The sequence below is a fragment of the Nymphaea colorata genome, chromosome 10 (genome assembly GCF_008831285.2).
Source record: "Nymphaea colorata isolate Beijing-Zhang1983 chromosome 10, ASM883128v2, whole genome shotgun sequence".
Classification (NCBI taxonomy): domain Eukaryota; kingdom Viridiplantae; phylum Streptophyta; class Magnoliopsida; order Nymphaeales; family Nymphaeaceae; genus Nymphaea; species Nymphaea colorata.
Window position 1 is genome coordinate 7,453,103 of NC_045147.1, and position 72,089 is coordinate 7,525,191.

At 36.9% G+C, this 72,089-nt stretch overlaps 2 protein-coding genes across 5 annotated transcripts; one reads left to right on the forward strand and one right to left on the reverse strand.

The window, feature by feature from the left end:
* The first annotated feature begins 16,217 nt into the window (after positions 1–16,217).
* LOC116262316 (nascent polypeptide-associated complex subunit alpha-like protein 1) lies at positions 16,218–42,442 on the forward strand. Of its 3 annotated transcripts, none has more exons than XM_050080024.1 (4): positions 16,218–16,394; positions 16,554–16,632; positions 41,595–41,770; positions 41,862–42,442. In XM_050080024.1, the coding sequence occupies exons 1-4, from the start codon at positions 16,329–16,331 to the stop codon at positions 42,198–42,200; spliced, it is 660 nt and encodes a 219-aa protein (XP_049935981.1). In that variant the 5' UTR covers positions 16,218–16,328; the 3' UTR covers positions 42,201–42,442. The 3 variants fall into 3 exon arrangements, with proteins under 3 accessions (XP_049935981.1, XP_031497423.1, XP_031497424.1); XM_031641563.2 differs by having other exon boundaries at positions 41,631–41,770; XM_031641564.2 differs by having other exon boundaries at positions 41,634–41,770.
* Positions 19,321–22,587, reverse strand: LOC126410445 (uncharacterized). Of its 2 annotated transcripts, XR_007574430.1 has the most exons (3): positions 22,119–22,587; positions 19,895–22,001; positions 19,321–19,798 (listed from the first exon to the last, which is right to left on the reverse strand). XR_007574430.1 is itself a non-coding variant. In XM_050080023.1 (2 exons), the coding sequence occupies exon 2, from the start codon at positions 21,997–21,999 to the stop codon at positions 20,710–20,712; it is 1,290 nt and encodes a 429-aa protein (XP_049935980.1). In that variant the 5' UTR covers positions 22,000–22,001; positions 22,119–22,587; the 3' UTR covers positions 19,321–20,709. The 2 variants fall into 2 exon arrangements, 1 of the variants encoding a protein (XP_049935980.1); XM_050080023.1 differs by having other exon boundaries at positions 19,321–22,001.
* Positions 42,443–72,089: the final 29,647 nt, after the last annotated feature.

Below are 72,089 nucleotides of genomic sequence, written 5' to 3' on the forward strand. Positions count from 1 at the left end.
GCAAATATCAAATCACGCACTATTTTTCAGCTTCTTATTACCCTCAAGGTAATGAGTAAGTAGAAGCCATCAATAAGATCCTGATTTACATCTTGGAACGGACAGTGGAAACTGAAAAAGATTGGCATGAAAATATGCACAACGCCCTGTGGGCATATCGTGCTATTATAAGAACTCCAACAAATGCCACTCCAGCCAGCAGAACTAGTCTATGGAACAGAAGTGGTTCTACCATTACATGTACTAAAACTCACTTTGAAGTTCCCTTCCCTTATAGAGTTTCCCCTAAATCAATATCAGCAGAAGAAACTAATGCCGCTCGATTTGTTAGATGAAAAGAGGTTAAAAATGGCTGAGTACGTCGAAGCCTATCACCAAAGGGTCGCTAGATAATTTGTCAAGTCAGTTATTGAGAGACATTTCAAAGTGAATAACTTAGTCTTATGATCTGTGGTATACCTCACAGGACGACCACGTGGTAAGTGAGCACCAAACTAGGAAGGCTTATATATTATTAAGGAACTTACTGATCCTATTAACGCTCTTCACCTCAAGAAATTCTACACCTAGTCCTCTTATATTTACCTTTCAATCAATAACAAATATTTGTGTTCTCCACATTCTATCTATTATTCATTTGGATTCTTCCCATTTGTAAAATGTAATGATTACACTAAGGCATTTTTTTATTATTATCACTCAATACTCGAGAGCAACCCATGCAGGTAAGGGTTAAACATGCATTGCAAAGCAATCTGCTCATGTAAGTGGTCAAACCTGAACTCAATCTTGTCCAAACCCATGCAGGTAAGGAGTTAAACCTGCAATACAAAATAACTCATTCAAGTAAGCGGCTAAACCTGAAACATCTCTTCAAATATGTTTTGTTTGAAAAATTAGGGGTGTTTATCTTTGCCACTAAGCATGACTAGTGTTGGCTTAGTAACAAAAGGGGCATGTGTTATCACCCAAATTTTTCCAAAAAGACTATGTTTGGATTTAATTTTTGGATCCTAAGCCCAATCCTAGACCCAAAATAAATTCACGAATCTCCAAACCCATGTCTGAGTTCAAAATTCAAATTCAAAATCTATCACTCATATCCAAATTAGATCCAAAACCAGAGCCTAGATCCAAATTGAGAATTTCAAACTCAAACGTATACACATGACTATCTCTCTTTGTCCTTCTCTCTTTATGATTTAACATACTCTTTTACAAATTCTCATATACATACATATATAAATAAATATATATACGTGTGTTTTACTCTTTTTTTTCTCTCTCTCTCTCTTTCTAACATCTTCTTTTCCCTCTCTATTAGAGTCAATACTTTCTTTTCACAAGTTTTCATATGCCTATGCATATGTGTGTGTCTGTGTGTGTGTGTAAGTACATATAAAAATACGTATCTCTTTTCCTTTCGTAAACCTTTTATTTTGTGATTTTCAAAATCTCTTTCTCTTTCTCTCTCTCCCTATTCCTCTCAGATTAAAGTATTTTCTCTTTTCCATTCTTTTGAATATTTTCCTCTCAAGATCTAAAGTTTTAACTTTTAATTTGCCAACTTTACCAAGACCAAAACTCAAGTAATGACTCAATATTGGAATCATGTTTGATGCACTACAACCTCATTCCATTTTCAAAAATTTGTTTTCTTTTCATAAAAATACTTATGATAATTATATAAATAAAAATGAAAAACTCTAATGTATTAGTAGGAATGTTTTTAGAAGAATGTTATGGTATGAATGTTTTTAAAAGAATGTTATGGTAGGAATGAATGATTTGCTTCTAATCATGTAGGGTCAATGTATTCATATGATCTACATTCACTTAACATCACGAATAATCACAAACACCCCTCTAAAAGAACTTAAACAAAATGAGATAGAGCTCTAATTAGGTAGTAACAGAATTAGACCAAAATCTCAAATCTACTTAAATTCTTAACAAAACACTAAATCCACTTCAAAAACAAACTTCAATAGTTTCTAAATGATATTTTGTAAAGATTTTTCAAATCAAAGTGTTTTATACTCTCAAATGATTCTTCAAAACTTCTTAAAAATTTGAAACATCAAATCTTTAATATTTTCTCAAACACCATACTACATTTAGGACAAAAAGATGATTCAACAAAAAAAAATGCATAAAAAATAAACATAGCCTTTGGATTGGTCACCTCTAGTAAAGCCACCGGAAACAATCAATACTCGTATCGACGGGCGAGTCTATTTCTCTCTCGTTTCAAAATAAAACCTTATTTTTTTGAAGCACTCCAAAAACCAAAATATTTTTAGGGATGCAAACAAAACTAAATTTTAAAAGAAATAAAATATAAACCAAAACCCTATTGTTAGTGTGTTTATATATATATATATATATATATATATATATATATATATATATATATATATATATATATATATATATATATATATATTTATATTACATGTCTGTTCTTACAACTTACATTCTACACCACCAATGTATGCAATTTTGACCAGCTTTTTCATGAGTCTAAAAACACGAGAGTCTTATGTGTACATACTACCCTTCAACATTAAACAATTCAACATTAAAAAATCACACAACAGTACTCAGCAGTTTATAACACTTTTTCAGCATAATATTCTTATTTATGATTTACCACTATACATGTTTCTCCCTTACATGTTATAATCATTAGCCATTACAATTTTAAATCATGTAAACTACCCACAATTCAGGACACACACACACGCACACACACACACACACATATATATATATATATATTACATGTCTGCTCTTACAACTTACATTCCACACCAATAATGTAATGCAATTTTGACCAGCTTTTTTCTATTCAGATCGCACAACCTAGCTAAACTACAATCTTTCTCCCCTGCATGTTATACTCATTAGTCATTAGTATTTTAACTCAAGCTAACTTGACATTTTGATAGCAGAAATATAATAATCAAAACTTGAAAACAAATGAGAACAAATCCCATGGAAAGGAAGGATATATAATATTCCAAGCCCTTTATGAAAATCAGGCTATTACTGCTCTTATAGGCACCTGAAGAGACACTCTATAGCTTGAGTGGCATGTCTTTGCACGAAGATCATTTGGGTGTGGTAAAAAGGTTCATTCATTTTCCAATTCCCACTTAAGCATATTCACACAGTTAAGGCTATATAGGTTGGGAAGACATGTTCTTCATTTAGGGTCAAAGATACTATACTTACTTTAAGCAATAGTGTTAAACATGGCAGCCAAAAGTTTTAAATTTTCGTATTAAAGTTCACTTCCATTTGAATCAGAATAAGAAGTTTGAGAAGTTAAACTATTATGTAGTTAATGGTTCATTCCATGAAGATCGTGTATTCCTTAATTCAATTTGAATGCAATCCATGTTTCCAGTCATCAAGAACCTATACTTTTTTTATTTTTGGGCTGGCACCATGGTTCTTATTGGAAACCAAACTATGTGGGTGGACGGCTGACACCAAAAGAGGTCCCCAAGAAAGTAACTTTAATTGGAGCTTACTACAATCAAACTATAATATCATGCCTTTTTGAATTGAAATTTTAGTTGAGAAACATGTAAACGTCAAAGCATCTACTATTAATTGTTATATATTATTACTATTGATATGTTGTTAATTTTATTATTATCAATGCCATCATCAGTTGAGAGAAAACTGAACTCCATTAGGTTGCCTAGTAATAGAACCGTAAACATGAAAGTTGAAATATCTTATCAAAAAATAAAGAGAAAATGTCATCCTCTTAGATATCCTACATTCAACACACCACTTGTTATTTTCCTCATCTAATCAGGCAATCCACCTAAATAATAGAACTCAAGTAATATCAAACCCCATTCCTTGAATAAAAGAGAGAGAGAGAGAGAGAGAAAGAGAGAGAGAGAGAGAGGCATATTGTTGGGTGGCAGAGGGCATTGGGTTGATTTGAAACCTTCATTCAAGTTCAATGCTATTGAATGAGTCATGGACACGTACTGAACTTACTACCATAATTTTTTAAAACTTTATGTGTTTGTTTTCTTTTTATGTGTTTGATGTTAAACATACACTGTCTACATGTTATATGTATGTATGGGTGCCACACCCATAATTTGAATATTTTTGAAAAATGCAACACCAATACCCACATCTGCATCCAAATCCACACCTATGTAACAACTGGTGAATAGTTATGAGCCAAATGATCTTTGTGTTTCTTTTCTTGAACTATAAGATGCATTTGCACAAGAGTAATTGGCAAACCATTGATTATGGAGCGGCCTAGAGTAGCTAGAAAATCCATGTTTGAAGGCTTGAATGACATGTTTTGGAAATAAAAAAGCAACATTCTATCCACACAAACAACAAGTCGAACTTTTTATGATAAAGGGGAGTGTCCATCTTTTCATAGTAAGTTTAGGTAATCCATTTCTAACTCTACTTTTTAATCTTCATTTCCAATTTTGTGTTTTAGTACCAAGAGAGTATTTTTGAAGTTATTTTTCATTCACTCATTCTTATTGTCCTAACACCAAGTTTACTTTGTCTCCTTCATTTTGAATGTCTCAGCTGAAATTCTCCTAATCCATAGCTAGTCATCCCGTGTTGAGCTTGCAACATGCTCATTTTCCATCTCAACATATCTTTCCCACTTGTTTAGAGCTCTCAGTGTCAACTCAAACTTCTGAACTGAAATTTTCATGATCCAGGAGTTCAATTGGTGATTTCATCGCATTTGTGTGCTTAGACATCACATCTATATGTCTAGGCAGACTTCTATATAGTATGTTCAGCATTAGTTCTGAGAGATCACATGCTGATCATAGAATTCATCACTGTTTTGAGCCACTCAACTTTATTTGAATCCAGACATTGTTGCTGGTGGCTTCGGAGCTAAATTCTAACCAATATGAATTCTAATTTCAAGTTTGAGCACACTGATGAACTCAACATCACTCGAAAAGTATCAGTGCATCTATTTCTCACAAACAAATTCAAAATCATTGTTTTCCATTTAACCCAAAACACTTCTATTTTACATCTTCGTTAATTTTGACAGTATTGATTTTTCAAGGGCAAATTAAGTTATTTTTTCATGAAATTTCATATGAATACATATTTTTGAATTGTCTATGATTCTACATAGTTTGATGTCCACACTGACTCATAGAACATGGTTTTTTCCCCATAGGCAAAACCATCATTTAGCAAATGTACATGATTTTCATAATTCTTTAAGTTAGGAACCATATGAACCTAACTTACATGTTTCATGTGCTAGACATGAGCCCAACATCACTCATGGAGGGTTTGAATTCACCATGAATTCAGCTAGATCAAAATTGAACTGAGTCAGCTCAATTTGACCTAAAACTAAACTTAATTGACCAAAGCTTGGTCTGGACCTGCATTCAACCAAGTTCAGAGTTAGAGCAAGCCAAAATCAAACATCCTAAAATTGAGCATGAACCCACTGAACTTAGGTGGAGCCCACGTCCTGTACTTGGATCTTAGATCATGATTTTAAAACCCAAGTCTGCAATATGGATAGGTAATTTGATTGTTTCAAATCTTGGTCTCATGTCTGATTTCCAAAATCATTTTGCTCAATCCAAAACAAGAACTAAATCTTTAATCTAAATCCAAGTTCAAATCCATACTCAAAATTCAGATCAGATCCATATCAAGAACCAAATCTTCAATCGAAAGTTCTGAATTGATCCATCTTGAACAAGATCTATCTCGGTCATTCATCTCAGGGCTGGCTAGGGTTTTTCATCATTTTCGAAAAGGAGTGCTGCCCTACTCCTATTTTCTTGATAATTGGCTAAAAATGAATTTTATCTAGTAAAATATAGGTCTTTCATCAAATCTTCAAGCATAACTCAACCATAAATATGGTAACACCTCTGCAATCCTTATTTTTCATTTTCTAAATTTTGGATTGGCTAAAATCTTGTCAAAAACTTTATAAGGGTGGGGATCGTCCACCCTTCATTCCCCTTTTCGGCATGTTTTCCAAAGGGAGTTCTCTCATTTCTTTCTTATTTTATTTAGATCTTTTCTTACTTTTGCTAACTTGGATTCCACTTTTTTGTGAGCTCGGGTGGAGATTGACAAGGGTTCATTGTTGAGGATTATTCGAATCATTGAGCAAGTGAGCTCATTTCAGCTGAAATTAGGGAAAATTAAAGATTTATGATGATAATTTGGCTCTACAAATTATGTATTTCACTTAAACTTGCTTGTTGATAACAAAAAGATTTAAAAACCTGGTGTGAAGAAATTGCTGAAAAAGTATAAATGAACCATTTTGAGCTAAATTTAACCAAATATGAGTTGGAAAATGGGTTGTGGAATTTGCCGATGATTTGCAAATATGAGAATTTTCATACTTGAATTGATAAAACATAATTATGAGGAGTTCCATAGTTATTTCATGCAAAGTAGACAAGATTTGGGCAAAACGAAGGTGATCGAGGGCAAAATGGTTATTTTTCTGATTGATAGTTGGCTGGGTGATCTGGGCCCATTTGCTTGACATTTGGATTATGAAATCCATGTTTGGGTGATCTTTGGTCTTCGCATCTAAAAAGGTTTGAGAAAATGAGCACAAAAATCTCCTTCAAGAGGGATAAAATGGTCATTTGGTAATTAAAAATTTGAGGTGTCTGCACCAGCTATCAAATTCTTTTGTCACAATCACATGTCTAGACATTTTTTTACTATTTTTGACTAAATTTGACCAAGATTTTTCACACAAAGACAAAATGGTAACTTCATTTGCCCTTGTATTTGCATCCCCAACTTAGGTCCCATGTCATATATATCCAAAATTATCTCAAATACACCATTCACTAGGCTCATAGGTTCTAACTTACGTTTTGTCATCATGTCTACCCTAAAAGGGAATCTCAAGGCTAAAATGGTCTTTTTCGAATTTTGTCATGCCCAAGTGGTCATTTCCAATAATATTCTTCTACTTATGTCACATATCATGTATTCCTAAGTTCCTCATATTCCATTGCAACAAGCAGGGGCGGAGGGAGACCCGGGCCCGCCTGGGCCATGGCCCGGGTGAGCTTCTGAGAAAAAAAAAAACATATTAAAAAAATTAGTTTTTTTTTACTCTGGCCCAACCCGCAGATGGACTTGGCCCGACCCGAGATGGTCTTGGCCCGACCCGTCTTTCATCCCTTTCTCTCTCACAGTCTCGCTCACTCTGTCTGTGCCCTACCCTGTCCTTTCGCCCCTCTCTCTCCCGTTCGGATGGTCCCCTCCTCTCTGGCCCCTCTTTCTCCCCCTTGCTCGGATCATGGTCCCCTCTGGCCCACAACTGTAGAAGATAGCAGGGCCCTTTCTCTCACAGTCTCACGCCCTCTCTCTCGCTGGCTCCTCTTTCCCTGCCCTGGCCCACAATCACACACGCTCGCTCCTCTTTCTCTGCCCTGGCCCACAATCACACATCTCGCTAGATGCTAGCTCCTCCTTCCTGGCTCACTGGCTGCCCTGGCCCATAGCACAAATCCACAATCATAGCTCTTGCTAGTCGTTGCCCGCTGGCTCCCTCTCTCCTTGCCCTGACTTGGCCGGCTGGCCCACAATCTGTTGCTTGATTTTGGAGACTGATGAAGCAGGGTTTGGGAATTTCTTCTTGGTTGTTTTGATCCAAATAGCACATTTGAGGAGAGAAATCAGATAAGGCAGCGCAGGAGGTACTCTAGTTTTCTGTAGCTAATTAGTATTTTCCCTATGTTTCTTATCTACACTACAGTAATTTCTTGAAGAAGTTTAGAGGATATTTTTTCAAGTGAAGCGTTCCAAACATTAGACAAGTAGAATTCTTCGTGTGGAATGTCATTTTGGCATTTTGACTCTATGAGGTTACAAACATTTGCAATCTTCCCTCTTGGGGCTTTGCTAATTGTTCCCATCATGTTTCTGCCATTCCAGGAACAGAAAATCAAATGTTCTTCACAGTTCAATTCTTTTGTCCTGAAGGTTTGACTACCTAGAGATTAGTAAGAGATTCAAAACTGCCTCTGCATTACTTTAATCCTTCCCTATTTATGGTGGTGGGGAAGTCGGTGGGTGGGAAGCTTGATATATAAAAAACCGTAGATTGCCAAATAGCATTTTTACGAGACTGCTACGGAATTCTGAAGGCCATCCCATGTGTGTTGTTTGGACGGTTCATACCATGAGCACTTCTTGTGTATTTTTTGGGTTCCCATTTTGTACCTTTTCAACGAAAGGGGGAGGAAGGGTCGACGAAGAGATCACCCCTTTTGCATTCGTCTCCATCATTCCTTCCCTCTCCATCTCTCTCTGTCTCTCTAAGTTGGACGTTGAAGGTCGGATGGTGTTGGAATCCAGCAGAATAGAAAATGCCATTTCATAGCAGCTCGTTTTCAACTTAAAAAATTAGATATCAGTTGATGCATTATAAGAATGATATTTGTCATCATCCAAGTTTTCAAAATTTGGGTACACTATCAGATGTATGTCAAGCAATGATACATAGTAGAAAAAGTGAAGGATATCCTTATGTATACAGGTTGCTTAGTCTCATTCTAACGCTTCCTGTCTCCACAGCAACCACAGAAAGGGCATTCTCTGCTATGAAGCTTATTAAAACAAGGTTGCGTAACAAAATGAAGGATGAATTCTTTGCTGATTGTTTGCTTTTGTATATTGAGAAAGAAATTGCCCAAATGTTTGATTCCAATGATATTATTGATGCCTTTTACAAGATGAAAAGCCGTAGAGCACAAATCCAAACATGACTCTTTGATGGGTTGAATCTGTAATTGTCCTCATTATATAATGGTAGTGGTCCCTGGGGCCGTGCGAACAGTTGCTTTTGGTTTCTAGGGTTTTCTCTTTCCCATCTGAGAGAGACCTCACGCGCACCAAACGTACCCTGGAAGACCCTGCTGCGATCTTCCCGTGCACCAGATCAGATGGATTCAGGTACGCTTCCGCTTCAGTTTAAGGTTTCGTTTATTTCAATGATTTAGCATGAGCATGATCCTGTTTAGGGTATATACGTTTGATTTTGTATATGCGTTATGGGGAGAAATCCCAACATTTGGTATCAGAGCCTATGCTCATTGTTGAATCGTTGATCTTTTGGAAGATTTGTTGTGCGTTCTTCCCGTTCGGATGTTCCCCATTTGGTTCTTCCGCTGCAAGTTTTTCAAAAAAAAAAAAAAACATTTTGCCGCCTCGCGCCCGAGCACCTACGTTTGATTTTTCGGACCGGGTCCGTATCTATTTGGTTTAAGTTATGTAAATCAGTTCATCTTTTTAAACCGGTTTTGGAAAAGACTCGAACCGGTTCATTCGGTTTCAGACCGGTTCAAAACGATTCAGAACCGATTCGGTCCGATTCAAACCGGTTCGGACCTTCTAGGGACCGGTTCGGACCTTTCAGATCCGATTCGGACCATTTTGGGACCGGTTCATTCATTTCAGAACCGATTCGGACTGATTTAGGGCTTTTCAAAACCGGTTCATTCAGTTTTCAAACTGATTCTGGCATTTTCAGACCGGTTCACTTGATATTTAAACCGATTCAGGGCTTTCAGGACCGGTTCATTCAGTTTTTGAACCTATTTTTGCCATTTTTTAACCGGTTCATTGGGTTTTGGAATCGATACGGTCTAATTTTGAACGGTTCGTCTAATTTTTAGACCGGTTCAACCATATTTAGGGCCTTTGTGGGTGCTTTTGTTGTGGTTTACGAACGATAGGGGCTATTTTAAGGCCGATTCAGTAGTTGTTGACCCTCTTAATCACGATTATGTTACTGGTTTATAAATTTTGGACTCTTTTGGGCCCATTTTATTGAATCATTTTGGTTTTGGATTTAATGTAGGGCATACGTGTATGGTAATTTGGTTTATGCATCAGGTTTTGGATTCATGTAAGGCAATTTTGTATGTGTCACATCATTGAATCTTTTGGTTTTGGATTCAATGAATGGCAAATCTTGTATGTAAATTTTAATTCATGTATCATGTTTTGCAAGTTATTAAAATTATGGGTGTACTTTAGATGAATATTTGGATTATGAATTTGATCTTTTGGCCATGTCTGTTGTTTCAAATGAGTAAGTTTGTATTTTATGTCGCCAAAGTGACCTCTGTTGTACGAATTTGCTTGTTTTAAACATTAGATGATAGTATACTTGATCCATGCGGACAATGATCAGCCCAAAGGAGGATTGTTATTTGGTCAGGTTTAAGTATACAGGACAATGAATATATGATAATTTTTCAGGTTTCCATGTGAATAGCGAGTCAATCCAAAGATAGGCTCGTTGTTTGACAGGGTTAATTATCTATATTCATTGTTGACCAAGAATACCACTTGCAGTTAGTATTTCAATCCAAAGATTGGATATTAATGTTGCACTGGTACCTTGTGATGAGATTTAGGCCATTGTATTTAAATTCATTTATATTTGTTATTTCATCTTTGTACATGTATTGATTGTGAGCATGCTTTGGTTTGTTCTTTGTACAGTGAGTTCTGCTTCCATGATATTTGCAAATTTGAGTACTATTACCGAGATGAATGATTCAATTTTTATAAGTAAGAAAAGAAAGACTGTTAAGGAAGTTGTAGTTGACCAATCAACCGTTAAGAAACAAAAGAAGCATAAGGAATGCCTATCAGGCTGCTTCTTTTCCAAGGTGAAGGTCATATGAAGGAGGATTGTACTAAATATCACGTATGGCATGAAAGGAATGGTACACTTCTCACTTTGGTTTGTTCTGAGGTTAATTTAACTTCAGTACCCAGAAACACTTGGTGGGTAGATTCAGGTACTACTACTCACATAAGTGTCTTTATGCAAGACTGCCTAAATTGTCGAACACCAATTGATGCTGAAAGATTCATCTATGTGGGCGATGACAAGAAGGCGAATGTTGAAGCCATAGCAGATTTTCGGTTATTGTTAAAGACTGGTTGCTATTTGAATTTGACAGAAACTTATGTGGTACCGTCTCTTAGACGGAATTTGGTTTCTTATTTCCTCATTGGACAAATTCGGTTATTATTGTTCATTTGGAGGAAGTAAACTTAAGTTGTTTCTGTACTCAAATTTGATTGTCACTGGTTCTTTGTCTAGTAGCGATAACCTTTATTTGTTTGATATGGTTGCTTCATATAATGAAATCTTGCATGTTACGTCTAGTGGTATTAAAAGTAAAATTAACAAATTAGAATTCTATTATGTTGTGGCATTGGCGCTTAGGACATATCTCTGAAAAGAGAATATAAAGGCTTATGTCAAAAGGAATTCTTGAGTCCATTGATTTTGAAGACTTTAATGTTTGCATTGAATGTATAAAGGGAAAATGAACAAACATTAAGGGGTTATAAGTTTTATAATTTATTCAGTAAGTCTTTCTTTGAAAAGGAAAATGCCCATTTCTTTGAGGATATTGAGTTTGGGGAGGTGATAAGGTTAGAAGCATTGCCTTTGAAGAGGGACCTGAGTCCACTCTATTTAGAAGAAGGCAATGATGTCGATCTCCATACTGAAGAACAAACTCAACAACCTCAAGAAAATCAAGTAGAGGTGCCACTGAGGAGATCCATTAGAGAGAGGAGAAATACAAGTTCAAATGATTTTGTCTATCTCCAAGAACATGATGTTGATATGGGCTTAATGGAGGATGATCCTGTCAACCTCCAGCAAGCAATAAAGAGTTCTAAAACTCTTGAGTGGATGGATGTCATGAATAAGAAAATAAAGTCCATGATGGATAATGACGTATGGGAAGTTGTTCCCTTGCCTGAAGGTGTAAAACCCATTGGTTGTAAATGGATATTTAAAACCAAGAGGGATTCATTAGGTAACATCGAAAGGTATAAGACACGTCTTGTCGTTAAGGGCCTTACTCAAAAGGAATGCATTGATTATACAGAGACTTTCTCTCAAGTTTCGTTGAAAGACTCTTTCAGGACTATAATGGCACTTGTAGCTCATTTTGACTTAGAGCTACATTAAATGGATGTTAAGGCAGCGTTTCAAAATGGAGACATTGATGAAACGATATATATGGTGCAACCAGAAAACTTTGTTTCAGGAAATGCAAAGAAAATGGTCTGCAAACTCAAGAAATTCATCTATGGGCTAAAGCAAGATTCCTGTCAGTGGTATTACAAGTTTCATCAAGTTATAGTTTCATTTGGCTTCGAAACTAATATGGTTGATGAATGTGTATACCAAAAGTTCAGTGGGGGCAAATTTATCTTTCTGGTTTTATGTATCATTGATATATTGCTAGCAAGTAATAATGTAGGTATATTGCATGAAACTAAGAATTTCTTGTCAACAAAGTTTGACATGAAGGATCTTGGTTGTTGTGCATCTTTTGTATTAGGGATCCAAATATTTCGAGATCGTTTTCGGGGTATTCTTTGGATTATCACAAAAGGCCTACATTAATAAAATACTTCACCGATATGGCATAAAAAGTTGTAAACCAGGAAATACTTCAATTACTAAAGGAGACAAGTTCTATCTCAAACAGTGCCCTAAAAGTGAAATCGAATCTAAGGAAATGTAAAGGATTCCCTATTTGTCTGTTGTGGGAAGCCTTATGTATGTTCAGGTTTGTACTCGTTTGGATATTGCATTTATCATTGGAATGTTAGGCAGATACTTAAGTGATCCTGGTATGGATCATTGGGAAGCAGCCAAAAGGGTATTGAGGTACTTACGAAGAACAAAAGGTTTTATGCTCACATACAGGAAGTCAGACCACTGGGAGATCATTGGGTATTCAGATTCTGACTTTGCTGGGTGCCAAGATAATGGCATTCAATCAAGTTTTGTGATTGCAGAATTTTGTCACGGGGCTGCGCATTATGTATGGTGTAGAAAGATCACTAAGGTTATTGTGTGACAATAATTCAGCAGTCATGTACTCTTATAACAGCCACAGTTTGTCAAAGTCGAAGCACATCGACATTAAGTTTTTTTGGGCTGTTAAAGAGGGGATACAGAATGGTCAGGTGTCTTTAGAGCATATTGGGACAAACTCTATGATTTGCGGATCCGCTTACCAAGGGTTTAACACATAAGGTCTTTCACGAACATGTTGTTCATATGGGGGTGTTATCCTTGGATGATGTGCTGGTTTAGTGGGAGTTTGTATTTTGTTTGCTCTTATGTATGGACACATATTCAATTTTCTGCAGAATAAAGTTTAAAGTTCTTTGGTTCCATTCTGTGTTTATGTTTTGATCTCCATAAAGTTTTTAAAGTTGGACCAGTTGAGAATAGACATGTTGTAATCACATTGCATGTAATTCTCATGCTATACATCCATATCAGATCTATGTCATTGGTTATGTTAACATTTGTAATCATTGAAGGTTTAGCTAATTTTGATATAGCGAAAGCCGCTTTGGTTGTGTGTTGATATGATCATGGACAAGATTGGTGAAATGACGTTTAATAAGATAGCAGTTATGAGCTCCTAAGGTTTTATGTAATGTCTGAATGTATAAAGACATATTTGGCCCAAGTGGGAGATTGTAAGATCATTTGGTGGGCCGACATATGTCTATGAGGAATTTCAGACATTATAGCTGTCTTAATGTAAATATCCGCTTAAGTGATTGCATTTTGGGATATTACGTCATTTTAGATGGTATGGGGTAATTTTGAAATGTATAGATATCAGTACGCAATTACAGACTCTTTGATGGGTTGAATCCGTAATTGTCCTCATTATATAATGGTAGTGGTCCCTGGGGTCGTGCAAACAGTTGCTTTTGGTTTCTAGGGTTTTCTCTTCCCCATCTGAGAGAGACCACGTGCACCGCACGTACCCTGGAAGTCCCTGCTGCGATCTTCCCGTGCACCAGATCAGATGGATTCAGGTACGCTTCCGCTTCAGTTTAAGGTTTCGTTTATTTCAATGATTTAGCATGAGCATGACCCTGTTTAGGGTATATACGTTTGATTTTGTATATGTGTTATGGGGAGAAATCTCAACAGGGTACTCCAAAATTGGGGACACAAACACAAACATCATTAGGTTATGTATGTGTATATAAAAAAGAGAGAGAGGGAGAGGGAGAACCATCTGGGTGGTACAATTTTGCTAACGCCAATAAGCAAGCTTTATCTTTTCCTTTTAATAATCTCTTTTCATTCGCATTGATCACAAACCAAGAACACGCTATAGGAGCAGCAGTGGCACAAGTAGGTGCCTATATTATTGTGCAATACATTCGTTCGTGACATATCAAAAATGAGATGAATGCAGACTTTGAAACGAATAGCATGCCAGCAACTATGAACATGACATGGCCACTAGAAAAAGATGTTAACTTTGGGCTTTATGTCTCCACATTGATCAAGGCCAATAGAAAATACAATGAATTCACGTCTCAAATGTTTTGATTGTTGTATGCCTCAAAATGTGTTTGTCTAGATCTAAAGGCAAATGTTTTCCTTCACAAGGTCTTACAAACCTATATCTTAGTGCAAGAACAAAGAAAGAAAGAAAAAACTACAGTATAGCAATTCTAAAACTTCAATAGTTCATCTATATAATCAAGCCTGAAATGTGCATAATGAGTGTAGTCTTACAGTAAGCTACAAGGCACCACATAAGTGGTACATCTGATTTACATAAAACACACAAAAAGCTCCGTCAACACTGATCTACCTTGTCATGAACGTGTATAACTTGCAAAAAAATTGTAGGCCTAACCTAGCTCTACATAGTAACTTAGTTTTATGGATGCCTAACTGAAATTGCTTAGAACTTCTTTTGTCATGTGCCAGTTGCATTATATTTATGCTTTTATGCCCACTTTGAGCACACGTAGCACTTAAACCCTTCCTTTTCACATTCATTGTTAAGTTTGTCACGAACTAAATATAAGTGATTAATTTCTACATTTTTCAGGTGTGCCACTAATATGTCTAATCCATCCACTGTTTCATCAGAACATTTATCACATGACCATGTCTTCACAATGCATTTATTTGCAAATGATATTTTCTTTGTTATGAGGATCTCTTTGCACCTGGCACTACCAAACTTGATGCTCTATTCATACTCTTCTTTGCATCTCTAGTCTACATCTTTTCAGTATGGAAGTAGGCAGTAGTTTGTATACCTTAATAAGTATTGTAACAAAATGCTGACATATAATGCCCATAAATTTCTGTAGTTGACATCGACAACTGCTGAAACATTAACTTTTTAGATCAAAAGAACTTGTATATTCCTTATCAACTGAGTCCCCTCTATTATATGTTTATCCTCTATCACTTGTATAACAATATATGCTTTTAACATCACCATTATATTGGTTGAGTGCAATAAACAGTTGCCATGAACTGTTCTTGGAAGTACTTCCTAAAGATCTCTGGCATGCAAGTATCTCACAAATCAAGTTCCATAGGATGTCATGCCTTCGTACGTATGGTTTCATTGTTCTTTTAAATCCAACTCTTTTTCATCGTAGCATTGCCTACCAATGGCCTCATCATTCATGATTTTACTTTGTTGGGAAGTAAAAATTACTGTCATAAAAATATTGCTAGAATGTGTTTTGCCCATATCTCTATTTCTTTTCAAAGATTCATAGCCCAATCACACTTTTCAACTTGAGAAATAAGCATATCATCTTGTTCTATCTATTTTCAAATATTTCAATTAATTTTAACTTCAAAAACCATGTATCCCACAACTGTTTGATGTGACGATTATGTTAAAGTCGCTTATATATGTTGACACTTTTTGAAATATATGCCAGTTGCAACATCTATGTAGTTGAAAAAGCTTCTTTCAATGCAGCCCTCATTGAAAGACTTTGATGGGTCAAAATTGATATAATGCAGCCCTCATTGAAAGACTTTGATGGGTCAAAATTGATATAGGAGATTTACCACTCTTGAATGTAATATGGGCGCACATTATGATTAGAATATCACAAGAGACTAGTATCGTCGGTATTTCGTTGGGTAGGAGAAAGGGTAGTATGCGCCCTAAGTTCTATCAATTGTCCGCTTTTATGATTGAACTTATAACTGGATATTAAATATATATGCAAGATATCATCGATATTGTCCTTCGGTTAGAGAGTTGGACAAAGGGTAGCGTGGTCATTCTCTTTGTGCTGCCATTTAAACCTACGCGAGCCCCCCCCCCCCCACATCCACTCTCATCACCCACCGGCCACCACCCTTCGCCTTCGCCGGCTCATTTTCCTTCCGCTTCTCATCCTGCTGCGCTGTTACAAAGTAGTCGTTGTCTGAACGGTTGATGATGCCTGGTCAGGTGGCGGAGGAAGAGGTCGTTGCTTCCTTGGTGGAGGAGCAGAAGCTTCAGGTTTTCCTCTTCTTTCTCCTCCTCCTTTTCCTGTTGGTGTTTGCTTCCTTGTTTTCGTTTTAGCTGTTTTACTTTTCTGTCGACAACAAAAGAAAAAAAACGAGATAATGTGATTCTTTTTATCCTTTTACGGATGGTGGTGGTTTCTCTTAAGCACAGTCCGATGAACCTATAGTTGAAGACGTCAAGGACGAAGAAGATGATGACGATGATGAAGACGATGACAAGGATGAAGGGGGTGAATCTCTCTCTTTCTCTCGCTCTCTCTCTCTCTCTCTCTCTCTCTCTCTCTCTCTTGGTGCATGTAAAATTTCTGATCTTTGGATTTCTTTGGAGAATGGTTTTTGGGTATTAATCCTTTGTGTGATGCTTGACTTGGTTCTTTGATAGGCGTGCTTTTAGCAGATTTGAATTGTTTACTGTCGTCTTGCATGAGGTGTCTGTTGATTCTTAGTGGTACCTTTTCTTCCGTGCGTTAATGGGTTTTGATTCTCTTGTGATGTCTTGATCAATATTAGCCAGCTGAGATATTTGAGAAATGACTCTTGCTTCCTTTAGATTGGTGCTTAATCTTTAGGATTATAATTGGTTGTTGAGGCACATGGTTGGGGTTGGATGTACAAGTAGCTCTTTGCACTATTGTTTATGTGACCTGTTCACGCTACAGTTGAGATATAACCAATGCTTGACGGCCTGATGAAGCCAATGCTTTAGGAATTAGGATTTCGTCATTGGTCTTTCCTTCTCTTTAGTGGTGGTCTGTTGTGCTATAATACCTGTTAGAAATCTGATGAAGCGAAAAGAGGCGTTAAGCCGATCATGATGCGTGGCCTTGAGGCATAACTTTCAGAATTAAAATTATAAAATATTTAATATTCATAAAAATAATGAAAATTTGACCAAAAAAACTAAAATGACATTATATAAGTAAATCACATACGAAATACAGTTAGTTCGCATTAATTATCTAAATCATCCAAAGGCAGGTAGTCTTTATTCTTTAAATAATTTCTACTTTTTTCTTGCAACAAGTGACAATCTACTTTGGAATTTATGTAGAATTTAGATGGTCAGCAATAAATCTCTTGCTCATTCATTTGCAGGTAAAATAAAAATCCTTTTATATAATAATTAACTATAAAAGTATGAGTTTTATGAAGAAACAAAAGAAACTATTTTCTTTATTTTTCTTATTATAATAGGTTGACATTTTTCGTGACGAAAACGTAGACTGGTTATTTGATTTAAAAACAAAACATTTTGTTTTGATATTTCTACAACAAAATTTGCAAAGTTAGTCACTTCAACCTCACGTTTTGATGTTTCTGTTGTATGACTGTCTCAAGTGATTTCTGTTACATACTAGTAGTATATATCAGTGTTGTACGTATCGTACGATACAGGGCCGTATCGTACGATACTATATCGTAAATAGGGGTGTATCGTACTTGTATCGTACGATACATACGATATTGTTAGAATGTATGTATCCCACCTATACATGTACATATATGTATGTACATTACATATATTAGTCATCTAATATATGTTTTATATATATATTTATATATATGTTATAGGTTTGGATACTTAGGATATTGACATAATTCTTCACCTTTATGTCTTTTCCTTTTTCCATTTAACTTTGTATCTTTCCCCTTTTACCCCTGCCTTTTCTGTTTTTATCCAAAGGGGACCAAAAAGGGAGACTAGTCCCAACGACTAGATTTCTAGCCATTTTAACTAGTCTCCAACGGCTAGCCCTCTCCTCTCTCTTGTTCTCTCCATTATATATAGTGTACAGCCCTTGTGTATTCTTATGGCTTTTTAGCCACATCTTGTAGTCTTTGTTGGAATCAATATATGTTCTTTGTTTCTCTTGGGTGAGGTCTCTTGAGTATTACTTTGTTATGTTGGAGGAAGCTTCAAGTGTAATATTCTTGAAGCATTAGTCTTGTTTGGGCCTGATTTACAGATACAGGCCTCGGTATTGTACGATACGGTGCGATACGCCCCATATCGTACTATACGGGCTGATTTCAAAAAAGGGGGGCCTGAACCCCCATTTTTCGAGTTTTCTTCATAAAAACCCGCCCCTTCTTCATTTCTAACCTAGAGATTGTGCCGCCTTGGAGGAAAATCATCCATTTCCACCATGAAATCATTGATTAAACCATGGATTTGTGCGTGGGTGGCTTATTCCCGTTGGAAGGAAAAGGGTTTTTTTAAATCATGAAGATGAAGATGAAGAAGAAGATGGAGATGAGGATGAGAATGAATGTGATGAAGATTATGAATGAGAGTTGAGAATGCTTTCATTTTATATGTATTGACATTAAACATTTTCACAATTTCATTATCATCGTGTGATGTAATATATAACATTTCAATCTTGCTTTTTGATGTGGTATCTCATAGACTTATGAATATGGACCTTATGACTTATGAATCTATGGTTATGAAATTATGATATACGTTATGTAATTGTTGACTTGTTGTGCTTTCTAGATTGATATTGACATATTGTTATGAATTTTGATGTTTACGAATGATGAACCATAACTTTATAGCAATAATAAGTCTGTCATTCTGTAAAAACATGTTTTTTATGAAGAACATATTATTCTTGATTTTTACTGATTTTTTAATGATTTTTTCGATTTTTTTTCTTATTTTTTCTGATTTATTAAAAAAAAAACGCAATGTTGTAAAACGCGTATCGTAAGCCGTATCAGTCGGGCTTTAAGATACGCCGTATCGTAACATATCGTAACCGTATCGTAATTTTTTTAAAAATTATTAATAAATCAGAAAAAAATTAAAAAAATTCAGAAAATTCATAAAAAGATCAGAAAAAATTTAAAATAATAAATTGTTCATAGAAAACATGTTTGAGATAATGATAGACTTATTATTGCTATAAACTTACGCGTTCATCATTCATAAACATCAAAATTCATAACAATAATACAATATCATTCAACAAAGCATAAGGCCATAAGCCATAAAGTGATAAAGTCATAAAACATTCAATCAAGTGTTCAACAACCATAGATTCATAACTCTTAAGTTTTTGATACATATAAAATGAAAGCACTCTTGACTTGACTCTCATTCATGATTCATCATCTTTATCTTCATCTTCTTCTTCTTCTTCTTCTTCATCGTCAAGAATTGGAAGATCTTCACCAACATATTCAGCACCAGCACCAGCAGTAGTAGACTCTCCTTCATCAACAAAGCCTTCTGTTGCTTCAGCTTCAAGGTTGAAGCATTCAAGATCTTCATCATCAAATATTGTACCTGGTTCTTCTTCAATCCATGGCTCTAGATCGTCAAAATTTTCCAAGCTGATAGGATCGAACTGAGATGTGTGCTTCCTTGCTAATGATTTTTCTAATTCTCTACATTAAATAAGAGAAAATTTGTTAGTATATAATTTCATATAAATATATTGTACAAAAAATGTAAACATTAATTAAGCTATATGCCTATATTACCTTTGTTTCAACCTCATATTATATCGAACAAAGACAAGGTCATTCAACCTTTTATGTTCAAGCCTATTCCTTTTTTTGCTATGGATATGTTGGAACACACTCCAGTTCCTTTCGCATCCACTAGCACTGCATGTCTGGCTGAGGACTTTGACTGTAAAACGTGCTAGGTTTGGACAATCAAACCCATACCTATTCCACCACAAATCTAAACAAAAATATAACAAATCAATGTGAAAGTTTTAAAAGAATCAAATGTAACAAATGCAAAGTAAATTAAAAATTTCTATGTATTTACCTGGATGCATCGTTTTCCTGGCTCGAACGGCGGCAGGTAGTCCCATGTTCCGAAAACAACTATCATATAGATCCAACTCATTGTGCACAGCATCTTGTTCTGTAGAATCTTCCACTAACACATTAATATAATCTAACAAACCATGCATGACTTCTCTGTCCTTCCTAAATGTAGGAGAAAATCTAATTGCAGGATTTAGATAATAAGCTGCTGCATGAAGAGGTTGATGAAGCTGTCCAGTCCACCTTTTATCTATAATCTTCCATATGGGCATATATAACTTTTTCTTTTCCTTTAAGTTGTCTCGAATTGCCTCTTTTGCTTTGTCCATAGCCTCATATAAGTACCATATAGAAGGTCTGTCCTCGCTGTCAGCCAACCTGAGAACTTTAACTAATGGAACACAAACCTTCAATAGCTTCACACATGATTCCCAAAATACGTTATGAGCATGTGGATATGCAGCCCATTCATCACTAGCAAACATCTGTCTCAAAGGAGTTCTTTGTTTCACCACACTCTACACAGTCAATACATTTGTGGCAAATCTAGTTTGTGCAGGTCGTATTAATTCAACTCCTTTTGTAAATTTTCTCATCAAACTCAATACATATGCATGATTATAGATAAATTTTGTTACCTCTTGACATTGGTCAATGGCTGATTTCATATCATGCATCTCATTAAGATCTTGAAGCATTAGATTAACACAATGAGTGACACATGGACTCCAATAAAATGTTCTATACTTTTGAAATAACAAATCTCCTGCAGTTTTATAATTTGCAGCATTATCTGTAATAAAATGTACAATGTTTGCAGGTCCAACTTCTTGTACGACATTATCAAAAACATTGAATAAAATCTCAGTAGTCTTAGAAACATCAGACAAGTCAAGAGATTTCAAGAACATTGTACCTTTAGGGCAATAAACAAGAAAATTTACAAGTGTTCTTGACCTTGTATCAGTCCAACCATCTGACATAATGGAGCAACCTGTTTCCTTCCAACATAATTTCAACTCATCGCAATGTTCAGACACTTCTTTGACTGTATCCTGAAGAATTTTGCCCCTCAACTGATGATATGATGGCATTTTGAATCCGGGGCCTATAGAAGCAATTGCATCTGCCATGGCTTGGAATTGAAAAGAATTAGCTGCATTAAATGGAATACATGCATCATAAAACCATTTTCCTACCTGCTTTTGTGCATGATATAGCATATCTTTAGATATAACAACACGAATCTGCGGCTGACCACCTGGGCTGGTATATGAAGGGAAAAAACTCTTAATAGAGCCACCACTAGACCTACCAGTAGGAACTCTACCACTAGGTGGTCGCATACCACGCTTGGCCCTAATATCTGTTGTGCCTCTCCTCTTCCTTCCCGTTATGCCAGATCGACCTCCTTCATACATAATCCATTTCCCTCTACGATCTCTACCTCTTGAGGTCTCCAAATCTGTTCTTAGACTGCTATCGTCTTCATCATCACATTCATAAGCTTCTTCCTCTTCTTTTTCATCTTCCAAAGGCACATTATAGCCTACATCTGCATCTTCAATTTCTTTTTGTATTCTCTTTTGACGTAAAGCATGAAGCATATCTAAACATTGTTGACGCACAAATGGAGGCAAAGGTTTGTTTGGTCCTCCAACACAAGGAGACGCATCTTTGGAGGTCCCTGCCAAATGGTGTTTCATTCTAATAATCCCTCCTGAAAATGTATTCCCACAGAAGCCACATTTGAGTTTCAAACGGTTATTCTCCTTCACCCTTTCGCACCATTGCCATGTAGGATCCATATCTTAAAAAAAAAAACGAAATCCTATGGTAAACTTAATGAAAAACACTGAAAGTCTTCCAATCTACGATTATACGGTAAAAAATTAAGAATACATGGTAAGAACATGAGATTTCATACCTTACGAAGAAGAAATGTCTGAAATGAAGAAAACCCCTTTCCTTCCCACGAAAATCAAGCACCCACGCACAAATCGACCAATTAATCTTCGATTTGACGATGAAAATCAAGTTTTTCACGGTGAAAATGAACGATCGCCCTCCCTCACGGCACTATCCAAGCGTTAGAAATGAAGAACGGAAGAGGTCTCGGGCCCCCTTTTGCGTTTTTAGCCCGTATTGTACGATACGGGGTGTATCGCCCCATATCGTACGATACAGGCCCTGTATCGTACGATACGTGCGATACAGGGCCAATACTCCTCCTTTTTACGATACGGGGGTGTATCGTACCGTTTTTTTCAAATGAGACGATACGTATCGTATGATACGTACAACATTGAAAAAACGATACGGTTATGATATTTTACGATACAGCCTATGTCACACGGGTACTCCTCCTAACATGGTACCGGTACAGCTACCGGTGTGGCACTAATTCGGTCAACGCGGTATCGGGTACGGTCAACGTACCTGGGTTCAAATTGGTCCATTTTTGGACTCGGTCAACCTTGATCGAGTCCAAAGATGTCCAATTTTGAAATTAACGATTTTAAGTTTTTAACTTTTAAAACTAATCTAACGTTAAATTGATCGATTGAAGCCCTAAACCCTCGACATTTTCTTCCTCCTACCCATTTCATGAACGCTGCATTTGGGGTGACCGACGACTTGGGTGGACGAACGGCGGCGACGGCATTCGGTGACCGGCGACTTGGGTGAACGAACGGCGGCGACCAGCGACGACCAGTGGACGAACGACAGCGACTGTGGACGGTATTAGCTTCGATTTTGCCGATTTCTTCTATTTCCTGTCCTCCTCCCTACCTCCTCTTCGTTCCTTCCCTCTCGATGGTTATGACTCTGTCTCCTCCTCATCGTTGATTATATGTTGTGCGCCTCTTCATTTCTTAGATCTCGTAGTTACGTTTTTCATAATTTTTTCATCGTTGATCATGTGTTGTGCGCCTCATCAGTTTTTCATTATTTGTTATCATATGCATCAGTTTTTCACATCGTTTGTTCTTTAGTGCGTGTTATTTACAGCATGTTCAATAGAAATTTTGTTTTTTTTTTGTGCGTTATTTACAGCGTGTTCGATTTTGGGGAAGTCTTTGCCAAAGTTATTATGTAAAAATCGTGACTGTTTGGGGAAGTTTAGTGACTGATTATTCTGTATAAATCTTGACAGTTTGGGGAAGTTTAGTGATTGATGGTCATCGTGTTCTTTTTTGTGTGCGTCTTTGCAACTCTTGTTAGGTGCTTTTCATATAAGTTGTAATGGCTGATAAGGGAAAAGAAACGATGCCTACGAGTGGAAGTGGAAATATGCAAGCAGCAGTAGTAGTGTTAATACCACAACATTAGACTTGGATAATCCATCTCAGCCTCTTTGCGGTATGTGAAAAAACTTGGAAAAGCACCAGGTGGCGGTGGGAATATAATATTTTCTTGCAATTTCTGTAATAAGACGTTCACTGGCTCTTATACACGTTGCAAGGCACATTTATTGCATATCCCATGTTTTGGAATTCGACCATGTGAAAAAGTTAGCAAAGAATCGATGAAGCAGATCAAAGAAGAACATGATGCAGCTGAAGAACATGATGCAGCTGAGATGAACAAATCTTCAGCCAAGCCAAGTGAACTATCTGTTCCTCTTTATGCTATTGAAGAAGGTGAAGATGCTTCAAAGAAAAGAAAAATGAACATGGCAAGCAGGGATACCAAAAAATTAGAACAAGTATTCAAAACTATGGGAAGGGCAGAGATGGATAGAAGAATCAGAAGGTTTTTTTTGTAAGTTCACTTCCTTTTAATATAGCTAGAATTCCTTATTGGAAAGATGTTGTTACAGGTTTGGCTAATTGCAGTTTGAGTGGCTATGTACCCCCGAGTTCAGAAAAGTTGAGAACAGTAATTCTTGAAGAAGAGAAGGCAAACATCGAAAAATTATTAAAGAAGAAGAAATTTTCATAGAGACAATATGGAGTATCCATTGTTTCTGACGGGTGGACTGATATACAAAGACGACCACTGATCAATTTTATTGCTTATTCGCTTGATGGACCAATCTTCTTGAAATGTGTTGATGCATCTGGGGAGTATAAAGATGCTAAGTATTCAAAAGGGTTATTTATAGAAGTCATCAAAGAAGTGGAAGATAATGTTGTGCAAAGTATTACTGATAATGCTCCAGTTTGCCAACGAGCACGGATGAATTTGGCAAATGATCCCAAGTATAGTCACATATTCTGGACTCCTTGTGTGGCACACAATATAAATCTAGCACTTAAACCACAACAATGCTCTTGCTATATTTAATAGGCATTCTGATTTGAAATTGTTGAAGGTAGCAGAGACTCGTTTTGCATCCATTATTGTAATGATAAAAAGAATAAAACAGGTGAAACATGTATTAACACTTATGGTGACTGACAATGATTGGGAGTTTTATCGGAGTGATGACATTGTGAAGGCTCAACAAATTAAAAAATGTATTTTAGAAGATGAATGGTGGGATAAGATCTCATATTTTCTGCAGTTTACAAAGCCTATTTGGCAGATGTTGAGAGAAGTTGACAAAGAAGGGCCCATGCTTCATAGAGTTTTGATATGTGGGATAACATGATAGAAAAAATTCAAAACATCATTTTTAGACAGGAGAAGAAGAATGTTGCACTTGATGATTTGAGTTTTTCGATCATGTGCATAAAATTTTAGTAAGAAGATGGAATAGAAGCAATAACCTTTTGCATTGTATGACACACTCCTTAAATCCCAAATATTATGGACAAACATGGTTGGCAGGAGGCACTGGTGGTGTTCCTCCTAATCGAGATCCAGAAATATCAAAAAATAGGGACATATGTTTGGGAAGTATATATTCTGATTCTCATCGGATGAAGATAATAAATAGTGAGTTTGCGAGCTTCTCTGGTGGAAGAAGTGATTCAGTACAAGCTGCAATGGCAAGAGATGAAGAAGATCCTGTTAATTGGTGGTTATGTTTTGGAGCAGCGACACCAAATCTGTAGCAACTTGCGTTGAAGTTATTATCTCAACCTGCAACCTCTTCATGTTGTGAAAGAAATTGGAGCACTTATTCTCAAATTCACAATATCAAGAGAAATAAGCTAACCAGTAAGCGAGTAGATGATTTAGTTTATGTCCACTCCAACCTACGCTTGCTTTCACGTACTTCAGATGCTTACAGGTATTTCTTTCTTTTTGTATCTTTGGTATGTATACATAATTACATTTGTATATTATGTTGGTTGTTTAAAGTTAATATTAACTTAAAAGTTAAATCATATTTTGATTTTGTTGCGACTTGTAGTTCAGGATCATCCAAGTATTGGGATGTTAATCCAGAGGACATTGACGTGGACCTTGAAGGGGAACATGATTTGCATGCTCTTAATATGGACCTTACAGAACCTGTTGCTCCTTCTAATCTTGATGATGTGACTGAGGAGAATGTGATTAAAGAAAGCTGATGTATTTTGTATGTTAATTATGCGACTGAAGAGAATGAGAATCAAGAAAGTTCATGTATTTGAGAATCAAGACTGATAAATTTTGGATCATGATTTATAAATATGTTATTCTGTTTGTAATTTTTTGATATATATATGTGTGAATTATTCTGTTTGAAATTTTTTGACACACACACACACACACACACACACACACACATACATACATATATATATATATATATATATATATATATATATATATATATATATATATATATATATATATATATATATATGTGCATGTGTGTGTACGGCCGTACCCCTGAACCCAAGTTTTTTGAAAATGGTCCGTACCGTACCCGTACCTATGTGACATAGGATACAGCGTATCTTAAAGCCAGACTGATACGGCTTACGATATGTTTTTTACAACATTGGTATATATATCTGTTTCTGATTTCTAATTTTCTAGTAATATATGTAGTGTAATATACTGTAATATGATATAGCTGTTTCTAGTAATATGATTTAATCATTAGTAGACTGTTATATGTATTCTGTTTATGATTCATGTTATGTATTCTCTTTTACTGTATAATACAGTCCTCATTGCTGTTTAGACTGTTATATGTATTTTGTTTATGATTCTGTTACACACTGTAGTATGTAATATGTATTATATTGTTATATACTGCTTTAGTAATCTGTATTCTGTTATATACTGTAATATGTAATATGTATTATACTGTAATATGTATTAGATTACATTTAATTAGTATTTAGTAATGTTAAACTTCTTCTATTGATTTTACGTATTCAATGAAGTCAACAATTAATTTTTGATTGTCTACTCTCCACATTTCAAATATTAATAATAGTTAATCAAAATAATTTCACATATTAACGTACTAAATTTTTTTTAAAAAAATTGTGGTCTCCTTTTTTGCTTAGTCCTGCCCAGGCGTGCCTAGGCACCAGGCAGCGCCTTGGCAACATAGCACAGAATTGACACTTTGCATGTGGCAGTATGGCAAATCATATCATCCTCACTTTTTGCATGTTTTTAAAGAAGCCATCACATAATACCTCTCGATACTAGTAGTCAGAACTCATAAGCGTGCTTTTGCTTATGGTCTATCTTTCCATTTATCCAAGCTATGAATTATTGTTTGCCTGAAAAAGTATCCAATGCTTGTCATTGTGAACTGTGAATTGTCTATTTCATTGAATAAAAAAGGAAAAAATCTAATGTTTGCAATGGGAGTATTTTATCCTTTCTTTTACAATTTTTAAATACACATATAAGCTTTTGATCCACTGATGCTCTTCAATTATATTTAAGGTAGCAAGATAAGTAGCAGTAAATATACATATGGGGACATTAAAAAGTACTTTGGATGAGGCTAGCGAACAACCAGATGTATTTTTAAGATATAAGTAATATTTTTGAAATTAGATAACTTAATTAAAAGAATTAGATCAACTATATATGATATGTATGTGGTTTTCTTTATCATGAATATTTATTAGCGTAAAAAGTTCAATTCTGTACAATATTTCATTTAAACTTTAAAATAAATGCATTTTTCTTCATTTTTTCTCTACAACAAGTTTAGGCTGGCCAATGTAAAGTTATAGTATTCTAATCTCACATACAAAAATGAGCCATGTGTTAAGTAACAGGTAGCTGTTTTTTTTTGCCTTGCTGAGAATCTGGTACCACTATACGCATCACATTTTGTTTTATTTTCTTTTTTAATAAAAAGCAACATTGTGGCTGAAGCGGTAAGCCTCAAGCGTCAGGCGCGAAGCACACTGAAGCTGAAGCGTACACTTCATGTCAATAGTGCCTCACTACCATGCTTCGAAGCATTTTTTATACTAAGGTCTATCCTCATGCTTTGAGGTCTACACCTCTAATAACATTGTTTGTTTTACACAGAGGCATGTTATGCGTGGTTGCTTTTTTTTTTTTCAGATAGAAAAGAAGTGAATGTCTGTTCTGCTGTTTCTTTCCTCTTCTATTTATTTGTGGAAACGTGTCCAATGCACACTTGATCTTATAGGTTCACCACTTGTAATTAATGTGGACAATGTTGGCTCAAGGAAGCATTTGGATGAAACCATTTATGTGGGGAAGTCAATACAGATAATTCTAGATTTAAGAGAATAGATCAATGCTGAAGTGTATCTCTATGATTAGGATATATAAACCTACTAAAAAATAAATAGATTTCATATTGCCAAGGTAATTGCAATTTATCACGTTATCATGTTTTTTATCTTAGTTTGTGTGGAACTATGTGACATGGTAACCTGACTTATTTTTTTTTTACAGTCACAAATATTGGAAATATTTTCGAGATGTTGCAATAAAATCACCAGAAAGAATAAAATAACAAAAAAATTAGTGGTACTCGCTATTGTCGAATTCATTTTTTTTGTAAAACTCTTGTGGTAATATCATGTTTTTTTGAAAAATCATTTTTCAAATATATTTTACACCTTTCTTATACTTCAGCATTATATATATATATATATATATATATATATATATATATATATATATATATGTTTGTTTTTTTTTTCAACTTCTTCTTCCTATAATAATTGATGTGATCAAAGAGGGAGAAAACTTTCTATTATTCATCACGTAACCCTAATCTCAGATTAAGAGATTAGGGTGTCGATAATATATTTACAATTTCAGTCCACTACGAATAAGAAAACAATAAGTAGATGCATTTCCACTTTCTAATATTTCTTAAAGACGCAAACCGACTCCTAGAAAACTTTAACACTCCCCTTAAGCTGGAGCATAGATATCAATCATGCTCAGCTTGTTACATCCTCTCAAGAAATCTCCAATGGGAAGAGCCTTAGTAAACATATCAACTGCTTGATCTTTAGAAGAGAAATGAATCGTGCTAATGGCTCCTTCTTGAACCAAGTCTCGAACATAATGGCAATCCACTTCAATGTGTTTTGTCCATTCATGAAAGATAGTGTTATTTGCAATGTAAGTTCCTGCTCTGTTATCACAATACATCTTCATAGAAAGTTTCGCTTAAATTCTCAATTTTAGAAGCACTGATTTGACCCCATGACATTTCAGCTGCAGTTTGAGCCATCGCCCTATATTTAGACTCAGCACTGGATCTAGCAATTACATTCTGTTTCTTGCTCCTCCAAGAAATAAGATTCCCGCCAATAAAGACACAAAAACCTACTGTAGATCTCTTGTCATTTATTGACCTTGCATAATCAGCATCACTATATGCTTCTGTGTCCACACATTCTCCTTTTTTAAACCATAACCTCTTTTCCGGGGCTGATTTCAAGTATTTTACCACCATTAAAGCAGCCTCCCAATGAACTTTCCGAGGTTTTTCCATGAATTGACTTAGCTTATTTATAGCAAAGATGATGTCTGGTCGAGTGATGGTCAAATATAAAAGTTTCTCTATCAGAGATCTATAAGAATGAGAGCCAAAAGTTTCTGATTCATCATCATGAATATGAATTCGAGGATTCATAGAAAGTGTAGCAGGTTTCGCTCCCAATAACCTTGTTCTTTGCATAAGATCAAGAACATATTTCCTTTGAGACATCACAACCCCTTTACTACTACGAGCCACTTCAATACCAAGGAAATAATGAAGTTGATGAAGGTCTTTTGTGACAAAGTGTTTCTGTAGAAATTCCTTTGTCTGAGCTATTTCTTGAGTATTTTCCCCAGTGAGGACAATACTTAGAGACAACTTCACTTAGCTTATGGATCCATGCACAGGGACTTTGTTTAAGTCCATAGATAGCCTCCTTTAGTTTGCATACCTTGGAACACTCCCCCTGTCATTCGAAACCAGGTGGTTGTTGCATATAGACCATTTCAGAGAGATCACCATATAGAAATTCATTTTTCACATCAAGTTTAAAAAGAGGCTAATCCTGCTGAACTGCGAGAGATATAATTAGGTGAATAGTACCTAACTGTGCCACAGGCAAAAACGTCTCGTAGAAGTCCACCCCATAAGTCTGTGTATAGACTTTGGCAATAAGACCTATGTCACATAGGTACGGGTACGGGTGCGGGTGCGGGTACAGACCATTTTCAAAAAACTTGGGTGCGGGGGTACGGTCGTACACACACATGCACACACACATATATATATATGTGTGTGTGTGTGTGTCAAAAGATTTCAAACAGAATAACACATTCACACATATATATATCAAAAAATTACAAACAAAATAACATATTTATAAATCATGATCCAAAATTTATCTGTCTTGATTCTCAAATACATCAACTTTCTTGATTCTCATTCTCTTCAGTCGCATAATTAACATACAAAATACATCAGCTTTCTTGAATCTCATTCTCTTCAGTCACATCATCAAGATTAGAAGGAGCAACAGGTTCTGTAAGGTCCATATTAAGAGCATGCAAATCATGTTCCCCTTACATCCCAATACTTGGATGATCCTGAACTGCAAGTCGCAACAAAATCAAAATATGATTTAACTTTTAAGTTAATATTAATTTTAAACAACCAACATAATATACAAATGTAATTATGTAGACATACCAAAGATACAAAAAGAAAGAAATACCTGTAAACATCTGAAGTACGTGAAAGCAAGCGTAGGTTGAAGTGGACATAAACTAAATCTTCTGCTCGCTTACTGGTTAGCTTATTTGTCTTCATATTGTGAATTTGAGAATAAGTGCTCCAATTTCTTTCACAACATGAAGAGGTTGCAGGTTGAGATAATAACTTCAACGCAAGTTACTGGAGATTTGGTGTCGCTGCTCCAAAACATAACCACCAATTAACAGGATCTTCTTCATCTCTTGCCATTGCAGCTTGTACTGAATCACTTCTTCCACCAGAGAAGCTCGCAAACTCACTATTTATTATCTTCAACCGATGAGAATCAAAATATAGTCTTCCCAAACATATGTCCCTATTTTTTGATATTTCTGGATCTCGATTAGGAGGAACACCACCAGTGCCTCCTGCCAACCATGTTTGTCCATAATATTTGGGGTTTAAGGAGTGTGCCATACAATGCAAAAGGTTATTGCTTCTATTCCATCTTCTTACTAAAATTTTATGCACATGATCGAAAAACTCAGAATCATCAAGTGCAACATTCTTCTTCTCCTGTCTAAAAATGATGTTTTGAATTTTTTCAATCATGTTATCCCACATATCATAAACTCTATGAAGCATGGGCCCTTCTTTGTCAACTTCTCTCAACATCTGCTAAATAGGCTCTGTAAACTACAGAAAATATGAAATCTTATCCCACCATTCATCTTCTAAAATACATTTTTTAATTTGTTGAGCCTTCACAATGTCATCACTCCGATAAAACTCCCAATCATTGTCAGTCACCATAAGTGTTAATGCATGTTTCACCTGTTTTATTCTTTTTATCATTACAATAATGAATGCAAAACGAGTCTCTGCTACCTTCAACAATTTCAAATCAGAATGCCTATTAAATATAGCAAGAGCATTGTTGTGGTTTACAACAAAATTTCTGATGTTTCTGACATCATGCTCAAGCTCCTCAATCCAAGAACATAATATACCAGCATTTGTATCATCTTTTGATGGGTTGCAAATACTTTTAAGTGCTAGATTTATACTGTGTGCCACACAAGGAGTCCAGAATATGCGACTATACTTGGGATCACTTGCTAAATTCATCCCTGCTCGTTGGCAAACTGGAGCATTATCAGTAATAATTTGCACAACATTATCTTCACCCACTTCTTTGATGACTTCTATAAATAACCCTTTTAAATATTCAGCATCTTTATACTCCCCAGATGCATCAACACATTTCAAGAAGATTGGTCCATCAAGCGAATAAGCAATAAAATTGATCAGTGGTCGTCTTTGTATATCAGTCCACCCGTCAGAAACAATGGATACTCCATATTGTCTCTATGAAAATTTCTTCTTCTCTAATAATTTTTCGATGTTTGCCTTCTCTTCTTCAAGAATTACTGTTCTCAACTTTTCTGAACTCGGGGGTACATAGCCACTCACACTGCAATTAGCCAAACCTGTAACAACATATTTCCAATAAAGACTTCTAGCTATATTAAAAGGAAGTGAACTTGCAAAAAAAAATCCTTCCGATTCTTCTATCCATCTTTGCCCTTCCCATAGTTTTGAATACTTGTTCTAATTTTTTGGTATCCATGCTTGCCAATGTCGAGGGTTTAGGGCTTCAATCGATCAATTTAATGTTAGATTAGTTTTAAAAGTTAAAAACTTCAAATCGTTAATTTCAAAATTGGACATCTTTGGACTCGGTCAAGGTTGACCGAGTTCGAAAATGGACCAATTTGAACTCGAGTACGCTGACCGTACCCAGTACTGCGTTGACTGAATTAGTGCCGCACCGGTAGCTGTACCGGTACCCGTATCTGTACCGTACCGGTATCGTGCGGGTACCCATGTGACATAGAATAAGACGAACTTTGAGTCGCTCTACGGAACCATCAAAATGATATTTGATGGTGAATAACCAAGCTGACAACATCACAATTTATCGATGTGTCCACCAAGTCTCCCTAAAAAGAAGAGCATCTATTTCCTCCTGCATGGCGTGCTTCCATCGTGTATCTAATAAGGCTTGGTGGTGAGGAGTCAGAATAGTGTGACTAGCCATAGCTCGATCAAACTGCACCAAACTTGTACTCAAATGGTCTATAGAAACAAAGTTAGAGATTGGATGCCTTGTGCAGTGGCCCTTGCGAATGACAATAGGTAGATCATCTACAGAATAGTCCTCATTTCTTCCTGAGTCAGTCTTATCATTGGAACTTACGTCATGAGAAGATTTTGGTGGGTGGTTTGGAGAGGGAGCTTGATGTCAAGTATAGACTATTGGAGGATCAAGAAAAAGATCACGACTGTGGTGGAGAGGAAGGGATAGACTCCAGTGATACTGAGGGAATATGAAGAGGAACAAACACGGGGAGCTCAGACACAATGGTACTTGGAGTGAAAAAATAAGGACGAGACTCAAGGAATGTAACATCTGCACATGTAATCTCTTTCTTGTTATGGGAATCAAAACATTGATAGTCTTTTTGATTGGCAGAATATCTAATGAACACACATTTGACAGCTTGGGCAACAAGTTTGTTTTTGTTTGGGTCTAAAATGTGTGCAAAGTAAGTGCATCCAAATACTTTGGGAGGTATATGAAATAATGGTCGATCTGGGTATAATATTTGAATGAAGATGTGCTCTTGGATGGCAGACGAGGGTAGTCTGTTAGTGAGATAACATGTGGTAAGAATAGCATCACCCCAAAAGTAGGCAGACATATGAGTGTGCAACATGAGGGTACGGGCCACATTTAGAAGTTGTCGATGTTTGCATTCAACAATACCATTTTGTTGGGATGTGTGGGGACATGTATATTGTGGTCGAATCCCATGATTGGTATAAAATTGAAGTAGAACTGAAGATTTAAATTCAAGAGCATTATCAGTGCGAATATTTTTGAAAATAACACCAAATTCAGTTTTTGTTTTATTGACATAGTTTTAAAAAATATAGATGACTTCAAACCTTTTCCTTAACAAAAATACCCCACTGACTCTAGTAAAATCATGAACTAGAACAAGGTAATATTAGAAACGTAAACGAAAGGAAACCCGACTTGGACCCCAAACATCAACATGGAGAAGATCAAAAGGACTTTGACTCGAAGGAAAACTACTATGTGTATGCTTGCCTAACTGGCATGCATCACATAAGAAAGACTCTGATGCAGGAATATCTGGAAAAATGCAACAAAGTTTGGACACAGAAGGATGACCCAGTCTGTGATGCCACTATAAAGGAGAACTCTTCGATGTGAATGAGGATGCAACAACATCTATAGGGACCGAAAGGAAATAGAGTCCCTCACGTTCATGGCTGCCACCAACCATCTTCTTTGTTTGTAAGTCCTGAAAAGAACATGAATCAGGATAAAAAATGACTCTACACTATAAATCTTTAGCCAATTGCTTAACATGTAACCTGTTAACAGGAAATCGAAGAACATATAGCACATGTGTAATGGTACCCAAATGTATGAGGTAGATATGACCGCTGCCCAGAATAAGAGACAACTTGCCATTAGCCAATCTGATGTGCTGTGGTGTAGTGAACCTGATAAGTGATAAAAATATCTGTGGCTGATTACAACAATGCCTAGATGCTCCTGAATCAATCATCCATGTCATACCTGGGTCACTGGTTGGGGCACCAACAGAGAAGGCCAAATCTATTGCAGCAGTGCTGGTCGAGGCAGGGGTAGACCTCTGAGCTAGAGACCCAGATCATATTCTTTCTTGCTTAAGTTGAGAGAATACGATGGAGGTATAGGAGAACAGGTGGGAGTCTCAACCTTAGATGCTGTAACTGTGAGGAAATTGCATTAGATGAAGAAGACCCTTTTTCTGCACTTATTCTCCCTCCACCACGTCTTGGTGGACCGGCAGAATGGGGATAGGGATGCTTGTCCCAACATCGGTCCTCTAAATGACCTAGTTTGCTACAATAGGAGCACTAAAATCTGCTGCGTCCTGCATCCCCCTATTTCCATCAAAAGAACTATGGCCACGTCCTCTTGACATCACAAGTGCAGAGACTGGTGTGTCATGCGTAGGCTGAGTAAGAGTGACTGCAAGACGACTTAGCCTATTATAAGTATCTGCTAAGTTTGGAAGATCACTGCCTGTAAGCATTTGAGACTTCGTCATAGAATACTCTGAAGATAACCCAGAAAGAAACTTTGCTACCATACCAGTTGCTTGCAAGGTGGGCGAAGAGTTTTTAACCGTTCATATGCAACAGTCAATGTAGCAAAATATTATGATAGGTCTTGATCTCCTTGTTGTATGTTACAAAGTTCCTCTTCCAATTGTAAATTTTTAATAACATTAGTAGCATGAGAATACGTCTTCTTCAGGAAAGACCACATATCTTTAGCTTTGGTATAGTATGCAATTGTTGGAGTCATACGAGACTCTACACTGTTCAAAATTCATGCCATTACAATGTTATTATCTTCATCCCACGCAGCATATTTCCTTTTTTTTCTTAAGGGGTCCATTTTCTTCAATAATATATTTCTTTCTATAACCAGCCATAGACATGATAAATACCCTAGACCAGATTTTATAATTCGAACCATCAAGTTTGATTGTGGTTCCATAAGAAAAGGAGTTACCAGCCATCTTATATTCATTAGAACCTTCTGTCCTACTACCATAAGCCATAGAAAAAAAAAAAAAGACATACGGCAGTAAGGATGTAGTAGTCAAACACCACATAGAAATATATCTCTACTATCTTCAAAGATCATACAAGTATCACATGATACGTAACAACACAAATCTGTAATCACAGAAACTGCCCACGTCTAAACAGCATAACAGAGAGTAAAAGATAGATTACAGGAATTTTAGGCTACTGTATGGATTTTCAATTTCAAAAAACTGCTGCTGATTTCTGCTGCATGCTATTTTCAGTCTCCTCACATACTATCGGCATAACACCATCCACCTCTTAAAAGAAACTCCACGATCATCACGCCTTAAACATCATAAAAAAACAGATCTGCTCAACATGATGCTGTTCCTCATACCAAACAGCAGCCACGAGATCCACTGAAGGATCTGATCATGCCTTCCACATAGGCGTAATTAGTCCTTTTCCACGCAGCACACCCAAACTTTATTTCCTTACCGCCTCCCTATTCGTGGGTAAGAAGAAATAAAGTTGGGGGATGAGAAGAGGAAAGAGGAAGGAAGTCATCAGAGGGAGAAGTCGCCGTAGAAGGAAATCGCCGAAGAACTTACTTGGCTGTCACCGCAGGAGAAGGCTTTGATACCATGATGCGATCAGAGAGAGAGAGAGAGAGAAAACTTTCTATCATTCATCACGTAACCCTAATCTCGGATTAAAAGAGATTAGGGTGTCAATATATTTACAATTTCAGTCCACTAAGAATAAGAAAACAATAAGTAGACCCATTTCTACTTTCTAATATTTCAGAAAGAATCAAACCAACTCCTAGAAAACTTTAACAATAATTATTGTTAATCGACTGGCAAAATTTATCATATAATATCCCTGTTATAAATCTGCCATACACACACACACACATAAATTTCTTACATAGAGAAACATTCATGGTCCTCATTGATTCTTATTTTTAGACTTAATGTGCTCTCAGTGAACTCTCTGATTTTTGTGATTCACAATGACATTTTATGTCTTCCATTACTTGTATCACTTTAGATATTGTATTTTTATAGCTCTTTATTGATTTCAACCGACTAGGACTGGCTATTCCTGATTATTCTCCGCTAGTCCTTTTTGGGTCTGACTTTTGATATTGGCAACTTAAGCAAGAAATGATGCTGGCAAATGGGAAAAGTCAGAACCAGGGACTTTAGAGAGGATTGTAAAGAAGAGGATGCAGATGAACATGGAGACCAAGATAGATGATAGAATGTGCATATGGAAAAAGGGAGGGGAGGAATGATGACACAGTTCTCAAGGTGGCAGCCTAATGTTGGGCAGTGGTCAGCCATGACTAATTGCATAGGATATCCATTAAACAAATAACAAAAGTAATTACTTTGGCTGATCTCTTAAACAAACGTTCCCTTTTAAACGAAGGCATAATATCTTGAGAATGTTGCAATATTTTTCTTGGCTATATTTTGGAAATATTGTGTTATGTTCAGATAAAAAGTTTTCCTTCTTTTGGCAATTTTATCACTATATTTTCAAAGTATCGTCAATATTTATGACTATGCAATGCATATGATAACATATTGTACAAAACACTAGTTGTCCTTGCACAATGTTGAAAAAATGAAACATAGATTTTCCTTACAATTTGGTTGTCAAAGGACTGGTTTGGATTAATATAATTGTCTACCAAGTCTTAGCTCCTTTAACATCAATTGTTATTCTTGCTTGGTTGATGGTAAAAGATTCACCTCGACAAGAATCTTTATGGGCAAACTTTTGGGCCACATTTTATCCTCCTTATGAAGACCAAAATGAATTCACAGACAACATAGAAACCAAAATGCTTGGGTCCATGTGTCCAAGTGCAACACAACACTAAGTTGCATATTGAGCAAGCTATGTCACTTTGTGAACATTGTCAAACTGAATGTGTTGCTTGTATTATGCTGTTCTTGATTGAGACATTTTCTTTTGTTCATTTTCTTCAAAAGCCAATTAGTATCAGTGCATTTATATTTCATGATGGTGAGGAGCTCGTCGGGCCTTAGAGATGCAGTCCAGCTAGGGCCACACCTGCTTAATCCCTCCTGGCCAAGGCTGGCTTGGCTAGCCCAGCACTCTTCTCCTCTCAACAGCAATAACCGGAAAACATTCTCACACATGCCTCAATTAAATTTGCAAGGCTATATAGACCATGTACATGCCAAAGCACCTCGGTGTGACCTCAATACATGTCAAGACATCTTGAAGGCATTGAAGCATGGCCATCTCCTTAGTCGTGATCCAAAGGAGATGCATGATAATATCTTGCTACTTAAGAAAAAAGGTGAGAACTATTGAAGGTAGGATGGATGTGCATGATATCCATCACGTGAAGCATATGGGCATGATGACACACAAGGCACTGAGGCAGGCCATCTTGAAAATTAAGTACTATGTTACATGGTTGCTTCTAAATGGCTGTCGCACCCATGTCGACGCTGGTGCTGGTGCGTCTCTGACACAGTACATCCAGTTTGATCAGCCAAACTGGGTCAAAACTGATTATTTTAAATGCGCACATAACTAAACTATCTCTAGTACAAAACCTTCATATATAAATATAGATAAATAAGACCTTCAAACAGTTAAATAACTATGTAATAAATGATTTATGTACATATACACACACACATATATATACATCCTCGTTGCACCCGCACCCATGTGACATAGATTAAATGTTGACCTGCTCAATGGAGACAAAAGGCAATCATTATGTTCGACACATTAAGATGATGTGCTTGACATCCATCACATGATGCATATGAAGAGGACTAGCCGCAATCTAGGAATGAAAGGAGGGACTCGCATAATATGCCAGGAGAACAAGACAAATCTGGAATGAAAGGGCCCCTCCTATTTTGTGTAAAGAAAGGTCATGAATGGTCGTGCATCCATGGGAAATTGGGAACACGACATAGATAAGCATGAAAAAATTCTTCTAAAAGTTCAATTTTGGTAGGCTAGGGAGAAATTACAAACAAGTCCCCATACCCTTTAGGTGGGTTAAAAGCCTATTGGTGAGAAGACAAAAATGTGAAGGTTGGGATTTGCATGATCAAAGATATGTCCTCCATTGTAAATGTAGGCAATAAATTGAAATTCAATGTCATCTTTTTTGTTTTTTTAGCATTGACTTCCTTAAGGATTGTTATATAGTTATGTCACATGGATACGGCGGTTTGAGTGCTCCACCTATGTTGGTGTGATGTGGGTACTGCTTAGGTGCCATGCTCGCCCAAAAGAGAAAAAAAACAACAAAGAAGAAAAGGAAAACAAACAAAAGAGGAGGGAGGAAGAAGAAGGGGAGGAGAGATGTGGCCTTATTGGCGGCAAGATAGGGTAAGGGAAATGGCCAAGAATGTCTTAAGGTTGTATACTAAGTCACATGGATACTTATATCGGTGCAGGTACGATGAGGCCGTTACAGGTATGATTGTTTTGGAAAATGTGGTATGGCAGTGTGTGTGTCTCTATATATATATAAATAATTGTCACATATATCGTGTACGAGTATTATCCGGTGAGGAATTTTTCGAACGGAAAAGTTGTATATCTCAGCAAAATCTTGGCAATTTTTTTAAAAATTTAAAACATTTAATGAAATTTGAAAATTATAAAAAATAAAAGATTAATAAAAAATACAAAAAAATACGTGTAATACCCCTTTTTTTTTACGTTGTTTATTTTCTGACTTTTTTTTAAAAAAAAAAGACGCGTCTAATTGCCGTTTTATACAACTGACTTGTTTTTCACGTATTTAACGCATTTTTTCGATTAAGACGCGTTTTCTGTGACAATAGGATAAATAAATAAATAAATAAATAAATATAAATTGGTATTATATAATATACAAATTGCCACACAAATTTGTACATTTAATTAAATTTAAAGTGAAAAGTTTAATGCATTTTGAATAAGGCTGTCTGATGTATATATACAAAATCTCACAAAAAATTCATGCATTTTTTTTAAAGGATGAATTTCATGCGTTTGGGAATGGCTCTGACCCATAACTGATCCAAAATGTGTCATGACGTGTCTGAGTACCAGTATCGGAGTATCAACAAGGGTATGGACTATGGAGACAAAGTTGCCGTGTCCATCTGATTTAGATTCCATAAAGTTAATTGGTGTTAAACCTCTTCTTTGTTGTTAATTCCAGACAAAGACTTGTTCCTTTTGCATCTTAGTTTCTAAGTTTTATTCGGTCACATAGTGTGTGTGTGTGTATATATATATATATATATATATATATATATAACAACACATTCATGAGTCAAAATTTATAAATTATGTAATGAACAAAGTATGAAAGTAACAAACATACTAAAATTCCAAAAGAAAAAAGAAAACCCTAATTTTTGGATAGAAATGGACTTGGTCAACTTTGGCTGAGTCCAAAGAGGGGATGGATATGGTCCGGGCATGTTGACTGCACCCAGTATGGTTTTGATCTTGCCCGGGACATACCACAGGTTTCCCGGTATCGTATTCAGATGGTATGGGTACTTTTCCATAAAAACAGTATGTTCGTGACATAGGTTCTCCTTGTTACAATAAGAGGATTATTACAAAAACAGTTTCCCCTCTTTCAATTTTTCTATGACATACATACATACATACATATATATATATATATATATATATATATTCAATTTTTCCATGACATATATATATATATATATATATATATATATATATATATATATATATACATACATATATATATATATATATTCAATTTTTCCATGACATACATACATATATATATATATATATATATATTCAATTTTTCCATGACATACATATATATATATATATATATATATATATATATATATATATATATATATATATATATAGCTGCAGCCGCACCCACACCCAAGTTTTTCTGAAAAATGCTCCACTTGCGTTGTTACTTGCACCTGCACCACTCAACGTGGCACAGCTTGGAAGACTGTGTTGCCTGGACTGCCCTATCATTGTTTTGAGTGGGCTGGCCATCAGGCAGGTCCACATCGCCTAGTTTTGATAAAATGTAATTATTCCATAAAATTTCAATGTGTACCAAAACTTATTCTGGAATCTATCTGTGCGCTCTCATGTACATGGTTGCATGCATATGGTGTACCTGGCCTTTGCTTTTCTGCATTGTAAGTGCATTTTCCATGTCAATTAGATGATTTGCAGCTGATTTTGTAATTGTACCAAATTTTCCTCCTTTTGTTGCTACATGTCATGTCATATTATCTTATGCCTGACTTCATCTTTCTTGTTCCAGCTTATTTTGCTGATTGGTTCAGGTATTAAACAATGCTGTTTTGTGTTTTTCTTTTTTTCCTTTTTCTGGTGGGTTTTTGGCATTGCTATTCTCATTAGAAGCTACCAACGGAGGACTTGTTGTCAATGAAGGAAATACAGATTAGGTCATAGTGTATGCATATGAGTATCTTTGGGTTGTCTGTAGTTCAAGTTCCTATGCGGTTATTGGTTTCCATGTCAATTTAGGTTCAGGAAAATCCATGAACAAAGTCATAGACAGAACATTGGCCATGAGTCATGAATACTCTACCCGTTGTGTTTGGTGCTTGCCTATTCAAATATTTGCTTGTGTTGCCCACTGATTTGTCTTTATTACAGGGAAACATGATTGTACGCAAAGTCTCTTTAGTATTAAAGGGAGCAAGATCAGCATACAATATAAAGTTTGAATGTAAAGGGTGCTTAGTCTTTTTTAGTACATAAAAGGGAATGGTGTTATTCCCATCCTTGCCAGCTAAGACCTGTTACTTCAATGAATCATGTTGTAGTTTTATTCACTCAATGTATTTTTTTCCCTAGCAAGGTGTTGAATTGAGTGAGATAGAAGTCCAATCTATGATGATTGTCCGATCCATTCCATCTATGTAAGAATTTTATCATAAGTTTTTTTTTGGAGTACGTATTTTGTTCACCAAGGTTTGTTCTTAGAGTTTGGCATGGACGAAGACTGATCTCCCACTAGTCTGACCAGTGTCCCTGTTGATGATCTGCTAGGCTACGGCTGCTCCATAAAATTCCAAGTTTTAAAATATGAACACATTCCTTGGTCACAAAGAAGTTGATGTGTAGCTTATAACTGATGTTTAATTACTGAGATACTCAATGCCTGCACATGTGGACATATAAGTGCTTCTTTGCATGCAAGTGGGGCTAGACCCCTAATAGAAAGGGATTAAGCACATATAAGTGCTTCTTTGCATGCAGGTGGAATATGGTATCAGAATATAAAGGACTTGTCTAAAAGGTCCTTTTCATTTTTTATATATGTGCTTCTTTGCATGCATGTGGTGGTTGCTGCTTGCATGCATGTGGTTTGGTAGCTAGATCCCTAGTGTTTTATAAGCACGAATAGGCCACAGAGAAAGGGATTAAAAGGTCCTTTTCATCTTTTGCATCCCCATGGATTCACAAACACGAAAATAATGACCTGTTATAAATGAAGATGAACTTTAGGGATAAATAGCCTCTGCAGAGAACTCGTGTGGTTTAGAGGGCTCCACCTACTTCTCTTTGTATTTTTAATGCTGTGGGAATCTGAACTTGTTTTGACTTTCTTACTTAATAGTTCTGTTCATCCAGTGCGGCTCCAGAACATTTGTGATAAGCTTCATGTAGCAGGTGAGCAGGGTGGTGCTGGTACAAATGAGACCTCTAAGCAGAGCCGAAGTGAGAAAAAGAGTCGGAAGGCAATGCTGAAGCTGGGCATGAAACCTGTTACTGGTGTTAGCAGAGTGACCATCAAGAGAACAAAGAATGTAAAGCTTCTATTTCAACTTTCTTTATCGTTTGATCAAGAAATGTGCGTAAGGATAATGGACATGTTTCTCTTTTGTACTTTTCTCGCAGATCCTTTTTGTTATCTCAAAGCCCGATACTTTCAGGAGTCCAACATCAGATACGTATATCATCTTTGGTGAAGCAAAGATTGAGGACTTGAGTTCTCAGCTGCAAACACAGGCAGCACAACAGTTCAGGGTTCCAGATATCAGTAGTGTGATAACAAAGCCAGAGATGTCTCCAGGAGCTGAAGCTGATGAAGAGGAAGATGTTGATGAAACTGGAGTTGAACCTCGAGATATTGATCTGGTCATGACACAGGCTGGAGTGTCAAGAGGGAAGGCTGTTAATGCTCTCAAGACTGCCAATGGAGATATAGTCACTGCTATAATGGAGCTTACTGCATAGCAAGACCAATCTTTTTTTTGTTTGTCTTTCAATCCTTTTTGATGCAGATAGTTTCTGTGTTTTTGTCCTTTCTTGGGGAACAGTTGCTATTTTAACTGTTGGAGCCTGAGTTGTACTTCAACTTCTGCGACATTCTTTATCTTTGAATTTTTCTTTCCTTGTTGAAATTACATTTCCTGTGAAATGATTTCAACTTTTCCTTTTCTTGCATTAAAGAGATTTTTTTATTGGTATTTTGATTATGTGATGAAAAATGCCGTTCTTTCTCTTACAATAGTCTCTTATTTGAGGTAGAAAAGATGGTTTCTTAGATATAACCAGACAACATTTCTGTTCTTCTACCGTGTTCTTTATGTTGGGGGACAATGAGGCCGAAATTTGAAGCTTTTGACATTAATAGCAGATAATGCCTTTTCGTACGCTAGATAAATTGAATTAAGGGTAGTCGCGGGCTAAAGCAGGGAAGCTTTGTTGGTTGATTATTCATTGTGTTGCAAATTTGGTGATATTGTGAGGCATCAGTAACCGAAGCTAACCGAGCAGACGAAAGCCTTCAAATCTTTTCTCCAGTCAAGGAAAACTCCAGTACAAAACCAATACAATGATACCTTTGCCGGGTTATAATTGCATGCCTTCTCTTTGCGTCTTTTAGAATCCAAACACGCTTTCCTTGTCAGTCAGCTGCCCTCCACCTGCATTACAGGACATTCCATAAATCAATCAATCAATCAAATATACAAAAAACATGGACTTCTCATTCTCTGTTTGTATCAAAAGAATCCCTGGCAGGAAACACTACCTCTTTTGTACTCTACTCTTGGTTCGGATGAATGTCAGAAATGTATGAAAAGCCTTGTCAGTTTCTCTGGATTTTCCGCTTGGGAAAGAAAATCGAAAAGAAGAGTGAAAGGGTTTCTGCTAAAGTTTTCATTGGCACCTGCAATTACAAAAAAGTCCTTTGTACAGACATAGCTGCAGAAACAGCCTGCGTTACGGCACTAGCACGAAACAACCTACGTAACAACCTGTTTCCTAGAATTCTAATAAGATCTTCAAACTTAAACATGGTCATCTGTTCAACAGATCCATTTCGACCCTTAAGCCGATCTGTAAGCCATCTTATCCAGAGTATGATTAGATACTAAGATGATTTTGTTGACATGGGAAATGGAAGGATTGTTGACCTTTGAGTGAACACAAGCTCTTAGTGACCAGGGCTGAATGACAAGCCGAGCCAACTCAGGCTTGACTCGAACTCACCCATACAAGTTTGACTAAACGAGTTGAGCTCGAGCTGTTAAACGAGTTAAGTATGAGTCACATGGAATCAACTTGCTTAACTTTGACTCAGCTCTGCTATATAAATGATTCATCGAATCAAAAGATCCGGAAAATTAGGGTCATTTTTTTTAGAGGTTTCCACTTTCATAGCTCTTTTTCTCTCTCTTTTCATCTCGACATACCAACCATCGTTTGATAACCGATGCTAAATACTGCTTTTACTATGCATTTGCAACGATCAGTTACATGACTACGGTTTTTAGTGATGGAATGCAGTTTTTGTAGTAGTTTTTAACGACATAAAAAAGACAATCTGGATTTAAAGGTAGCTGGCTGATTTCTAATGCAAGCTCACCAGGAGAGAGGGCTCCCTTCGCTGTTATTAAAAGGGATGAAAAAAATGATATGTACAGTAGACAAAAACAAAAAAGAATGCATAGAATTAAGCCACGAAAAACACTTCCGCTGCCAAACAATATGTACACTATGTACAAAAAGAGGAACACCGCTACCTAAGCAAGGTAATAGTGTCAATATCTGATATACCATTCAAAAGTATGTCTGATCCATGACCAACACTTATAGATCTGGTATGCCTGCTCATCCCTCTAATATAGTCTCTCTTTTGGTAGGACCTGCTACAACTTCAACATCATGAGTCCACTATAGCGTCCTGCCAAGGATGTTCTGCAGAAAAATCTTCTATCCACAATAGAGTCTCCTTGAAATCAAGAACGCCTTTCTCAATACAAAGGCCTTCTGAAGATCAGATAATCCAAGTAACTTTAAAGGGTGTTTCCTTCGTGTGAGCAGGTTGATTTCAATTTTCTTTTAAAATAAATAAATAAATAAACACACACACACACACACACACACAAATATGCTGATATGAACGACCTTGCCTTTGGAACTAACATTCGCTATGAAATGCTCTATAGGAATTTAACTTATGTGAAGATGTCATATCACTATATGTGTCCATGATCTCCTCATGTAGTTTTCGACCTAACTTCTTGTATGGTTTAAATCTTATGACTGTAATCTCATTGTCTCAACTTTCCTAATGGCATGATGTTTCATTCTTTGTCAAGAATTGAACACCTTGAATTAGATTCTTAGTCAACTTATTTCCTTATGTACTTAACCAGTGTGTGCATATATGCCATATAAAAGATTAATGGGTTCGAAGCTTCTTTCTACACCTGAACCCACTGATTCAAGCACTTGTCATTTCTTTCATTATTCATCTTTTGGTTCGTTTAGACAGAGACAACAATGAGATCCAATAATGACCATGAGAGAATGTTCCATGACATAACTAACTGCACTTTCTTTACTTTTATTGTTCTTTATGCTAAGATGCTTGTACATGTATTCATCTATCTGTTAAAGGCAGTGAGAGCCAATGGTCCAATGGCTAGAATGTGTAGGATGATCCTTGTTATAATGTACAAACTGATAGATATATGGATGTAATGTATGTTTATGTTAACATGAGAATCATACTTTCAAATATGTAAATAAGGTTTTACCAAGGTGTGAGCACCCCAAATTTGCACAAGTCCAAAGATAATTTTACCCTTTGCAAGGACATTTCAAAGTTGATATTTAGAAATCAGATTTCAAGAAACATGGGTCGCTACAAAGTCAAACAATCACATTTAATTATGGCATTGAGCCCTAGACTAGGATCACCTAGGTTGCCATTGCTATAAAAAGACCATTTTACACCTACAACCTTTGTCACCTTGACCCTAAAATGAGGGATTTTAACCAAAACTTTGAGAATTGTCTAACATTTCAGCAAGTAGGAAAATTCTTACCTTTATAAGGCCTCTAGATTCGTTGGAGTCAGCTTGCTATGGTTTCCTCAACTTAGAATTAGCTCACTCTAACCTGATCAGCTCACTGAGACTGTTTACCTATCATTTCTTGATCACCAAAACCATGTCAGACCTAACTGAGCTCAAATAGGCTCTCATCAGTGTCCATAGAGTATTTTTGAGTTAATTGTAGTTCCAAAGCCTAGATTTAAGTTTTGGAGTGATTGTCCCAAAATCAGAGTGATGCTCTCTCACCTACTTTAGCAAGTGCGAACTAAAATTCTCTCAATCCATAACATGTTAGCTCACACCTCGCACCATTGTGATCAGTAATCCCATGGCAGAGTATTTTCAACTTTAGTTCAGAAAGATGTGTCACATATTGAAAGTTTCTGTTTTTCGCTTGCACATCACTAAAAAAATGTCATTTTACATTCTCTAAAAGTTGAGTTTTGGAGGACTAAAGAAATCATTTTACAACCTAATTTCACAAGTAACCTATTTTTCATCTATGCACCTTCGTCTATGTTCAGCTCCCACACGATCCACTGGCCTCAACTTGCATGCTAACGATATTTTGGTTATTTTTCAATAAACCTAACTTAGGAGTACATGAACCTAAATTAGCATTTCCTACAAGTACACATGAACCCAGTAGGTTCACACCCAGCCTGAGTGCACTTCAAATTCAGCTAAACTTAGTTTCCTAAAATCGAACTTATGTTGAGCCCAGCTAGATCCTATGCCCAGCCTAGGCCGTAACCCATTTCAAATTGAACCCAGCCAAGGTCTAGTACAGGTTTACTAAATCTGAACCCTTGTAGCCCAGATTGAGCTAGGTCCAAGACCATGCTAGTCCCAAATCTCATATCAAGATCTTTTATCCAGATTTCAGATATATTGTCTGCTTTTTATAGATCTAGATCCATTATCTCAAATCTCAATATCAGATTTCAATTCATATCTCCATATGATATCAAGATTTGCATTCTAGAGTCTTCTTCAGATCTCTTCTTCAGATCTAGATCTGGGTCTAGATCCCCATATCGAATCTAGATCTAGGATCCACATATGAGCACAATGCATATTATATTCATTTAATGCATCACCCATTTCTCACTCTGTCTTCAATGGCAATTCATATAGAAGCCCATGAATAATGTGAAATTCTTCGCCAAACAAGCCAAAGCAGACAAAATCTGAATTGGTATCCATACCGAGTTAGAATGAATATTGTTCTATTAGAGGTCAGTTTTAACATATACCTTTAATGTGTGTTTTCTCTGCTCTATGTTCATGCTTCATTTGTGCTCCATGCTATATGTCAATTCAAATTGCTTATCATGAATCGATCAGCATTTCTCCAAGCATGTATTATTTTTCATGGAATTGAATTTGGATCACAATCGAGAGTGTAACAAATAGTTTTCTATTGAAAATACCATTTTAGTATAATGTTTTGTGTTTTTGAGAGGAGAGAGATGACTAGAAGTTTAGTCATAGTTTAGTCATGTATCGATCCTTTTGGAGAGGATCGACTTCCCCTCTAGCTATAATAGGGGTCTCATCCCCCACCTCCACTGTTCAAGTTACAAAATCGATCTGCATTAGAGCCTATAAAATTTGGTGAAATTCCAATATGGTGATCCAAAAGCTTGGCTCATTTCAAATTAAATTTTTAGAGTCTTGGTCAAAGTTCTTGAGTTCAAGCTACAATAGCACTCAACCAAGATCTAAATAGGCTCTGTGTAGTGGTCGTGGGAGCGGGCGCAACAAGGTATTCAACAGGTTTAGTAATTTCTTTTTCCCTCTATTTTCTTTTCTTATTTACAATTTAGTGCTTTCTTTTCTTTTCTTTTCTTATATTAATAGCATACTTAGGTTTCTCTTTTTTGCTCTCTGCTGGCTTAAGTTAGTTTATTTTCTACTCCTAGGTTTGCTTTATTTGCTTTTATAATTCTATGGTGTAATTTATTTTATTTTATAGAATAGGGTTTAATTTTATGTCTCTAGTATAGTCCTGGGGTCAGGTATGCCTTATCATCACTCTCTCTTTCAATTTTTATGCAGTTCTATTTATTCTGTTTTGGTTGAAATCATGCATTAAACATGTATTTTTCTTTCATCATTTAATTCGTCATACATAGCAAAAGTTCTTAAATATGCACTTTAGTCACTTAACACCCATGTGCACCCTTGTTTGAAACTGAGCCAAGCTAGCCCAGTAACGTGCCTTGAGGCAATAGCCCTAGCATGTGAACAACTAGACTCAGCTCAGGCCTCATACAGGTCCACTTTCAAAACATGTTTTTCTTTGAATGATTTCAAAAACTAGATCCTTTAAAAGGCTTTCCAAAACCATATATCATATAGACATGAAATCTAACCTTAGATCTGCAATCTAAGACCTCACCCAGACTGGTCTTAAAACTGACTGCTCAAACCTGTGAATTCTTATGTGGCCAATCTCCAACTAAACCCATTTTAACAAGGCCTGACCTCTCAAGTTTAGCCCCTAATCGGCTAAATCCTTATGTGGATCTTGAATCTTGGATATCAGATAAAAAATCCTAAGTCGATTACAGTTCAAGTGAATTTGAATTCTCAAGTTAAAGAGATCAGATTAAGCCAATCTTGTACATATTTGGATTTAAGGTATTTAGACCTAAATCGTAAAGGTGATATCGTGGATAATAGATCAAATTTATGGGATTTAAGATTTCAAAGTTGCAGATCATGGATATAGATGTCAATAACAAGTCATAATATTTTTGTATCTTTACCATATATTTCATATTTCAAACTTAGAACTAAGAACTCATAGAAATATAAAGATTTGAATCTATTAGATTACGATCAATAAATACTAGGAGTTGAATACGATTTTATCCAAATCTATTTTTACGTCCATTTACTATATCCTAAATAGAGATTGAATTTCAAAGATACATCATCTAGTTTTGCATGCATCATTTTAGACTTAGCTTTTTGTTTGCATGGGTCTATGTTGAATTGAACAAAAACAAATATCAAACAGATTTTCCCACTTTGACGAGCCTCTTCAATTTAAGGATTCCGCTAGATGGATGAAGCGGCTATCTCCCTCCTTGTTCAGGTCCCGCCTCCTAATGCTTGTCAGCCTGAACAACAGCTCCTTGTACTTTCAGGCATTGAAATTAGTCACAAATTGATCATCGACATGGTCTCTACGATGACCTACTGGCTCTGGTATTCCCAACATATACGTAAACTCATCTATGAGAAGTGCCATTTCTTCAAAGGGGAACTAGAAAATAGACGTTAATGGGTTCAACCTCTCTGCTAAGTTGTGAATGAGGTTGATGTTGATCCGACATGCAGCTGACAATGCTACAGTCTACAAACCACAATCATCCAAATGAAGAGAGAAACCATCCACGAAATGCTCAAGCCACTGTAGATACTAGCCTGGCACAGGTCTATCTATGGGATTTTATCTAGTATATGGATCACCTTTAAGGATCAAGTGGACAAATGGTGAAGAGGAAACCGTCCACGTAATGCTCAAGCAACTGCAGATACTAGTCAGGCACAAGTTTATCTATGGGAATGTGATGTTCTCTTTTGCTACTTCTATTTAGAGTGGCAATTGAACTCAGTAAATACTTTTTCTAAGGAAAGAAATATACATATTTGTGTGTTGTTTTATGTTTTAAGGTTGGATGTCTCCCTTGAAAAATATAGTTTAACCATAAAGTTCAAGCACTATGCTGTTCCTCCTACTATTTCCTTGCTTGTTCTATTGAATTTTTCTTATAGAAGGTTGGAATCAAATTGGCTTCTCCTTGTCCTTTAGCAGTATGAAATTGTAATCGAAATACAAAGCTATAAGTTACACTAGACAATATTATATTTTCCCAGACAGTTGTTGAAACAGGCCACTTCTTTACAAAAAAGTGATATACGTTTAGTTCCACCATCATCATGGACTTTGGAGTTTGCTGATAACCTTTTTACTGTTGCCAAGTTATTTCTTTTTCCTTATATGTGCTGGGGTTGCGAGAATCCATTGTTTTCTTCTCAAGTTGTAGGTGTGATTTCCTTTTTTTTTCGGAGCATGTTTATGGTTGTTGAAGTGTTTGATGCCCATATGTAGTTGGATAGAATCAATGACATGGTGAAAGCCTCCATCTATTGGACATTTTGTGCAATGTGTACAACCAAGGAACTCACATACAGTCAAGAGAAATCATAATGGTTGCTGTCTCCATGATTATGGAGTGTTTGAATAAATCTCTTGGATTTTAAATATGATTAAAAGTATTGGTACTCTTTCTACAAACTACTTGAAGGTTAACTGTATTCAATGTTTTGCTATGTTTGAAAAATCGATATTTTACTATCATCTTCGTCCATCCTTAGCTAGTCTTCATTGGTATCTCTAATATATTCATCCGGATGAACTTCAACCTGGTCAGTGTGGTACCAATGAAATTATATGATATTTTTTCTTTATTTCCATGTACAAGTTCGAAGTCCTCGCCTTTTGAGTTAATATTGATGGTCTTCCTATCATAGATAATTGCCTTATGCTCCCATGGTCTTGTTTGTGGACATGCATTGCATTGATTGTGCCAAAAAGGTGGAGAGGACCCTCCTCAAATTCAGAGGTCTCTCTCACACACACTCTCTCTCTTTCTCATTGATTTTTATCAGTGCCTCCCTATGTTATTAATCTTTAGGTTGTTATCTACACTTTGGCGTGGAAGTTGTTAAGATAGACGTGGTAGTGAACTTGGTCACATTGAAGGGCATGGTAGGTCCTCAAGCACTAGAAAGCTGTGGCCTCTTTTTTGCTTCGAGATCATGCAATGTTAGAAGCTGGTTTCTGAAGTTTTTCCCCTTTTTTATGCATTGTGTTTTCTCAAATAAGAACAAAATGTTTTGTAACATGGAACTATAAAACTTGTTCTTTGAATGCAAATGTTTTTACAAAATAGTCTATTTGCATGGAATTTCAGTTTCCACCAATTAAAATTTTGATATTATTAAAAAAAGTATTAGTAATCCAAGATTGTATTACAAAAGAGAAAAATAATTTGCAACACCAATTTTCTTACTGAAGAAAAAACAATTTGCAACACAAAATTTCGTTATTGGAACTATGAATCGCTCCAAATGAACACGTATGCAAACTCAGATTTGCAAGATAGATTTTCATTCTGGTAGTCAATTAACAACAAAAGTATTTTGTTGCTAATCATGAATTATTAGTAACAAAGGAAATTTTGTTACTAATCTATTTAGTGTTGCCACTTTTAGTGACAAAGCTTGTGATGGTTTTTTGGTTTGTGAAAATCTTTAGCAGCGAGACATGCATTACTAAAAATCTCCCCTATTGTAGTGATGGAGTGGTTTTACAAGCATATCAATCAAGATGGTCCAGCTTTCAACTTACGTGGAACAACATCCTCCTGCTCCACTTGTATAGGTATATGCTAGACAATCTTGTTGAGGAGGGGGTCATCTAGGATTACTTCTACATGAAGGAACAGCTGGCTTTGTACCACATATCAAGGCCAAAAGACAAACATTCTTCTGTTGAGACCTTTCTTTGTGGTCCCTTATCAAACATAGCAATGCGTGGCACAATTCTCAAAGTGGTGGATAGACTTCTACACCATTAGGAGAGATTTTAGTATAGTAACAAGTTTAGGTTTGGATGACAATGTATGGCAAGGAGTAGTCTAGTTGCTAATAACTGGTCATCTGTATATGGCAAATATGCTAAGTCTAGAGTGTACATAGAGTGGTGGGAGATTGTTTGCCCTCTTCCTTATTGTCGTTGAGTACATGTCATGTTACAAAACTATTTTCAGCTTAAATGATATTTTGATTTCTCTTCTAATTTTTTAGAGTGCACATGATTTTCTCTCAACATTTTTTGAAAAAATGTCATTTCCACTTTTAAACTAACTTGTCCTTTTCATGTGATATCAGTAAGAAGAATTCTTAACGGCTCTATACACTAGATCTCAAGGTGAAGAGGAAAGAGAACAAGAAATATAGGAGATGGAAGATCAATAGGTGGATTTGACACTCATGCTGGCCATCCAAATGATGATCCAGTAGATGATGAAAGAGGGCAGCATACCAGACGATGGACCCAGTAAAAAATTTTTGAGGGTTTGATCAAAGTCCCGTGACCTCAACAGGATGTGTGACAGATCCTGTGCAGTCTCAGATAGAGGAGATGGCAAAGACCATCATATGCATTCAATTCCAGAGAAAGTAGGTCTACTCTAGGAGGCAATTATACAAAGGTCTAAACGATGAAGATCTTGAGGAATTGCCTTGTAAAGCAAGTTTAAGGCACGAAAATCCCCACACTCACATGTCTATCTTTCTTACTCAATGTTGAAATTTGGAGATAATAATAAAGCTTTGTCATTTGTTTCCTACGGAAACCCTTGAGCCAACACAGAATGAGGGATTTTGATGAAGTGATCAATCCATTCATTGAGAAGTACTAGCCAAATCTTTTAGACCAACTATAGGCACCGTCATGAGTCTCCAACAAAAGCCATGAGAAACTATGAGAACACATATAGATGTGGCAGACCTCAACCCTCACCATGATCCTCAAAGGATTTCAAGGGCATCTTCATCACCATCTCATAAAACATGAGTACAAAATTTCTATGACCCGACTGAGCCATGGTGGGACTTATCTTTTTATACAAGGGACACACTAGATATGCCATAATGTGGTCATCAACAATCGAATGTTGCATCTAGTTCTTGCCAGAATGGTTCTATCAACCCATAGTCTAGGATGGGTGAAATTTCCGCTTGTATAGTGATTACACAATCCCTCTACATGCATATCATCAGTTGTTGGACGACATGACTGAGAAGCAAGTTGTGTGAGACTTATATAACTGGGAGATGTGCTCTGCCAGATACACTTACCATGAGCAGTACACCGCCATCTTGCTAATGGGACTATTTTTTGTTGTGCCCTATTGCCCAGAAAGATGCATAGCTTAGTTCTCCAAGATGCAATTGACTTTTTTTGATGTCCCAAAAGGAGATCCTGCCATCATAGATTAGCATCTAGGGTTAGAGGATTGGAATAACATCAGCACTTTAGTGGCAGCAAATTGGTCGATCATTCAAAAAAACAATCTTGTTCATGATCATCCCAATAAGTCTAGGTTGTACATATCATGGTGGAGGAGTGCCACTCCCAATCCTTATTGTCATTGAATATATTCTTGTACTCCAAATATTTGAACAAATAAAATTCTAGTTTTTTATTCTTCTCTTAATTATGATTCATGTGCATCTTGTCTCATCTTCCATGTCAAACATCAATAGAGAACACTTCTTTTTGTACCTCTATGTGTCCTCCATCCTTTTCCATATGTCTACTCTTGTTCATCATTCTCTAGTGAAATAGGAATCATTATAGCCGCATATCCTGTTCACAAAACTGTGGTCGAATTCAAATTTAGAAGGTTGAATATAGAGGAGGTAATGGAGATAACAGAAGTAATAGCCCAAAATTCCAAGCCCATTGGATAAGTTGCCAAGATTGTCTCATCAATTCCTACTGAGCAAGCCACAAACTCACTTTGGCTGGAGAAGATTTGTGGACCCTATCGTCAACTGTGGATCTTGAGCAAAGTCCTACTTAGGTACGGTTGATCCAGCAAGAACCCTATTCAGAATGTTTATATGGTGCTGCATAGTTTCATGAACAAAAAGATGGACTTACCCCTCCCAAAAAGCAAAGGCTAATTGAATTGATGGAGTAGTACATGGTCTCATTGAGAATCCCTACATCAAAAAGCTAAAAATTGTCAACTGTTGAGAGTCAATCTTGCAAAAGAACCAACTCTAGATTTCAAGCTTGCAGGTGTTTAACTTTCAAGGGAAAACAGTGAACTTCGAAGTGCAAGACACTCAACACTGTCTTGAGAAGGTAACTATCAAAATCAACAAACCTTATGCAGAGAACAATGCTTTTAGAAGGTTATTGAATCAGTCCAGTATTACTCATAATTTGATTTTGTGATTTTCTCCATTCTATACATGTTTTGTCCCAATTGTCATAGAAAATTCAGTCCCATTGAAAGAATTCCCATTGTTAGAGAATGTACTCGTCATCCTTGGTGATGAAACCTCTTATAAAACCATAGCTAAAGAAATCATGATGAAGGCAACACATCTTAGGGACAATGATGCATGCTGTGAGTTTATGCTCCAAGTTGATGAAAAGAACAAACGACTATGAGAAAGACTCTATCTAGTAGAATTCATGTTATGCAATAATTGTTCTTACCAAAATATTGTTGGGACACTACGGGTCCCTTCCTTTCCTTTCAAAGTGATGAATAAAGAATGATATTGCTTTGCTTTGAAAGTTGTGTTTTCCCACATGCACATTTGCTCAAATTGCCATATTACTACTGCATTTCTTCACAATCAGTGTTTTTGTAGGGCCAACATGGCAAAAAAGTTCATTCACAAGCTGATACTTAATGCTACAATATTACAACCAGAACAAAAGACAGTAAGGGCTCATGAGAATCAGGAACATAATCACAATGAATCATGATATGCAACAAAACCAAAATCACAACTAGCTGAATTGGCACAACTATAAAAAGAAGACCAGCCGCTGACTATACACAACGATCCAACCAAAGAGATCAACATCGGGATAGAGGAAGATCCTAAGGTGGTTTAGGTTGGTGCCAACCTCAATGCTGAAGATGAAGAAAAGAACAATAAATTCCTCAAAAAATACAAAGCTATCTTCACTTGGACCCATGTGACCATGCTAGGGCTAGATCCAACGCTGGTGGAACATAGGCTAACCTTGAAACCCACAACAAGTGAGTGAAACAAAAACTAAGAAAGCAAAACCCTAGAATTGATGACAAGGTCAATGAAGGATTAGAAGATATTTTAAAAGGAAGATTCATCGGAACCATTGACTGTCTAGATGGTTGGCAAACGTTGTCATGGTGCCAAAGAAGAACAAAAAGTTACAATATGCATCAATTTTAAAGATCTCAATAAAGCCACTCCAAAAGATGATTATCCGTTACCGAATATAGATATGTTAATAGATAGAATCGTGGGACACAAGATGTTCTCTTATATGAACAATTATTTAAGCTATAACTAGATCAAACTAGCAGCCATAATCAACCAAAGATTTAATTCACAAGTCCTTAGAGAACCTTTTGCTACATAGGTGATGCCATTTGGATTAAAAATTGTAAAAGATACATACCAAATAGCAATGGCAACAATCTTTCAGGGTCAGATGCACAAATTTATGGACACAAATGTTGATGACATCCTGGTCAAGTCCAAGACTTGAACAAACCATCTTGACATCATCAAGCAAGTATTTGACAAATTGATTTAGTACTAGTTGAAATTAAACCCACAAAAATGTGTATTTAGTGTTGAATCTTGAAAGCTTCTTGGTCATTGAGATAGATTTAGCAAAATTTAAAGCCATAATTGATATGCATGTTCCAAAAATTCTTAAAGAACTTAGAAGTTTAGAAGGCAGAATTCAGGCAATCAAAAGATTCATTTCAAACTTGTTTCTCAAATGCAAGCCATTCAAACCATCTTCTAAAGAAAGAGGTCAAATTTGAGTGGAGCCCACAATGCCAACAATCTCCAAAGCGTAAAATAGTACATGTTAGATCCACCCATCCTTCAACCGCCAATATTAGCACTTCTATTATATGTCTATGTGAGTGACAAGTTGTGATGGATTTTTCGCACAATATGAAGAAGGGTACAAAATCTAACATGCAATATACTGTGTGGGAATGACATTTGTGCAATATGAAAAGCGATATTCGTTGATGGTAAAGACTTGTCTAGCATTAGTATAGATGTGTCAAAAACACAGGCGTTACCTTTTGTCATGTGTAGGCATTGTGATATCTTGATTGAATCCTCTCAAATATATTTGTTGCAAGAGAGAGGAGAAGAAGTCGAGAGAGAGAGTGAAAACTGCATGAACTATTCCATTAAGCTGCACCCTTCCCACGTTAAATGAGAATTAGGGTAAAAGAAAGAAATTACAAAATCAGTCCAAGACTGAAACAACTATTAATAAAAGCTGTTAATACAACTTTTAAATATTCAAAAGACCACCTATTATAAATGTTATTCAACACTCCCCTCAAGCTGAAGCGTAGATGTTAATCATGCTTAGCTTGTCACAACATCTAGAGAACTCTGCAATAGACAAGGCTTTAGTAAAGATATCAGCTGTTTGATCCTCTGAGGCTACATGTACAGTGGTGATGATTCCTCCTTGAACCATATTGCGAATATAATGACAATCTACTTCAATGTGCTTTGTCCTCTTATGAAATACAGGATTATTGGCAATGTAGGTGGCAGCTCTGTTATCACAAAACATTTTCATAGGTAAAGAACTTGGAATACCAAGACTTTCAAGTAGGGAACTAGACCAAGTCATTTCGGTAGCAGTTTGAGCTATCGCATGATATTTTGACTCTGCACTAGACCTAGAAACAACACTTTATTTCTTACTTCTCCAGGAAATGAGATTTCCTCCCACAAACACACAAAACCCTATGGTAGACTTAATGTCATCAATTGAGCCTCCATAATCTGCATCACCGTAAGCTTCAACATCAAGAGATGTACCTTTTTTGAAGAAAATGCCTTTGCCAGGGGAGGACTTCAAATATTTGACAATCAACATAGCTGCATCCCAATGTGATTGTTTTGGTTTTTCCATGAATTGGCTTAATTTTTCTATAGCAAAGCTAACATCTGGTCGAGTCACTGTCACATAAAGAAGCTTACCAATCAACGATCTGTAGGCTTGTAAAGCTACCTCTTTTGAGTCATCCTCATATAGATGTACCCGTGGATTTATAGGAAGAGTTGTTGGTTTAGCTCCTAGCATCCCTGTGTCTTGTAAAAGATCAAGAACATACTTCCTTTGCGACAACACAACTCCTTCTTTGCTACGAGCAACTTTGATGCTAAGAAAATACCATAGCTGACCAAGATCTTTGGTAACAAAGTGTTTTTGCAAAAACTTCTTTGTTAGAGCTACCTCCTGCTCACATTCACCTGTCAAAAAAAATATCATCAACATACACCACTAGCACAACTGTACCTCTAGGTCCTTTCTTGATGAACAACGAATGGTCCAACTGAGACCTCGTAAAGACACATTCTAACACCACTTCGGAGAACTTGTGAAACCAAGCACGAGGACTTTGTTTCAATCCATAGATAGCTTTCTTCAACCTGCACACCTTACCACACTTCCCCTGACGTTTAAAGCCAGGGGGTTGCTGCATGTAAACAGTCTCATCAAGATCCCATATAAGAAAGCATTTTTGATATCCAACTTATATAAGGGCCAATCATAATGAACTGCGACTGACACAAGAAGACGTATGGTCCCCATCTGAGCTACAGACGAGAAAGTCTCAAAGAAGTCAACACCATACGTTTGTGTATACCCTTTTGCCACAAGACGAGCTTTGTAGCGTTCCATCAACAACGACAAAAGGTAGACTCCCCCTTGTTCATGGCCTCCACTAATCATCTTCCCAGTTTGTAAGTCCTGAAATACACAAGAATTAGGGTCAAACATGGCAAACCAGACATTAGCTGATGCACTGCAACAGGTTTGTAGGAAACTCTAGAGTGTATAAAACATTTTATAAACATAATAAAGGGGAGATTTTAACATCACCACTTCCCATAATGGGAGAGAACCTGCCATCGGCTAATTTAACAAACTGTAACTAATCAAACTTGGTTAAGGAAGAGAACAAATGCGACCGGCTACAAAAATGCCTCGACGCACCAAAATCAATAATCCAAACTGTACCTGGGTCGTGTGAAACTATGGAGAGAGCAGAACCAACAACTCCAGATGATGTAGAGACTGATGAGGAAGATGAAGCAGCTCTTTAAGATAATATATGCTTATACTCTGCCTTATTCAGGCTAAGAGAGAAAGACTCAGATGTATTTGGATTCTCTCCAATGGCTGCTGCCTGAGCCATTCCCATAGGAACTGATGATGAAGTACCTCTGCCTGTGGGAGTCTTAGTCCCGCTTCCCTAAGAGCCTCCAGATGGTCGACCATAGATATCCCAGCACCTATCCGGAAGATGACCCATTTTCCCACAATGGGTACATTGAAACCTGCCACGTCCTCCAAACCCCCTACTTGTGCCTCTTCCTCTAGGAACAAAGGAAGAACTTGACCCATGCCCATTAGATGCAGCCAATGCTGACGTGGGTGTGTTACTGACAGACTGAGGTAGAGTAACCGCCAGACGACTTAGCCTATTATATGCCTCTGCCAAACCTGGGATATTACTCCCAGTGAGAATTTGTGCCTTTGCCACTGAATATTTTGGAGAAAGACCTGTCAAAAACTTGGAAACCATACTTTGCTCATAATGAGTCTTATAGCACGACTTACATGGGGGCCGAAGGGATTTTAGTCGCTCAAAAGTGGCTTTGACTGCTGCAAAATATTGGGGCAAACTCATATCGCCCTGTTGTAGTTTGTATAGTTCTTCCTCTACCTAGATTACTTTGCTCATATTCTTGTCATGTGAATAAGTCTCACATAAAAAATCCCACATCTCCTTAGTAGTAGTGTAATAAGCAATGGTAGGAGAAATAGAAGAGTCCACACTATTCATGATCCAAGACATAACCATGTTGTTATCCTCTTCCCACGAAGCATACTTTCCAGTTTTGATAACTGGTTCATCTTCCTCTAGTAAATATTTTTTCTGATGTCCAGTGATTGACATCATGAATGACCTTGACCAGATTTCATAATTAAGACCATCCAACTTAACTGTAGAACCAAATGAGAATGGATTGCCTCCAATTTTAAACTCATGAGAGGAATTAGGTTTGAATTTTTCAGCCATTGTAAGTCAGCCCACAAGAGTTCAACCGAAGGAGAATATATAGGGCAGAATAATGCTGATAAAAACAAGAACCAGGGACTCGCACCACACAGCAAAAAAATATCTTGTAGATGAGCAGCAATGTTTCCAAATAATATATGTGACCAACAACCACACCACGACAGCAAAAAACACAGCAGAGATTGCTGTCCACCACAAGATAACAACCACACAACGACTACCAAAAACACAACAGATTGCTGTCCACCACCGACCAAGACTTCTGCATCAGCATCCACGACTCCTCAACCAGCAGTCCTTCATTTGGCTGATCCACCATCTTATGTCCGTCCAAAAGATATTAAACTATGCAGATTCCAAAAGATATTATGCAGACTCCCACACAGCTGCACCATTTTTTTTGTTGATATCCACAGTTGGAGTCTATTCACACATATTTCTATGCGTGGACAGACTCCTTTCCACACTCCTTGCTGATGTTGCCGACCAGACCAGATGAAGGAAGAGAGGGAGAGGAGAAGAGAAGGAAGAGAGATCGTTGGAGAAGGTTGTTGGAAGTTGGACAGTCGTCGGTGGTCACGTCGCTTGCTCTGATACCATGTTGCAAGAGAGAGGAGAAGCAGACGACAGAGAGAGAGAGAAAACTACACAAACTATTCCATTAGGCTGCACCCTTCTCACGTTAAATGAGAATTAGGGTAAAAGAAAGAAATTACAAAATCAGTCCAAGATTGAAACAACTATTAATAAAAGTTGTTAATACAACTTTTAAATATTCAAAAGACCACCTATTATAAATGTTATTCAATAATATTCTGGAATAACTATCTGTCCGTGGCTAAATCACCAAATGGCAGGTACTCTTAATGCAATATGATCTAAAATATATTTCTCAAAAATCTATAAAAGGACATGCAATAGGTAACCAGCTCACCAATTTCCTCTTGCTAGAAGAACTCAAGGTAGAAGGCAATTTCCCTGATGAGTATATCTTACATTTAGAGTCTGCATTAGTGAGGACTTTATTTTCAATGGCTCCAAGAACATGGTGGGAATAGAAATAGGGATTCTCCTACTCTCACTCGAAAAAGAAACGATAACATACTCCTTTAGGCTAAATTTGATCTGTACACACAACATGGAAAAATATGAAGCTCTTATTCAAGGCCTTAGGATATTGTTGGGGTTCAATGTTAGAAGAGTCCATTCTTACAGAGACTCCCTTTTTATCGTAAACCAAGTCAATAAAGAATGAAAAGTGAAGGATTCCAAACTAATACCCTATCAAGAGATGACTAAAACACTGGTCAAACAGTTTGATGAATTCAACTCATTCATGCTAGAAGGGAATTCAAGCAGTTTGCAGATGGTCTAGCCAGCCTAGGCTCCATCACACTTTCAAAAAGTCTGAGCCATGCAAAGTTTGAAGTTGGAAGGCTGACCCAACTAGCCTATGAAATGAAAGAGCAAGTAAACCAGGTGGAATATGGTATCAGAATATAAAGGACTTGTTTGAATATGGTATAAAAAAAAGAGCAGTGTGCTATTCAAAGAATGTCTTGTCGATATTTCACACTTGCCAATATTTTATACAGGAGAGGCTTCAGGCAGAAAATTATAGATGTTTAGACAAAGGTGAAGCATAACAGGGGTAATGAAAGAATCTTAGGAATGAACCTGTGGTAGCCATGCATGCTATCAAATTATCATCAAGCAATTGATCAGAGCTGGCTAATACTTGCCAACTATGCAGCAAGATTGTCATAAACTTGTTAAGAAATTCTCCAAATGCCAAATTCATACACACTCCATTCATGCACTGGTTGTATAATTACACTCAATTGTCTACCATGGCCTTTTTCAATGTGTGCATTTGATGTTGCGGAGCTCAACAATCTGTATGCATCCTAAAGTTACAAGCACTTCTTTGCAGCCACATACTTTAATAAGCAGGTGGAATCTATCATAATTAGAACAATGGAAGGCAGACACATAGTAGTCTTCATTCACAAAAACATTATGTGTAGATTCAGGGTACATCTTTATATTGTGTTAGATAATGGGTCACACTTCAAGAATATATGCATGTGAATTTCTGTTCAAAATTTAGAATCAAGCATCACTTTTCGATGCCTTACTATTCACAAGGCAATGGCTAGGTAGAAAACACAGACAAAAACTTGATTAGAATCTTAGAACAAATGGTTGAGTCAGACCGATAAATGACATGATAAGATTCACAATGCATTATGGGCACATAGAACATCCATCACTACTCCTACCAATATGACCCCTACAGAGCTATATGGAATGGATCAGTATTGCTGCTTTACATACAAATTTCAATATTCAAATTTCCCGCAGTCATATAATTGCCTATGGATCAGTATCATAGAATATTACAATTAGACCTCCTAGAAAGGAAAAGATTAAAAGCTACAAAACATGCCAAAGCTTATCATTAGAGGGTAGTCAAACATTATGTTAAGTCAGTCATCGAGAGAAAATTCAAAGTAAAGGATATGGTGCTTAGATCGACTATTCTATAGAGGCATCACCCACATTGAAAGTTGAAACCAAATTGGGATGGGCCATATGTGAACAGAGAAATTCTGCCTGAGAATTCTTACTGCCTAACTGATGCAGATGGCGTAGAATTATTCAGTCCCATCAATGCACTTCATTTGAAAATATTCTATGTTTGATGTGCTCATTTTCCTTTCATCAATAAAGATTACATTTTCTAATGGCCAGACTTTTTTTTTTATCTCATATCATCAATGATTCTTCTTTATTTTAATCCTAGGACTAGTTGAATCATTTAACTTATGCACCAGTTCAAATTACCTAATGGCAATAAATTTTCAAAAGAATGCTTTCAAAATCATTTTGAAGAGGTTTTTCAAAAGAAAGAACCCCCCAAGTGTCACAATTTTCCAAACATTTGCCATAGGAAGGGAAAAGAATCTCCAGGTTTACAAAAGGTCTTTGAATGGATGTACGCCTTTAAATTTGCAACCGTTATTTCAATAACTCGTGAGCAAATGTGTTCAACATTCTTCTTCCAAAACACTATGAAGATTTCACCTGTGAATGTTGAACAACTGGAAGTATAAAATTTTGAAAACCCATGCATATTACATGGAAGTCTTCATGCTTTGGCACAACCTTTTCTACACATGAAAATTTTCATAAGGCATAATTTACAAAAACATTAAACTTGTGTCTAAGTGTAGGAAATCTCATGTATATACACCTATTGTAGTGTTTAGGTGCACCAAAACCTCGTCCCATGCCTAGATGCACCCCCTTTGCAATGTCTAGGTGCACTAGAGCCTCGTCTCATGCCTAGATGCATCCTTTTTAGTGTCTAGGTGCACAATAGCCTTGTCTCATGCCTAAATGTGCACCAGAGCCTCGTCTCATGCCTAAATGTGCACCAGAGCCTCGTCTCATGCCTAGATGTGCCTCTTATGTAGTGTCTAGATACACTAGAGCCTCATCTCACACCTAGATGCACCCTTATGTATTTTCTAGGCACACAAGAGCCTCGTCTCACACCTAGATATGCCCCTATTTATACTGTCTAAGTGCACTAGAGCCCTCGTCTCATGCCTAGATACGTCAATTTTGTAGTGTATAGGCACACAAGAGCCTCATCTCATGCCTAGATGACCCTTACTAGTGTCTAGGTGCAGCAGAGCCTCGTGTCATGTCTAGATGCTCTCCTTGTTGTAGTGTCTAGGTGCACCAGAGCCTTGTCTCATCCCTAGATGCATCTCATGTAGTGTCTAGGCACACTAGAGCCTTGTTTCATGTCAATATGCACTCTTATATAGTGTCTAGGAGCACGAAAGCCTCCTCTCATGCCTAGATGTCTCCTTTTTATAGTGTATAGGCATACCAGAGCCTCGTCCCACACCTAGATGCCCTCATATGTAGTGTCTAGGTGCAGCAAAGCACTAGAGATTCATTTCATGCCTAAACGTTATGTAGTATCTAGAAACACCAGAGTCTCGTCTCATGCATAAATGCAGTCTTTTATAGTGTTTAGGTGCACCGGAGCCTCATCTCAAAACTAGATCCACTCCTTTTGTAGTGTTTAGGCACATCAGAAACTCGTCTCATGCCTAGATGCACACTTATGTAGTGTCTAGGCACACTAGAGCATTGCCTCACACTTAGATAGGCCCCTTTTTGTAGTGTGTAGGTGCACCAAAGACATCGTCCCACACCTAGATGTGCCCCTTTTGTAGTGCCTAGGCATGCCATAGCCTTGTCTCATGCCTGATGCACCCTTAAATAGTGTCTAGGCACAGCAGAGCCTTGACTCACGCATAGATGCACCCCTTTTTGTAGTGTCTAGGCACACCAAAAACTTGTCCCATGCCTAAATCCGCCCCATATAGTGTCTAAGCGCATAAGAGCCTTGTCTCATGCCTAGATGCACCCTTATGTATTGTCTTGGCACACCAAAGCCACTTCTCATGCCTAGACGCACTCCTTTTTGTAGTGTCTAGGTACACCAGAGCTTTGTCTCGTGCCTAGATGCATCCTTATGTAATGTCTAGCTGCACCAAAGCCTCATCTCATGCCTAGATGTACCTTTTTTTGCAGGGTCTAGGTGCATTAGGGCCTCGTCTCATGCCTGGATGCATCCTTATGTAGTGTCTAAGCACACCAGAGCCATGCCTCATGCCTAGATGCACCCCTTTTGTAGTTTCTAGACACACTAGAGCCTCATCTCATGTTGAGGTGTGGCCCTTTTGTTGTGTCTGGGTGCACCAGTGTCTCGTCTCATGCCTATATGCACCCCTTTGCAGTGTCTAGGTGCGCCAGAGCTTCATATTACACCTAGTTGTGCCCCTTTCATGTGTTTAGCACACACTAGCATTCGAAAGTAAAATATGTGAATTTTGAAATTATCCCAAGAAGACTTCTTTATTGAATTTTGCTATTGCACGAAAAAAAAACATGGTCCAATAATTTCTTAAGGAGATTTAAGGAACAAGAGTCTCAACAAAGTCGTGATATCAAGGAAGTGAGCTCAATGACTTTGAGAGAAACAAAATTTAGGAAATATGATCAATTCAAATGACCAAAAGGTACCATAGAAATCTAATAAAATTCATAAAAGAACAAGGATTTGAATTGGTTTGAGTTGATTAAGCAAGGCACTGCAAAATGAGTGTTGAGAGATGAGATCAGGGCAAGTCTAGCCATTCCTCTAGATCAATTGTTAACACCCCAAATTTTTCCACATCAAAATTGAAGCAATGTGAAAATTTCACAAAAGAATTGTGAAAATTTGCAATTTCAAAGCAAATTTCGAATATAAAGAACAATTAGATTCAAATCGTGAATTTAACCCGATACACGAATCCCAATGCAGGATCACAAGTCCAAATTCAATTGCAAATGTTATTTGAAATCCAAATCCAATTGCAAAATGCAAATTTTGACTTAGATCCAAGAATTGGATCTAATTCAGTCTAAAATGCTATGTGGGACCCACGTGTGGGCCCCACCTAGCCCGTTTGGTCAAGAGCCCCCCCAGGGGCCATGCCCCCTCCATGTCAAAAAAATAATAAATAAATATTTTCTCTCAAATTAATTGAAGAAAAGTCATTTTCAAGAAGAAATAAAGGAGAAACCTAGGAAAAGAGAGACATTTATGTCTCTCTCTCTTCTTTAACCAGGTCCTCCTTAAAGAAAAAAATCATTTTCAAGGAAGCAATTACTAGACTGGTCAAACTCACCTAACCTACTTAACCCAAGTAGGTTTGACCCAGGTGCACTCAAATGTGGTGCCAATTCCAGTTAGGTTCGGTCACCATGGGCTCAACACAGTCAAAACGTAAGTTTGTCTCATGATCCAATTAATGGACGAAAATAGACTTTGACCGAACCAAACCCACTTTGACTAAACTCAGTCAAAGTACAATTTAGCTCAATTAAGAGCTTTCTTGACCCAAATTTATCAAATTACCTCAAATAAAGTCAAACTACTTGCAAATGAGCTTTGACTTTGGTCAATTGGTCGAAATTGATCAATTTGGACAATTTTGCCCTTCTACGGTCAACTTAAGATTAAAAAGCCTAAAATGGTTTATGAAAGGCAAATAAACATTTGAATTTGTCAAATGCATGAATCAAATACCAAATTTAAATTGAATTTCTCAAGTGAAAGTTTGATTCAGTTGAAATCCATTTTCAATCAAGTTTTGGACGAAAATACCCTTTTCGAACCAAATTTGATAAAATTTTTAAATTTTATTAAAATTTAAATTTAATTATCATAATTCAATGTCATTTGGAGCTTAGTAACTAGGTTTTAACCTTATAAGCTCGATTTCAAACAAAAAATAAATAAATAGTACAAAATAAGGGCAAAACCCTGTGCAAGGGCATTTTCGTCTAAAATTTTGGTCAAAATGGTCACCTAGGTCTGAACCCATGTTGACCAAACCTAGCCCAGCCCACCTAGCTCGTGGAAATGGGCTGTGAAATGGTCAATTAGAGCCTTTAAAGTCTATTTAACTCATTTTACAAGTCCCCAAGGTCTTAAGCAAGTTCCCAAGATGAGTTAAGAAGGTGGTTGAACCCATCTCCTCCTCTATATAAACCATCCCTTGGCCACCAAGGGGGGGGACGAAATTTTGGAGCATTCTATCAAATTGCTGCAACCAAGGACCTAAGAGGGAGAAGCCAAGGAAGAGAGAAGAGGTTCGTCCAAGCCCCCTTCCCCTTTTTCTCTCATTCTCTTCTTCACTTTTTTCTATTCTCCCCATTGATTTTGCTAAGTTAGGGTGCTTAAATGAACCCTTACTTAGGATTTTCGTGGTGAGAAGCCCTCTTTACCACTCCAAATTCCAGCAAGCAAGCTATTTCTTATTCTAGCTTTGCTAAGCTTGAATCCACGGTTGGATTCTTGCTTAGGATTGCTTGAGTAAGAAAACAAGTGAAGACGAAGGACAAACATCAAGACCGACCGCAAGGTAGGTGATCTTAACTCACTTCTCTTCTGCTTTAGCTTATTGTTGATTTATTTTAATTCCAGCAATTCGTGGGAGGGTTTATTTTCATTTGCTTACGGCTGGGAATGATGTTCAGCTAAGGGAAACCTACGCTTCAATGTACATGTTAATGCATAATGCATGCATATGTCAGTTTTTCTTAAATATGAAGCCAAGTATCAAATTTTGAAATGGGCCCCAAGGCCACGTCCCTTTCAAAGGAATCAACTTAATACCATTTTGAACTCCCTACTATGAGAGAATCCCACGGTGAGAGAGTGATTTTGCTACATCACGTATGATGAAAATGCCTATAAGGGATGGATACGTTTTTATGAATGTGATTCACCATTGCATGGCGAAATGATGACGAATAAGCTTGAGTATTGTTTTATTTTCTTGCTTATTCACAGTCATTTTGATTCATGACTTTCAATTCAATTAATTAAGGGTAGTAGGGAAGATTTGAAACAAGTTTTCAATCTTCCTACATAAAAGAACCCAGCCATGAATCATCATGATTCATGAGTCATGCGGTCCCTTGATAAAATTTCATTTTGAAAAGTAAGGTACGTATATGTATACATTGTTATATATGTACATATATGTATCCGATTTCTTGTCAAAAATTACATTCCTCCCTTAAAATCAGGTTGGAACATGTTTTCAAATCGGTTTTTAAGGAAATGGGCCATTTTTATTGATTTTCCTAGTGCAAGACTATGAATCATTTTCATTTCATTTTTACTTAATTTCAGCAAATCCATACGTAAGATGTATGTATGTTGTTGAAATCAGATCATGTTTCATAGGAATTGGTTTAAGAATGTCAAAGTTTACATAGTTGAAATACCAACTATCCTAGAATCATCCAAAAGAGTTGACGATCTCATTACTATCAAATCTGGAATTTGAATCTATTTGAAAGACTTGTCATTTCCATCTAAGAAACAACATATTTATTGGAATCAATGTCGACAATTTTCAGCTATTTAAATCAACACAATGTCTGATTTTTAGCTATTTTGAGACAAAAGTGGATGTCCTCCACGTCTCCCATCTATTTCAAAGATTTAACTTGACATCATTTATATATTTTCACCATTTTGATAATTTTATGTCAAGCATCAAGCTTATGGACTACATCTCTAATTCATGTGCTTAATCATATAATGAGCACATATAGAGAAAGTCCTACATTTTAATCAATCTTCATGCATAGATTGTATGACGTGCAATACAGACTTTGAGAGATTATGAGGGAGTGAAGAATGTATGTTTCATATGAATGAATCTTGAGGGATTATGAGAGAGAGAAGAATGAATGTTCCATATAGTTTCCATTCTCGTTTCATGCATTCACTTTCACTCAAAATCAATGGCACCACATGCATATTCTCAAAAAATTAAGTGATTCAAATTTAAGTTGCAAAAAGTGACCAAGTCATATTGCAATGAGAATTTGTAAACCTCACTTAACTTCAAAAGAAAACACAAGCAATGCATTCATAATCTTTTGGCCAAAGTTCATTTGAAAAACAACATTTTTTTTAACAATTTGGAACCTATGTTCTTTCAAAAGAATGAATTCTATAAATCACATGATTTGACAAAAGAAGAGTTCAAAATCAATTTTTATCATAAGATGATCATCATCATCTAGAGTTCACAACAAAGAACTCAATTCCAAATCTTCAAAAATCCTCAAGAATGTTTCAAATAACACCAAAACAAAGGTTTTTAAACCAACTTGAAGAGCCCCAATATTCAAATTCATTTATTCAAAAAAATGAATTTCGGTTCTTGAATCCAAAACCTCAATGCATAAGCATATAGGACTTACATCAATAACTCATATATGATCCAAATGATCCTTAGTCCTTGGTCTAATTACCCCTGTTAAAGGCGGCAGGAATGGTTGGACCTCGTACCGACGAACGGATCCTTTTCTCTTGAAAATTTTCTCAAAACCCCAATTTTAAAAGAATTTTGCTGACTCGCATTTCGACCTCCTTGAAAAAGGAGTGGGGTGCGAACAGATGGCACACCCGGTGGGACCTGTCATTGTTTGTCTAAAGACTTATTTGGATCATATATGAGTTATTTTCACCAATGTCGGACATCAATTGCACAAAAAAAAAAAATTCACAAAAATGCATACCGACATCATGTAGTGTACATTGAGGAGATTTCATGAACCTCATTCATTTCAATTTATCCTACCCCTCCTCAATTTAAGGATTGTATGCAGCCCATGTATGCTCTCAAAATTTCAAATCCATCTCTTAAGAATGTATGCAATAGAGCCATCTATTTTGCATCTTCTCATGAATTTTGAAAAACAAATCCTTACCTATATCATATCCCGGTCATCATGTTACCGGGCTATTTCTAGGACATTAGTCCAAGATATAGCCTTACAACTGGACCACCTAATTGGACTGAGAAGTCCCCCCATTAGTACCGAAACGGACAATAGTCTCAGTATATCGATGGGTGAACAAGGAGAAATGGAGAGCCCAAATCTAGAAAACCCTTGGAGGAGTCAATGCTAGTACCATAAATTTGGTATATAGGTATACCATAAATTTTGGATAAATAAAGAACCATTTACCCATTTATTTTCCATAGGTTCCAAGATCAATTTTCAAAATAATGCATATAGGCAAGAGTCCTAGGAATTGCATTATCAATTTTTCATTAACTGCTTGTTTGGACGCATGTGATGTTTTACTTTGCCCCTAAGTCCATGTCCAAACCCAAGGTCAAAACTCTTCTCGAGTCTCTATTGGGTCAATTCATGTCAAAGTCTAAATACCTTCTCTTGTCTAGATGGACTCAGAAAGTATCTTCCCATATGACCACATCCTATTCGGGTCATGTCAAGGCCGATCCGGACTTCGCATCATCCCAAGTGGAGTCTACCTACCTCAGTGGTATCTTTCATGGTACCCAACTTTTCGGTGTATGTTCCCGGATCACTTAGAGGATTGCGGTCTTGAAGAAGCAGTCAGTCTTGCCATACAGCCTATCAATGGAAATCTAATCCATGCAATTGCTGAAAGATGGAACCCAAGGACCAACACATTCTGGTTTCCATGGGGTGAAATGACAATCACTCTTGATGAGTTCTCCAACATTATGGGTTTGCCAGAACCAAAAGGTGACCCAAGAGGTCCAATTGAAGACCAGTTCCTTGTAAACCAAGGTCAAGTCAAAACTCTAGAAGTGATTCGTAAACTCACAGGGAAAAGGAGTTGGCATTTTCTAGAGAAAGATGGACATCAATATCTTCAACTACAAGAGCTTGGTGAAACATACTCCCAATTTGACAACCCTACGTCACTATCTAGAAGTGTTGCAGACAAGTACAAAAGCTCCATGGTGACTTAGACCGTGGGTCTTATCTTCTTCAATAATGAAGATCACATAATGGATTTCCGCATAGCTCGCCTCTTCAGAAAATGGAGGCATGTCAAAGTCTGTCACATTTCCATAGCAATGGCAGCCTTGGCATTCCTTTATAGAGGGTTGGCCAAATTTTCAATTGGAGATGCAGACTCGATAGAAGGATGTGTCTTTGCACTGCAAGTATGGTTCTACAAACATGTGGGGGCCACAATCATGTCATTTTCAAAACACAGACGGTCAGTTATCCAGTATGGAGTACTACCGCAGAAAGATGGAGGAAGTTGATGAATCCACCATCATTTGGGACTTCTTTGATCGAGAGGTCATCAAGTCAAGATACACTTACAACCCAGTCAGAGGAAGTCTTCTATTGGGACCGTTTTTCATAATTGAATATCATCCAGAGCGTTGCCTCAGGCAATTCTCACTACGTCAGAGGAAGGCATATCCAATTGAGTCGGAAGGAGCCATTGTGGAGTGTGAACTAGACACTGAAGAGTGGTCCGGGATATACACCTATGCCCAGCAACGTTGGGAATCATTTGCTCACTTGTATCTTGTCCTTGGTCCAGGAATGAGTTCCGAATATGTAAAATGGTGGGATGAAGTCCGCCCATCTATCCTTCTGTCCTAGATTGTCATATCTAGTTCATTGTCATTAAGCCAAAATTTGTCAAGTTTTGTCAAGTTATGTTAAACTTTGTCAAGTTTTGTCATTCTCATCTTTCTTTTAATATGTAATCAAAATTTGTCATCTCTCATCAATTCACATCCTAACATTTTCAATTTTTCTTCTTGCAAGGTGAACATCCGCTTTATGGTTGAAACCAGAAGCCAAAGCAGGAGAAGGAGTGAAATGGAGCTTGATCAACCTTTTATAGGAGACAGGGGAGAAGAATCCTCCTCAGAAACACCTCCCAAGCTGGAAATAAATGACCCGGAATTTGAGGAATACAGAAGATTCCAGAAATACATGATCATGTTCAATGAAGAACAAGCGCAGGCAGAAAAAGCCAAAAAGAAAGGGAAGAAAACAAGAAAGTACTCATCAAGCAGTTCAGACTCTTCTGAAGACGCTACAACAAAATCTAGTAGTGAGGAAGAACCGAAAACTCCCAAGAAAAAGAAGAAGAGAGAATCCTGGAAAACAAAAATCCAGGAAGTTGAAAAGAAGTTAAATGCAGTACAACTTAAAGGCAAGAACAAGAGGAATTTCACTTGCGAAGATTTCTACGAAAGCTTCGAAAATGACAAACACATAAAAAACTTGCCCAAGAAATTTATCAAATTTGATGGCCATGGAGACCCAAAGGCACATTTGGCCATGTTCTTTGCTGAATGCTACAAATTCTGCCACAATCATAGGGCCCTCTTTCGATGTTTCCCTAGAAGCCTAGAAGGAATTGCAGCACAATGGTATCGGGAACACATCAACCTAGTGGAATTGAAAAATTTTGACATGTTAATCAACCTTTTCATCGAAAGGTTCATTCAAAACGTTGAAACTGCACCAACGATCACCACATTATGCTATCTAAAACAGAGGCCAGGTGAAAAGGTGAGAGATTTTATTCAGAGGTGGAGGTCTTCTTGCAACAAGATGAGAGACCCAATCTCTCAATCCCATGCACTGGGATTGATCGTAAACAATTTGACACAACCATTAAGGAGCCTCATTTCCAATGCTCCAATCAAGTCTTTCATCGATCTCACTGAGAGAGCAGAATGCATTGAAGCAGGAATTGAGAATGGAGCTTTTGATGCTGTCATCCCGGTAAAAGTAAGGGAAGATACAAAGAAGAATAGCAGAAGTCAGAATGCTCCAGCCAACATCGTGGCCAACGCTGCAGCCTTCAAGAAAGAAAAGTCCGAATATCCCAAGAATAAAGGGGTAATGGACAGAGCTAGTGGCAGTAGTAGTGGCACCAAAAACAAACATCCTGGATGGGGGTACGATAGAAAATTCACCCCATTACAACAAAGTTATGAAGAGGTCATGCATATGCTAATCGAAAGAGGTACTCTATTTCTCCCAAAAGTCTCCAACCCCCCACCAATGATAGGGAAAAACAAAGAGCAATTCTGCAAATTTTATCGCGCTCCAGGACATGATACAAAGACTGCCTTGTACTTAAAAATATTGTGAAAGATGCAGTTGACAAAGAAATAATCAAAGAGGTCAGTGAACAGCCGGACATTCTCAAGAATCCTTTTCCTAAACATGGCAAAGGAATAGTTTCGATGGTCAGATTTTCAACAGGTCGTCAAATTATGGTGACAAACAAAAGGGATACAGCGTCCCTGGATTTCTTTGGATTGCTTTTCAAACATGATAAAGGATCCATCAATGCACAAACCGGACTGGTTAAACAAGACCATCTAACAGAGATTGATCAGAAGTCACAAGTGTGCGACCCTGAACCATTGGAATCCATTTTCAATGAATTGGACCCCTTACCTGAAGTCAAGAAGGGAGGGTTTAGCCCTAACAGGGGGAATGAATGGGCTTTTGAATTATGTGAAAATAGTCCGATCATATTCTCTGATAAAGATCTACCAACTGGAGGTGCATCACACAATGACGCCTTGCACATAGTGATAGAGACAAGGGGCACCAGAGTCTCCCACATTTTAATTGATGGTGGAGCAAGCCTGAACATCTGTCCACAACAAACAACTCGTGAGTTGGGCATAAGACAGGCCGACTATACTCCATCCACAATTTTCATCCATGGATATGACGGGACAGGACAACCATGCCTAGGATGCATATGTCTGGATTTGAATATTTCTGAGACGTATCATCGGGTTTTATTTCATGTGGTGGATATAGAACCCTCCTTCAACTTGTTGCTTGGCAGGCCATGGATCCATGCTACCAATGCAGTTCCCTCCACTCTATATTAGTGTGTCAAATGGACTCACAACGGGAATTCTATAACCATCTATGCAGAGGATAGGGAAAGTCGGCTTGTACACCCAATGATTCCGGTACCAACATATACAATTGAGGTACCCAGTATTCGAGTCTGCAAAGAGGAAGAAATATCTCAAAGTCTTAGCAGATTGGCCATTCAGAAACCAAAGAAACAGGTATGGGTGAAAAAGGGTACCAAACTTGAAACAAGTTACAAAAGTCATCTGTTGTTCAAGAAATTCTGCCAGAATGAGAAAGGATTGGATTTACTCATACGCCATGGCTACCAGCCATTTACTAGTTTGGCAAACATGAAAATGGAATCTTGGAACCAGTTACCTTGACAAGACAACGAGGCACTCAAGCCTTGGGGTGCCAAAGCTATGAAAAAGTGGATGTTGAGGAAGAATTCAAGCCAGTACCTTTCGTCAAGAGCAATACCATAGGCGGATGTTCACCATCAATTTGAATCA

What these genes read in the sequence shown, in the direction of transcription:
- LOC116262316 (XM_050080024.1), top strand. Translation starts at nt 16,329, where the DNA reads ATGATGCCTGGTCAGGTGGCGGAGGAAGAGGTCGTTGCTTCCTTGGTG. An exon ending in CGATGACAAGGATGAAGGGG is followed by an intron (nt 16,633 to 41,594) that starts GTGAATCTCTCT and finishes CTGTTCATCCAG; the next exon opens with TGCGGCTCCAGAACATTTGT. An exon ending in CCATCAAGAGAACAAAGAAT is followed by an intron (nt 41,771 to 41,861) that starts GTAAAGCTTCTA and finishes CTTTTCTCGCAG; the next exon opens with ATCCTTTTTGTTATCTCAAA.
- LOC126410445 (XM_050080023.1), bottom strand. Translation starts at nt 21,999, where the DNA reads ATGGATCCTACATGGCAATGGTGCGAAAGGGTGAAGGAGAATAACCGT.